Here is a 72,089-nt window from a genome sequence, read left to right on the forward strand (position 1 = left end):
TGACCTCAATTGGTTCTTGATGTGGCTGTATAGTCTTTTCTTCTTGTTCTAGCAGCCTTGCAAGTTCTCTTGGTACTTCACAATCTTCCTCACTTTCGTCCTCAGTTTGGTAGATCGGATTTTCAAAGTCATGACGGGCAATAGCAGAATCGTTATCGACAGGATCCAGAGTGAATGTGAATCTATATTTATTATGTGGGTGTGTGTAAGAAAACATAGCTATTTGAAAAAATGAATAAAGCAAAGAAAGAAAATGGATCACAAAATTTGAATATGCAAACGTCCCATGATTTTAATGAATGCACATGATCATGATATGACAAACCCTTATAAAAGGACCAGTGTGCTTCGGGCAAGGCACACGGCTTTCAAGTTCATGGTTCGATAGCACAGGAACCATTTTTATCCTTGCACAATATAAACAACGAAAACAGGGAATTGCATTTACTCCTGATCAAAGGAGATCACATCCTCAGCTTCCCAGTTGTTCAATCCATTGTGGTGAGCAGGGAGTATCCAGCTGTTCCAGTTGCAGTTGTCTTCTTCATCTTCCACAGCATTGATTTCATTGGTGGGGAAATGAGTCGGTGATCTTTCAGGATAAGTAGGATGATCTGTTGGATATGAGGATCCAGGTTGAGGTACCTCTGTTGGCTGAGCGAGATACTCGATAAGGCCGTCCCATCCAGTCGGGATGATGTCTTTGAGGGAGACTTGTGCATTCTGCTGAGTAGTGTACTGTGACAGAAAATAACCCTCGTTATTTGGTGTTTCCCTGGCTTCTTCAAGAGTGAAATTGTCGTCGTAATGTTCATCCCATCCAGTTGGGACAATGTCTTCAATGGCGACTTGTGAGCTCGGAGGAGCGGAATATTTCACCATAAAGTCATATTTGCCACTTGGCTCTCCTAAAGTATCCCAAACTTCTTTAGGTGGATTTTGATATTGCTCATTGATGGAACTTGTGAAACTTTTGCCATTTTCAAATTGATTGCCCCATCTAGTTGGGGTAATGTCTTCTGTAGAAATAAAAGAACTCTGAGGTGTGGTATACTGAAAATTATATCCGCCGCTTGGTTCTCCCAAAGTATCCCAAACTCCCATGGGAAGGGGTGGAACTTCATTTGGGTATGGCTGGATGATATGGTTCAAGAACACTCCATCGTCTTCAATAGCATTTACTCCTTGGCTGATGAAATGTGACATTAATCCTCCAGAACAAGGACTTTGATCGTTCTTTTGATTTCCATTAGCATAGCCCAGGCCTAACTTGTCGGACTTGTAAGGTACATCGAGGAGCTGTCCCCATATTGTGCAACCACCTTTTTCGATCACAGTTTTGGCATCTTTGAGAGAAGCCATAGCTGTAGTTGGAGTAGCAGAAATATGCTTGGTAGTAGAGACATCTGGAGAGACCCCCTCAAAAGATTGGCAGGGAGTTTCGATGAATTCGTCATCCAACTCAACATACTTGGAGTTACTCAGGTGACTAACCAAATATTCCTCTTCGCCATAAATTGTGACAATTTTTCCTTTTACTGGATACTTCAACTTCTGATGTAGGGTAGAAGTTACAGCATTTACCCCATGTATCCAAGGGCGTCCTAGTAAGCAGGAATATGCTGGGTGAATTTCCATTACGTAAAAGGTAGAATCAAAGATCTGAGAGCCCACTCTGATTGGGAGATTCACCTTTCCGTATACTGTTCTGGTTGACCCGTCGAAGGCTCTTACCACAACATCGCTTGGTTGTAACATAATTCCTTCGAAGTCAAGCTTTTCCAGTACTGTTTTTGGTAACACGTTCAAAGAAGAACCGTTATCTACCAGCACATGAGATAGAGTGGTGCCATTACATTCAATGGAGATGTGTAGGGCTTTATTGTGATTCTTTCCAGCAGGGGTTAGATCAACATTAGAGAAACCGAGGCCATTATTTACTGTTAGACTGGCAACACAATTTTCAAATTGATCGATTGAAATCTCTTGTGGTACATGTGCAGCTTTCAGGAACTTCATCAGGGCTTTGCATGAGCTTCTGAATACTTTAGCAGAGACAACATTGAGATTTTTGAAGCAGTATACCCCAGTTGTTCGACAATATTGTAATCACTCTTGTAGATGATTTTCAATATTTCCTCCATTTCTTGCTTTGATGGATCCTCAACAGTGACTTCCACCGGTATTTGAACTGGTTCAACTTGTGGCTCTTTGCCTCGAGCGTTGACATCTTGATTAGGAACTGGGACCTGGACTGGATTAGTAACCACATTTGGAGAAATTTCTGGTGAAAAGATCCTTCCACTTCTCGTAATCTTACTGGTACCCACAATGTTATCAACAGTTGGAGTAGTAAAATTCAGGGCCCCTTCGGTCAAGGTATCCTGTTTAACTCCATGGACATAAACATTAGTGTCATAACTCCACGGGACAGCTTTGTCTGAGGAGTATGGAAATGGAGTCGGACTGGTAATGATTACCGATGCAACTTTAGGTGTAGCGGAAAATTTGAAAGGAGCTTTGGTAGGGATTTTTAATGGTATGTTGGAAACCACTGAGACGTCCTCTATTCTCATCCCGTTTGCAAAGACTTCGCATAAAACATCCATGGAAGGTAGCCTCTCAAACATAATGATACGGCGATCCATCCACTTTTGAATTCCCATTCTCAGATTTTCACAACCATTGGGTAGGTGTGTGCAATAAAAGCAATCAGGGTCAAAACCTAGAAAGTAACCAGCTTGGATTAGCTTTCTTTTGACTTCAAGGAGTGGAGTTGACAATTCCCTCACATCATAGATGTAAACAGTGTCCAGGATAGCATTAACAGTTTTGTCGTGCTTTGGCATTGGTGCAGTGATGACATTTGGCGTTTCTGGGGGATCGAACTCAATTTCCCCAACATCTATCATGTCTTGTATTTTATTTTTTAGGGCCCAACAATGCTCTGCGTCATGTCCTGGACAGTTAGAGTGATACGCACATGTTGCATCAGGGCGATAACTCGGAGAGGAAGTGTTGACGTTCTTTGGAGGGTCTTTCAATGTGATCAAATCTGCTTTTAACAAATGCTGCAATGCTTGAGAGATTGGCATATTGATTCTGGTAAAATTTCTTCTTGGCGCATCTGGTCGACGCGTATATTTTGGCGGTTGATCTTTTTGAGGCGCAGATGCGGAGATCAGAACTGCTCCTACAGATTGGTGATGCTCATTTTTGCGACCTTTCAGACTTTGCATTGTATTGACCTCATTCCTCCCACTGATGGGCCTTTTTGTAGTACCAGAGGAAGAGCCTATTTGAATTTTTACACTTTGAATGCCGCTTTCGACACGTTCTCCAGTCAATATCAGGTCAATGAAACCTGATGATGAGCTTCCCAGCAAATGACTGTAGAAAGGGCCAGTTAAAGTGCCCATGAACATGTCAACTAGCTCGCGATCTGATAAAGGTGGTTGAACCCTTCCGGCCATATCTCTCCACTTTTGTGCATATCCTTTGAAACTTTCTTTTGGTGCCATGGACATGCCCCTTAGTTGAGTACGGGTTGGTGCAAGATCAGCATTGTATTGATACTGTTTGTAAAAAGCAGCAGCTAAATCTTCCCAGGTATGAACTTTTGTACTTTCCAACTGGTAGTACCACTCGAGTTGTGTACCCGACAGGCTTTCTTGGAAGAAGTGAATCCACAATTTGTTATCTGCTGTATGAGGTTGTATCTTCCTCACATAGGACCTCAGATGTAGTTTTGGACAAGAAACTCCATCATACTTTGCAAAGACAGGAACTTTGAACTTTGGAGGGATAACAACATCTGAGACGAGTCCCAGATCATTGAAATCTAAACCAGGTATTTTTTGTATCTCCATAGCTTTCATGCGTTCTTCCAACTGCTGGTATTTGTCATCATCCTGTTCGTCTCCAGAATGATAATCTTCTTCATTAGAAGAGAGGGAGGGTTTGGCAGAACCCTGGTTGCTGTGATTGTCTCCTTGTTCACCATCACCGACTATTTCAGGGATCGGTGGTTTTTTGGACTTTTTGACTGGGATTTTGATTTTCCTTTTCAGGTGACTCAAGCCTACAGATCCTTTGGGCTTCTTTTTCTTCTTGGTTATTAGGGCTTTCAGCTCTTGTTGCCCCTTTGCCAGTTCCAGAATTGCTACTTGAACTTGGGCATTCTGTGCTTCGAGATTCTCGATGCTTGTCTCAGATTCCATCTCTTCTAACTGAAATAAACAGCGAGGAGATGAGAAATCCGTCATGTGAACCTGTTATGAAATGTGTATGAATGAAATGCATATGCAATGTTTATGAATGAAATGTATATGCAATGAAATGTATATGCAATGTTTTCAAGGATCTTAGAGTTTAGATTTGTTAAAACAAAAGAAAAACAAACATTTGTTAGTCAAACAATTTTTTTCTTTTTTTTTCTTTTTTTTCTTTTTTCTTTTGCCTCATTCGGGCTTACAAAACAGAAATAAATAAAGAAAATGAAGGATCCCTCAGGTCTCCCATGGACGCTTTCTCTTTGCACCCAGGAATGTGTTGATCTGCTGTTCTTCTTGGAGTTGTCCGGTGAGCTCCAATAATCTTCTCTCATAGTCTTGACAGTGTGCTTTGAAGGTGTCTCTTTCCTCTTTTAGTTGAACCCAAGATTTCTGCAACTCTTCCAGGTTGTCGCTACCGCGAAAATTAACAGAGTCGCCACTAACATCTTTATCCTGAAAAGGAAGGGAATGCCAGCAAACCACAAAACAACACAACGGTCTCACGACCAGAGAAAAGGGTAAGGGAGTCGGTTACGCGAGGGGAAGGTGTTAGCACCCCACGCGCCCATCGTACTCGATGGTATCCACGCTAGTGTCTAAATTTATGGGTGTGTAAGCAAACTACGCTAATCTGGACTAAAATGAATGCAGAATGTAGGGAAAAGAAAGAGTTATACTCGCACGGGCCCTACCCCGCTGCCTACGTATCCGTTTTGCGGAATCAGAGGTACCGTAGCTCGGCTAACTAGTTTCTGTTTGTTTTGTGTTTTTTAGGTGAACGAGTTACATTCACACTCCGCTGCTCGACCTTTGGAGACTTATGCTTGGGAATGGAGCGGAAATAACAAGCTCTTAAGAAAAGAAAATCAAAGAGTGTGGTTTGTGTTTTAAAAGATGCATGAGGAAGACCTAAGCTAAAGGGGAAAGCTTGCTACCTAATGTTATCATACAAAGGGTGCAAATCTAAGCTAAACTAGCAACCTACGAGAAAAAAAGGGAAGCATACAATAATATCACACAAACGAGCATCCGCTTGTAAAGCAAACAAACCAACGGTACTGACCGAATGGTAGAAAAGCGGTCCCGCCATAGCCAAGGGGAGAAACTCAACCCAAGTCAACCAAGCATTAGACCTCGCAAAAATGATCGGGCCATAGACAAGAGGGCGGACCCCTCTCAGCAACCAAGCCGTCACGGATCGTAAAGGAAAACGGTGCGTGCGTACACCGAGCATCAACATCGAGCGGCGCGAGCTATAAGAAAGGCGGGGGTCCGGCTGCATGAACCCTTTTCCTGACATACTCGATAACAAGATCTTGTGCAGGTTCAGAAGCGAGCTACGCGTAGCGTGCGTATACGGAACGGACTCGATGAGACTAGGCGGGGGTTGATTGCTAACCCTTTCCGCATGCCTTCCATGAGGACTTAACGGAGTGCCATATAGGAGAATACGATACAGATGGATAGGATTGTGTCCGCAAATGAAGCGAAACACTCGGGTACTAATCGTCGATCGGTGACTATCCAAAGGCCTTGCACACTAGCACACAAGTTAGAGATAACAAACATCGCAATCGGAATTGCGTTATTGCTATAAACCAAAAGAAACGGGCAAGTAGCATAAACATGAAATGGACAACGAAACATCAAAGAGAAATCAAACATGAAGGATCTACAAATTAATGAAAACCAAGTATCTAGCTAGATAGTACGTCTCATAAGCTTTCCGTCGATATAAAGAACGTGCAAATCGGAGCTACGAGTAAAAAGTTATGCAAGATTGAAGTTATAAAAGAAAACACAAAAATTGCACACAGGAACCGGTTCCTGCATAGGACAACCCGGTTCCTAGTACAAAAACACAGAACCATCAACATTTCAAACAGCTGGGAACCGGTTCCTGGCTGGGACGAACCGGTTCCTGGCACAAAAGCACAGGGGTAAAAACAACGCAGGAACCGGTTCCCACCTAGGGACAACCCGGTTCCTGGTACAAAAAACCAGAGAATCAACATTTTTGGATTGAGTGGGAACCGGTTCCCGCCTGGGACAACCCGGTTCCTGGCATAGTAAAACAGAATTTTAAGCATTTTTGAGGCCTCGGAGCCATTCGCACTCAATTCAAAAACGTTCCATTGGCAATCAAAACGAACAGACATTGAATATTAATGCTATATGAGCCACGTATCAACAATTATGCTAAGTGCGACGCGTCGAGCAAGGCAAATATTAAGCGAAAGTGCAACACATGCATTTATACAAACACTTTGAGTGCGTCACAAGCAACATACATGCACATCAACAAATATGCATACAAAATCATCATCGAATCATAGATCCGAACACGAATATCATAATTTATCATCAACACACATCAATTATATGCAATAAACATCACATCTAACCACAATTCATATGAACATTATCGATTCGAGCAAAAACGAAACAAATTCACCGATCAATCATCATCAACCATCCATAAATCAAGAACAAGATATAGATCTAAATCCTAATTCACATAATGATCAACAATTAAGCACTTAATGCAAGATCCGAAAGCTTACCGGATGAAGATCCAAACCGAAGCGCGAACACGACACGATACGAACGCGAACACGACACGAACGTGAAAAGCGAATCCCAAGGGGAGAGAGGGAGAGTGGCGCGCGCTAGATGTGAGGAGAGGGAGAAGAAATTCGAAACCGGCAACTTGATTCTTCAATTCATGTTCTTGATCTTGATGAAGATTGATGAATCTTGATGAAAGTTTTATGTAATTTGTGGTTTTGATTCAAGAGAATTGAGAGAAAGTGTTTTTGATCTTTTGGTGAATTGAAATTATGAGAGTCCTCCTTTGATTTGTGAAGAGCAAAATGTTTATATATTGTCAACACGAAGTGTCAAAATTGCCCTCGGTGCGTCTTATTTTGGCTCGTTTTTAAGGAAACTCGGTTCGGCTCTGAATTCCGGAACGAAACCAATGCCACTGTGAAGATGACCAAATTCGTGACTCATCGCCGCGAGAATCACCTCAATCCGATAAGCGATGAAGAAAATACGCGCGTTTGAATGGCGAGAAACGCCGACTCATCTGGTGCGACTGTGCAGAATTTTGTGAGTACCGCTCAAAGAACTCGATAAAACCCTATCTTCGGCTCAGAATCTGAACAGGCATGTGTGACGAAGAATCGAAGCTAACGAAATTTCCAAGAAAATTCCGCCGGAATGGACTTCATACGATAAAAATCGAAGAAGTTATGAATTTTCAAACTAGGCGCGACATACTCGAAAATACACTTTTTACCGAAACAATGCGACGATCCTTAAAATTATGGGAATTTCCCGTGCATAATTGGCCTTCGGTCCGAACATATGAAATCTTGGTAGTGATGGTACGGAGCTCCAGTTAAATTTTCAAGTGAATCCGACGAGCGGATTGGGAGATATGAATTTTCCGAGGTCCGAAACCCTACATTCAGCACTGTTTTTCACCACGAAACCTCAAGTAAATTGCAAATCTGGCAACCTTCCTCAAAGAATTGGCTTCCGAGCCGAACACGAAAGTTGTAGATATCGTCGAAACGGTCAGGATAACGCGGGAACTTAGCACATATCACCTTCCAAATATGACTTGCGAATTTTCCCGTATTTCCACTGTTTAAACCATTTTTCACGCCTTTTCTTCTTAAACCCATGAAAACTCTTTATTATTTTTCTTCAATTTTGGAATGACGAAATAAACGTCATTAATAACTTATGGCTCCAATAAAGAGGGTAAATTTTGGGGTGCAACAGCTGCCCCTATTCAAACTTCTTGAACCTGACGAGTGAGAAACGAAAGTTTCGAACCGTTGAGGTGGAAGGAGATTGAATACCAGAATGAACTCGAAAATTTGCGCTCTTGATCAATAGAAGATTCTGTCTTGTAACAAGAAGGAATGTACCACCCCGCAAGCAGGGAGAAAAAACTTCAATTGATTCGGATAATAAATATGCTCCAACTTGTGATAAGAAGGAACGGGCACCCACAGGCAGGGGAAACACTTCAAATGATCTGGGCATCAAGAGAAGGAACATCTCGACTGATCTGAGTATCAGACGTAGCAAATGTCTCCGAACTTGCATCGGGATAGATGTCTTAAGTCGATCTGGGAATCGAAGGAGATACGCCGGTTGATCTGGGCATCAACGGGTAATAGGTATCTCTGATCTGGGAATCATGATCTGGGAATCTGGGCAGACATCTCTTCTGATGCAATTAAATCATCAGGTAGATATTCCTACTAATCTGGGAATTAGCGGCTAGCTCCTTCGTAAGACCACGGGGATCCGGAGGCGGCTCCTTCAACTGAACTGGAAATCAGGATAGGAACAATATCTCTTTCGAACTGTGTACGCCGGGGAAAGAATGCCTTTAAACTGATCTGGACATGATGCCAGAAAATAAGTAGGACAATTTTCATCTGAAAGACAAAGTCGATCAGGCAAACATCTCCATCTGATCTGATGATATCAATGGCTTGCTCCTTCGTAAGACCACGGGGATCCGGAGGCGGTTCCTTCAACTAATCTGAATCTGAATATTAGGATAGGAACAGATATCTCTTCCGAACTGTGTACGCCGGGTAAAGAAAGCGTCTTCAACTGATGGTTAGGCATCAGGACTGGGCAGACGAGTTTCTTCTTCTGAACGAACTAAATCGTCAGGGAGTAGATATTTCCAACTGATCTGATGTATCAGAGGGCTTGCTCCTTCGGAAGATCTATAGAGATCCGGAGGCGGTTCCTTCAACTGAGCTGGATATCAGGATAGGAACAAATATCTTCCACCGATCTGGGGGCATCGGTAATAGGAATGTCTTTGAACTGATCTGAGCTGCGTCAGAAAATAAGTAGAACAATCCTCTTCTGATCCAAAACATCAGGATAAGCGCCTGTAATGACTAGGCGAACATTGCTCTCTGAGGAGCATTTGAATCTGGATAACTTTCCTGCAGAAAGAAACAGATATGATATGATTTATGCATGATGCATGTATGAACGTGTATGGAATAACGTTTCCGAGGAGGAATACGCTACATGCTTAGAGAATGCAATGCAAATGATGCATGATTCGGACGCTGCTTAGGGAGACAACGGAAGAGCACTGAATTGCTGAAGAAGTCCTTGAGAGAGTATAGAACTCTGCGGGGAGGACAAGGCGAGTGACTAGAAGTCACAACTACAAGCTGGCAAGGATGGATCAGAAATCTGCTGGAGATGATCAAAATCTGGACGCGAGCTCTGTTTGGGGAATAAACCCTGCTTGGGGATACCCGGGCAACTTCATTGGAGAAGCAAAATCTCGACACCCTGGGGATGTGAAGATAAAGGCAAGTTATGGTGACAACTTTGATGGGGAGTGATCAACTTGCTTGTATAGGACGCATTCCGCTGGGGAAATCCTAGATGAGAACAGGTTCTGCTGAGGATGCATGTGAATCTCTGCTGAGGAAAGAAACTCAGTGGGGAAGATGGACGCTTCTGCACAGCAAACTGCTAGGGATATGAGAGATCCGCTGGGGATAAGGAACTCAGCATAAGAACCTTTTGTTAAGGCAATTCCACTGGGGAACAAGATGACTCTCCTGAGGAAAACAGGTCAATCTGTTGGGAGAGAAACACTCTACTGGGGAGAATGAGGAGCTCGGTCAAGGAACCTCATTAAGAGCTTGCCGGGGAATCAGATACCATCCAATCATGACTCAACTGGGGAGAAGACATTCCACCGGGGAATAAGGCTTCTGGAACATAGAGAATGCATTAAGATGTGCTTTGATGAGGAGATGAGAATCTTGGAACAAAGAAAGTCTCATCCAGATATACTCAGCTGGGGAATGAGAATCTCTCGTTAGGATGCACTCGGCTGGGGAGTGAGAATCTCTCATAGCTATGTCTGTCAATATGCTGATGCGAAGCGCTTGCAAGGACGTACCTGCGAGACAAACAAATGAAAAATGCCCCAGGATATAGCATGGCATCTTGGCCTGCCATCCTGGTCACACAAGACTTTGAAGTAATTTCAAAGATTTTATCATTTCTAATCATGTATCGTAAAAGCAATGCAGTTTTCATATGCAAAGTTTAACACAAATCCAGGACGTTTTATGCAAACAAAACAGTAAAAGAAAACGGCTTTTGAGGTAAACAGGTTTTTATTAATTACGAACAGAATGCTCGTAAAAGAGCGAATACATTTCAGAAGTAGTTCCTAGTAAGAGGTAACCACGCATTTATTGAGTACAAGAGAAATGGCAATGTGAAACGGATATCCATTGGTTTCGATCCCGCTATCACTTTTATAACCTTGACGTTCTCATCTCCTTGCTTTGGAAGACCGTACTCATTAGGATTGATCACTGCCCGATCTAACAACGGATTGGTGTGACATCACCGAACTTGTGGACCCGACGGGGTTTGTGAGAGCCTTTAGGGATTTGAGCTGCCAGGTGCAAACTCAAGAACACGGAGTCTTGCTTATCCCTCGGTCGGGAGCCCTAAACAAAGTGATAGGATGTTGTGAATGCTTTAGGGATTTGAGCTGCCAGGTGCAAACTCAAGAACACGGAGTCTTGCTTATCCCTCGGTCGGGAGCCCTAAGCATGTATGAAGAGTGATTGCCAAGGTGGCATGCAAGATGTAGTCGTTCGCTTTTGTCCTTTTTTTTGCCTAAGCCGCCCTTTCGAGTTTTCAACTTAGCGGGTATATTTGTTTCTTTTTCATTCTTTTGCCTGATTTATTTTCCTTTCTTTTTTCTTTTTTTTTCTTTTTTTTCTTTTTTCTTCTTTTTTTTTTATCAGGTCTATGCGAAGTATTTTTTGACTACATCCGCGTTCACAGGGTGCGGAAAGTTCTCGCCATCCATCGTTGCAAGCATCATGGCACCGCCAGAGAACACTTTCTGCACAACAAAGGGGCCTTCATACGTCGGAGTCCACTTGCCTCGAGGATCACCCTGAGGAAGGATGATTCTTTTGAGCACCAGATCACCTGGTTTATAGCTTTGGGGTCGCACCCGCTTGTCAAAAGCTTTTCTCATCTTCTTTTGGTACACCTGACCATGACCAATAGCTACCAAACGCTTCTCATCAATGAGGTTCAACTGATCCATCCGATTTTGTACCCATTCTGACTCGTCAAGTTCGACGTCTTTCATAATCCTCAAGGAAGGGATCTCAACTTCAACAGGCAATACCGCTTCCATGCCGTAAACAAGTGAGAAAGGAGTTGCCCCAGTCGATGTACGCACAGAGGTGCGATAACCATGCAAAGCAAACGGTAACATCTCATGCCAATCTCGGTAAGTCACTACCATCTTTTGTACAATCTTCTTAATGTTCTTATTAGCCGCTTCGACAACGCCATTCATCTTTGGACGATACGGAGAAGAATTGTGATGCTTGATCTTGAAGAACTCACAAAGCTCCTTCATCATCTTGTTATTGAGATTCAATCCATTATCAGTAATGATCTTTTCAGGAATCCCATAACGACATATTGTGCTTGATAAAGCGAGTAATCACTTGTTTGGTTACATTCGCATAAGATGCGGCTTCAACCCACTTGGTGAAATAATCGATGGCAACCAAAATGAAGCGATGTCCATTGGAAGCAGTAGGCTTAATCTCTCCAATCATGTCAATGCCCCACATTGCAAAAGGCCACGGAGAAGTCAAGACATTCAAAGGCACAGGCGGCACGTGCACTTTATCAGCATAGATCTGGCACTTGTGACAAATTCTGACATGGTTATGACAATCAGTTTCCATAGTGGACCAATAGTAACCAGCCCTCAAGATTTTCTTAGCCATCGTATGCCCACTAGAATGGGTACCAAACTCACCTTCGTGCATTTCCTCTATGATTTTCGAAGCTTCTTCCTTTACAACACAGCGGAGCAACACACCGTCATGATGTCTCTTGTACAAAACCCCACCGTTGAGGTAAAACTTGGCTGCGAACCTTCTCAGAAACTTCTTATCAGTCACCGACGCTTCGGGAGGATACTCTTGAGTTTCGAGGAAATTTTTGATATCATGATACCAGGGATTACCATCCAATTCAACATCAGCCTCAAAGCAAAACGCTGGTTCATCCAACCTGTTGATGGTGATATTAGGCGCTTCATTGGCCCATTTCACTTTGAACATGGAAGCCAAAGTAGCGAGAGCGTCAGCAAGATTGTTCTCTTCTCTAGAAATATGCTCGAATGTGATCTCATCAAAGTACGGAATGAGTCTCATCACATGCTCCCTGTATGGAATCAGATTCTGATGGCGAGTTTCCCAATCTCCATTAATCTGGCTAATAACAAGATTGGAATCCCCATAAACTTTCAAGTACTTGATTCGTAAATCGATCGCAGCTTCGATACCATAGATACAAGCCTCATACTCAGCCATGTTATTAGTGCAATCAAAACAGATTCTGGCTGTAAATGGAATATGAAAACCTGATGGAGAAGTAATTACAGCTCCAACACCATTCCCAAGTGCATTAGAGGCACCATCGAACATGAGAGTCCATCGCGATCCTGGTTCGGGTCCTTCCTCTGGTCCAAGAATGTTACAATCTCGGATGTACAAGACATCTTCATCGGGGAATTCAAACTTCATCGGTTCATAATCTTCGACCGGCTGATGTGCAAGATAATCTGCCGATACACTACCTTTGATGGCTTTCTGAGTAGTATACTGGATATCATATTCAGTCAAGATCATTTGCCATCTCGCTACTCTTCCGGAAAGAGCGGGCTTCTCAAAGACATATTTGATAGGATCCATCTTAGAAATCAACAAGGTGGTGTGAACCAACATATACTGCCTCAGCCGGCGAGCAGCCCACACCAAAGCACAACAAGTTTTCTCGAGCAGTGAGTATCGGGATTCACAGTCGGTAAACTTTTTGCTAAGGTAGTATATTGCATGCTCTTTTCGGCCAGACTCATCATGTTGACCCAGCACACATCCCATTGAATTTTCAAGAACTGTGAGGTACATAATCAAAGGCCTTCCTAGAACTGGAGGCATTAGTATCGGAGGTTCCTGCAGATACTCTTTCACTTTTTCGAATGCTTTTTGACAATGATTATTCCACCTGGCCGTCTGATCTTTTCTTAGCAATTTGAATATTGGTTCACAAGTGGTCGTAAGATGAGAGATGAATCTAGCAATGTAGTTCAACCTCCCTAAGAAACCACGAACCTCTTTTTCTGTTCTCGGCTCAAGCATCTCTTGTATAGCTTTTATTTTCGCAGGATCGACCTCAATACCTTTTCCACTAACAACAAAGCCCAACAACTTTCCGGATCGCACTCCGAAAGTGCAGTTGTTTGGATTCAACCTCAGTCTGAATTCCCGAAGTCTTTCAAACAACTTCTGCAAGTGAATCAAGTGCTCTTCTTCAGTGTGAGACTTTGCAATCATGTCGTCAACATACACTTCAATCTCTTTGTGAATCATGTCATGAAAAAGAGTCACCATGGCACGCTGATACGTTGCCCCTGCGTTTTTTAACCCAAAAGGCATGACTTTATAGCAAAAAGTTCCCCATGGTGTGATAAATGTTGTTTTCTCCATGTCTTCTGGTGCCATCTTGATCTGATTATACCCAGATAAGCCATCCATGAAGGAAAACACTTTAGAAGGAGCAGTATTATCAACCAGCACATCAATATGGGGAAGAGGAAAATCATCTTTCGGACTCGCCCTGTTCAAATCTCTGTAATCAACACACATCCTGACCTTTCCATCCTTCTTAGGTACAGGAACAATATTCGCAACCCACGGAGGGTAATTCACAACTTGCAGAAAGCCAGCATCAAACTGTTTCTCAACCTCTTTCTTAATCTTCTCAGACATATCTGGGCGAGTCCTTCGAAGCTTTTTCTTGACAGGAGGACTATCTTCCTTGAGAGGTAGACGGTGTACCACAATATCTGTATCAAGACCTGGCATATCCTCGTAGGACCAAGCAAAGATATCTGCATACTTTTCAACATAACAATAAGTCTCTGCTTCACACTATTCTCAAGCGCAGCCCCTATCTTGACTTCTCGGACTTGCTCTTTAGTGCCAACATTTACCATCTCAATTGCCTCCTGATGCGGCTGAATCGCTTTCTTTTCTTCCTGTTTCAACAATCTGGCCAACTCATTGGGGAGATCACAATCTTCATAAGCTTCCTCCTCGGCTTGGTAGATCGGATTGTCAAAATCATAATAAGCAATAGCGGAACTGTTATCAATAGAATCCGTGGTAGTGGAACATCTGCATGATTGATGTTTTTATTTTAGTTTTATTTTTATTAAGATATGTGCAAGTGTGTGCAAAAACATTGCCATTTAAAGGAAAAAAGTTAAAAGAAAGACAAAGAGCGAAACATTTGAATGCAAAAACGTCCTTTTATTTCATGATTAACTTTGAAAAAAATGCGAACTGCATGGCCCTACAAATGATTCACTACGCCTTGGGCAGAACGTAGGAATTATGTCATGATAAGAAAAGTAAAAACAAGGAATTTACTCCTAGGCCTGTGTAACTTGGATGACATCTTCGATTGTCCAGTTACAAGGCATCTCTCCAAGAATACTTGGACGAATCCAGCTATCAAAGTCACAATCACTATCCACCTCTTCACCATTGACAATGGCGTCAACCTGACCGTCTTGAACGACACCCCCACTTACAAACTTGATCGGGCTAAGGATACCGGGCTTAGGCGATGCATTCTGCTTCCTTGGGCTGAAACCAAGACCATTCTTGTCAAACTTGGGACGCACATCAATTACCTGCCCCCAGCCTTCCACTCTTCCAGTCTCAACGACAACCTGAGCATCTTTTAAAGAAGACATAACCGTTTCTGGCTTCATTATCTCACAAGGAGGAGTTCTCACAGCATTCACAGCCTCAAACGCTTGGAACGGCGTCTCATGTATTTCACCTTCGATCTCCACATATCGGAAAGAGGACAAGTGACTCACGATATAATCTTCTTCACCACAAACCGTCACTACTTTACCGTCAACCGGATACTTCAACTTCTGATGAAGAGTGGATGTCACAGCACCAGCCTTGTGAATCCAGGGTCGTCCCAACAAATAACAGTAAGCAGGTTGAATGTCCATCACATAAAAGGTTGTAGTAAAGATCTGAGGACCCACTTGGATTGGTAGATCTACCTCTCCGAACACAGACCTCCTTGAACCTTCAAAGGCGCGCACCACCAACTCACTAGGCCTTAACTCGACACCCGCATAGACAATTCGCATGAGAGCTGATTTGGGAAGCACGTTTAAAGAAGACCCCGTATCAACCAAAACACGGGACAAAGTCGTCCCCTTACATTCAATCGAGATATGCAAAGCCTTGTTATGGTTTCTCCCTTCTGGAGGAAGATCACGATCCGTAAATCCCAAACTGTTCCCAGCGAAGATATTATTGGCTACCGCTTCTAGCTGATTCACAGATATTTCATGCGGGACGTAAGCACCATTCAGGATTCTCAAGAGAGCATCTTTATGACCTTCTGAACACATCAACAGTTGCAAGATAGAAATCTTTGATTGGGTCTGACCTAACTGCTCAACAACCTTGTAATCAGACTTCCTGATGATTCTCAATAATTCTTCCACATCCTTGGAAGACTCAGCACTATCAGGTGCCCCATTATGGGTCGGAGAATTCTGGACATCAGTCACTACTTGTTTTCCTTTGGCCTTAGCCAAAGCATCTGCATTGTTCTGAACAAGCTGAGGGGAGAACACCCTACCACTGCGAGTGATCCTACCAGTACAGGCGAAGTTATCAGTGTTTGCAACTGAGGCCTCAACCAGCTTCTCTTTAGATGGCTCGCCTTCTTCCTTCGTGCCATAGTAATATACGTCTGAACCATAATGCCAAGGGATGGCCTTCTCACTCTCATATGGAATAGGCCCTGGCACAATAATCATCAACGCCGCTGGTTGTTCCTCATATGGGATACTGACAGGTATCTGAATAGGCACTTGGATACATATTGGAATAACTGGATCATAAGGAATCGAGATCACAGACACTTCACCATCCTTACTCTTCGCACCTCTCAACCTTCGATAGAACTGAAGAGGACCCTCATCAATCAGCTTTTGTACCATACTTTTCAAATCAGCACAACCTTCAGATTGACTTTTGCAATTCTCGCAATCAACCCCACAGCCCGGGAAGATACCGCTATTAATCAGATGTTGCTTCACAGATACAAGAGGAAAAGTCAAACAGCTCACATCAGATACAACCCTTATCTCTTCACTCTTAATGGCATTCACACCCGAACCTCCGTGAGTAGGCATCAGATTATTGACAATATTGGGTGTAGGAGTGAATTGAATAATCTTTTGATCCAACAAGTCCTGGACCTTATTCTTCAACGCAATGCACCTCTCTGTATCATGCCCAGCGGCACCTGAATGGAAAGCACATCGTGCGTTTGCATTGTAATTCGGAGATTGGGTATCCGGAGCATTCGGAGCGTCTCTCAAAGTAATTTTCTCAATCTTGAGCAAATGCTGCAACACCTGAGCATAGGTCATAGGAATCGGATCAATCTTTCTGTGAGGCCTAGTCCTGGGAGGATAGCGATCATTATTGGAACGCTGTCCCTGCTGTTGTTGTTGTTGTGGTACTGGGATCATGACAGCATTAACCTGTGAATTGCTTCTCCCTGAGCCCATTCTTCCATATATGGCATCCGCATTTCCTTCTTTCCTTCTGGCATAACCCTCAGCTTGCTTCTTACCACCAGCAGAATTAGAAGAAGCTCCCAACTGAATTTTCCCCATCTTTAGACCCATCTCAACTCGTTCGCCATATCTCACCATTTCAGAAAAGTTAGCTGAAGCACTGCAAGCCAAGTAATAGTGTCCAGACAAAGTACTGGTGAACATGTCTATCATCTCACGCTCAGTCATAGGTGGCTGAACCCTGGCAGCTAACTCGCGCCATTTCTGAGCGTACTCTTTGAAAGATTCTTTAGCCCCCTGAACCAAACTCTGCAACTGGGTCCTGTTGGGTGCCATATCAACATTGTACTGATAGTGCTTAATAAAAGCCTCCACAAGATCTCTCCAAGAATGGATATGAGTACGCTCAAGTTGAACATACCACTCCAAGGAAGCCCCAGCAAGACTATCCTGGAAGAAATGCATTAAGAAACCTTCGTCCTCTGAATAAACTGACATCTTGCGATAATAATCCTTGAAATGAGTCATGGGACAAGTCGCCCCATTGTATTTGTCAAAAGATGGAACTTTGAATTTCGGTGGAATCCTCACACCAGGAACCAGCCCCAAGTCATTGATATCCATGCCTAACACCCCTTTGTCTTCAACAGCCCTGAGACGTTCCTCAATCAGACGATACCTTTCAACTTCATCATGTGCACCATCAGCACTATGCCTTGATACCTGATCAAAGTTCTCAACATTAAAATCCAAATTACCACGGTTCTAATTATCTCTCCTTCTCAACAGACGAGACGGAGGTGGAGGTGGAAACCCGTGATGCTGATTGAAAGGATTATAGTGCCCTCCCACGTGATCAAACTCATTCGGATCATGATGATCGTCAATCTTGCCAGACACATCGTCAAACAGCCCTCGATGTCCTCCATTCTCATTCCTTCTGGAGTTCTCGACAAGAACTCGCAAGTCGTCCTGCCCCTTGGTCACATTAGTCAATGCTTCCATAAATTGCGCCATCTGCACATTCATCTGCTCCGTCAATTGAGCTCTCATCTCAGCCATTTGTTCCTGAATCTGTTCCATCTGCCTTCTCTGATTGCTCCTAGTCGGATACGGGTGATTAGCCGTCTTAGAACTCCTTCTGATAACAAAACAGCAAGACATAAGATATAAGACCTGCAAAACCTGCAAATATATGACATGTATGATATATGAATGATATGCATGAAATGTTTGTCAATTTTCAGGTATCCAAGAGTTCATCCCACTTTCAGATAGGACATAGAAACCCTGATACCGAATATACTTGAACAACAATCCACACACGAGAATAATTCAGCAAACTGAGCATACTTCATTCCAACATAACTGAGAATTTGAGTTCATACAACAAAACACATAACCGTGCCACAATGTGCTCATACAAAAGAAATCCAGAATATCAAAATACAACCCCATCCAACAATCCTGGACATGGGCAACAAATATCAAGCATAAACATCAAATCAACCATCATGGATCAAACAAATCCACTCCACAGCGACACTAGGACCGCCTGGTAACAGAATGAGCTCCTCCATCTCCTCTCCGCTGAGCTCGGAGTCTTCTTAGTTCTTCTTCAAGTCGAGCAGTCTTAGCCTTCTCTTCTACTAGCTGTTTATCTGAATCCCGCTTCTGCTTCTTGAGACTACTCTCTGATCTCTGTAACTGTAGACACTCTTGCTGCTTATGATACAAATCTTCCTCTAGCAACTCATAGGGACGCCTCCGGGTACTGGCTTGACTTGAACTTGCGCCTTCGACTTGCTTGAGTTGGTGCATCAACCTCATCTTTGCCTCCCTCTCTTCAAAGAATTTCAAATTGGTCTCTTGCTCTCTTTCATGCAACCTGTAGTTAGTAGCCAAAGCATTCTTGTAAAGCTCTATCGGCACAAATTCGGATAGAATCAAAGGAGGTTGCTTTTGAAGTGGTGCAACTCTATCATATGGCAATAACAAACTTCCGACTCGCTTTTCAATCCACGTAACATACGGTGTCAGAGCAAGCGATTCTTTCTTTCCTAAATGGGCTCCATAATGCTTACGGATCTTCTTCCAAGCCACAATTATCCTCTCCAATTTCTCTGGATCCGACCCCTTCTCAAAATAGACCGTCTCCGCTATCAAATGATCCGCCGGCTTGTCCTTCAAAGTATACCCCAATTGACGCAAGGATACCACGGGATTGTAATTGATGCAACCTCTAGTACCAACCAAAGGAACATTGTCGAACTCACCGCACCCAACTATCACCTCGGAAACATTAATTTGGTACCTTTGCCACTGAATATCATAAGAAGTAAGTGACATAACCCTGTGTGTCCACTTGAGCGTATCTCTTGTCTTCACAAAAGGTCCTTTGCTGGGCAACAAAGAGAGGAACCAGATGAACAACAGCTGAAGGCAACAAGTGATGGCACCACCACTTTTCTCATATCGGGAATGAACGGCATAATAAGTATCGGCCAACAATGTAGGAATAGGATTCTTTCCCATGAAGATGTGCACTGCGGTCGAGCCTACAAAATTAGGAACACTTGGGAACATCACAATCCCATAAATGGCTACAGCAAGCAAGGCATTATACGCATTCCAATTCTTTTTCTCAAATTCTTCTTTAGCTTTTCTCACTAAGAACTTTAAAGAGAACCCCGAGACACCTCCATTCGACTTCCAATTATCAGATACTTCTTTTATGCTCAAATAAAGAGCAGCCGCAATCAACTTGAAATTCACCTCTTTAGGAATGTCGATGAATGGCACTTCGTTTTTTACCTTGAGATTAAGAATAATAGAGTACTCTTCCAATGTCGGAGCCAACTGGTAATCCTGGAACATGAAACACCTCATTTCAGGATCATAGAATTGCATCAAAGTTTGCAAAGCAGGAGTATCAACCACGGTTTCCAACAAAGTCAAGATATTCCCATAATTGTCCGTGAAACTCTTCAAGCAAAAAGCGGTCATTAACGAACTCAAACCCTCTAATGCGGTCAACGGCTCTCGGAAGAAGCTGTAGGTATGCGTATGTCTCTTTGCTTCCTTGACAGTATCAATGGGAGTGTCCATCTTTAGCTCAAGTGAACTTCTGAATGTCCCTGAAAAACATGACATGCAAATGCTTGTGTCATACCCCAATTTTTGACCTAAGATACCACCTCATATCATAGCATATGCATCATTTTGCATCTCTAACAAATTGCATAGCTTGTGTTTGCTACTTGTGACTCAGCAGGGTTTAATCAAGAAATCACTCATCAGTACAAGCAACAATCAATTAGGGTTTTGTTTTCCCTTCATCTCAAAAGAACCATCTTCACCAACAATCAACATCTGGTCCTCAAAGATTCACTTCAACAAGCTCAGAGGCTTTGAATCAACCAGATTAGGGTTTTGACTGAAGATAGCACACCCCTGACTTTTGCTCAGGATTTGACCTAATGACTTGGGACATGACCTCAAGACCACAAGTACATCATTTTGGCCTAATCTATTGACTCAAGACATCTCCAACACAGGGACTGATCAACAATGAAATTTCAAATCATCAGATTAGGGTTTTAAACTATCAAGGACTGAAATCAGGGATCACATTTGGGAAACCCTAGAAATCCCCAGGAAGTCAATCAAAGGTTTCAATCATCTTCAAATAATCCCTATGACAACATCCAATGGAAATTACATCTCAATTCAAGATTCACAGTCATCAATTTTATCAGGTCGACAATTAGGGTTTTTGACCTAATTCACTGAACAACTGACTTTTTAATCAGAACATGGTGCCATAACTTAAACCATGGCTCAAGGTCCTCCAATAACTCAATATGATCCATTCATACCATTCATTTGGTGAGGATATCTTGGTTCATTTAAAATCTCCAGAAACGCGATTCGTTTGAAAAAGTCAACTGCACAAGATCACCATTGACTTTTGGGGAATTTTGGTCAACCTTGACTTTTGAAGTTTTGAATCATCAATATATGATATATGAAGTCATTTGATCAAGAAAAATAAAGAAAATCAATCAAGAATCAAAAAGTCAAAAGTTTGACTTTCATACTTAGAAAAATTTCTAAGTGTTTTTCAATGGTTTTTTCCAAACTTTGGAAGGGAATAACTCAAAATTTCACCTACAAACTGAAAAAAACTTCCAACATGAAAGTTGTAGATTTTGATCCAATGAACAACTTTGTCACATATAATTTTTTTCCAAAAGATCAACCATTTAAGAGATATGGAGCTTCAAAGTTGGTATCTTTTGAAAATTTCACTTAAAACCTCATTTTCTTCAAAGTTCATGGATCTTTTTCACCCATTTCCTTAAAGGTCTTGAAGAAACTTTCAACTAGGGTTTTGAAGTGTGTAATATGAGCTTTCCAAAATGTCCAAGAGCATGGAAAAATATGGAGTGTAGCCATGGTTTTGAATTTTGTCATTAGAGGTCATTATGCATGAAATTTCAAGCCATTTTCCCAAAGTTCTTACACTACATGACCTATAATACAAGTAATGATGCATAGAAGCAATAATTGAAAGATATTTTCTAATTTGAAGATCAGAATGGAAGAGGATAAGAAGCTTGGAAGAATGACCATGGTTAAGTTACTTTAACCATTTTGCATTAAATGTAAAAGATTCCTTTTTATCTCTTAAGCCAAATCATCACTTCTTGATCAACTTGCAAAGGTCTGAGTTCAGAACTCTTGGCCTATAAATAGAGGTGCAAATCACTCTTCAAATCACACCAAAACCTCACAATTATAGGTTTTCTCTTTTCTTTCTTGAATTGCAAGTTTCAATTTTCAAAGTGAGGTAGAAATCCCAACCTCCAAACCCTTGAAGTTATGGCCAAAGTGATGGTTCTAGCAACTCATAAACATCATATGGGATGTGTTTGATCCATCCACACACCCCAAAAACACCCAAAACCCAGATTCACTCTTCAACCTCCATATGAACATGAAATGAACCTTATCATGTCAATTTCCATTCTAGCTCATCTCTGTCCAAACTATCACTTCTAACATCATCCATATATCACATATGAACTATACAATCCATCACATATAGCCAATAACCTCATAATCATCAAGCTCGATTCATACTTGGTCCTACTGCAGATCGGGTTCCACCAACTGATCCAGATGTTTTCAATCCACTCCAAGCATTCAAACACCTTCCCTAAGGTCCATTAAAGCTATCCAGATCATCAAACAACTTCTGTAACACCTCTATTGCAGGATTCGATTCTCAGTTTGGCCGTTTTTGAAGGTAAGTGCTATCAACTTCAAACTCATACATACATGCATCATAAATGAAAAATTGAGTTGCTATCTTGTTTCTGCACTATCACTGATCAATAACCCTCAATCAATTTCACAATTCATCAATCATGCACGATTTCATGTTCAAATTCAGAATTAGGGTTCTTCGTGTTCATCACAAAATTGACCCCCTTAGAGCAAAAATAAATGAATTATGAGGACACCATCATGATCCTTGTGAAAAACCGAGTGAGATAGACCCTTTACTTGATCAAAACCACACAGATTTGGAGATTTTCAAAAATCAGTTAGGGTTGTGTTCTTGGCGCGTTTTTTGGTTTGAAAAATTCAAATATTTGTTTCAAAATATATTCAATTGAAGGCGTATGTATTACAAGCCACAAGCGTGGCTCAGTTGGCAAGTGTTTTGGTTGGTGAGAGAGAGGGCGTGGGTTCAAACCCTGGCAGGACCAAACCATTTTTTTTACAACTATTTTTCTTCAATTTTTTTACACAACTTCATCAATTAATTTAACCAATCAAATTAACTCATTTTAATTTCATTTTTTGTACACTCCTCGTTTAATATATGTATTTTATGCATACCAAAAAAAATCACCAAAAAAATATTTATTTAATACATTTTAAATAGGTTTAAAATGACATGTTTTTAAGTGTTTTTAAATACTTTAAATATTGTTTTTATTTGATATTTCAAACCTAATCACTTGTAAATATTTTTTGTGATCAAACCCTAATTTTTTAGGTCTTAATTAAGCTTTAAAATTTGTTTTTTAACTTAATTAAGGTGACTTTTGTCAAAAATTCAAACCGCTTTAAAACAAGCGATCACGATTCTTTTCAAAACGATAAACCATTTCTTTTTGATTTTTCTTTTCAAAAGAAACTATTGATTAAATCTTTTTGATTGATCAATTGATTTTCAAAACGATGTGGGCCTCTCGAATATTAGAGAGTATAAGTCCCTTTCCTTTTTTCTTTGTACAGTTTTTTTCTTTAAACAGAAAACTTCTTCCAAAACTTTCAAACTGTTTTCAAAACGACGAAACCTCGCGTTCTTTAACAAAACAATCAACCATGTTTTATAAAATAAAACATGGGCCTCCACATAGGTATAAGTCCCATTCCCGTACATGAAATTAGGTATTTCATTGTACATCCACCTTTTTGTACATATCTCGATAAATTTGTTTTTTAACCTCGAACAACAAATCAAAAAATGAAGGTTTTCTTTAAATCTTCCCAAAAATACCATGGGCCTCCATGTAGGTATAAGTCCCGAGCCCTTTTGTAAATACTTGTTTACATAGCTTTTGAATAAACTCAAGTGGGCCTCTCCCCGAGTATAAGTCCCGAGCCCCCGGGTATACAAATGGATCATGCTTACAGGTATATTTCCTTCATAAACTCCATTATATACACACACCTTGTCATATATATGTGCTTGTTCATACTTGTTCATATTTGTTCATGTACTTGTTCATATTTGTTCGTACTTGTTCATATTTGTGATTGTGTTATATATATATACTTGTTCAACTTAGTACAACACTAGGTTCCCCATAGCCTCCTATTGGGCTTCGTGCAAAGAATCTCCCTAGTTTAGGTTAGGACATAGAGTATGGTTTCCCGGTGAAATCGCTCTAAGAGCTCAAACCAACTATACCACGCCTCCTCTTGGGCTTTGTACAAACGACTTGTCCCTCCCATAGCCTCCTCTTGGGCTTACAATGCAAGGACCCTCGATTGTCCCTCCCATAGCCTCCTCTTGGGTTTACAATGCAAGGACCCTCGGATAGCCTCCTCTTGGGCTTCGTACAAGGACCCACGGGCTTCTTATAAGCATCCCCAATATCCAAATCAAATACCCTAGGAGATTAGACATTTTTCATCTCTATGATAGGAGTATCTCTTCTATATCATCACAAACAATCAATCAATCAAATAACTCTTTTTGCCACAAGGCTGGCTGATCAATCAAACCTTTTTTGCCACCATACTGGCTGATTAATCAAAGTTTTTGTCACAAGGCTGACTTCATTGAAACTTTTGCCACAAGGCTGGCTGATTAATCAAAACTTTTTGTCACAAGGCTGACTTCATTGAAAGTTTTTGCCACAAGGCTGGCTAAAAAACATCTTTATCATTCTAAGCACCATAAGTGGCACAGCCCAGGGCTTATAATGAAAAGATTTCAAACAAAAATCAAACAGATGTATGTGATGATATAGATTAGATACATCGAACATTGAGATGACATTTGTCTCTTTTCCTTTGCTTCCACTAGCATAAGTGGGAACTACGATTGCTCTGACTTTCTCAACATCCCTTTGAGAATACGTAGGCACAAGGTCGTATCCTTGGCGAGCAAAACTTCTCCCTCAAACCATTCAAACCTTAGCACCCGTAGACCCGAGCTACAGATGCTCTGATTCCCTCTAAGGGATATGTATGCAGAGGATCGCGATGATCTTTGCGAGCATAATCAAACAAACACCTTAGGTCCCACCTATTTCACAAGAACCTCTCAATAACATGGAATGAAAAACATAGAAAAGAAACCTATAGAGTACTATAGATACGTTGGGTGCTAATACCTTCCCTTCGTATAACCAACCCTCTTACCCAAAGATCTCTCCCCCACTTTTAAGGTTATTGCAGCTTTTTTCCTTTTCCTACTTTGGAAACAATAAAAAGTTTGGTCGAAACAAAAGAAAAATCATTTTTTTGAGCACTCGAGCCCAAAGAAGACATCAGGTGTCTCATCCCGAAAAAGGATACGATTTTTCCCCGCGACAGCTTGTTATACATATCTTTTTTTTTGCGTTTCTTTTGGAAATAAATATGCTATGATGCAAAGTGGTGGGACTTGTTGCCGCCCACCAGGCATTCTGGACTGCCGATAACACACATAGTACAGAGCCAAAGGTTCGGCCCCCAAATGGTATACCATACGGAATATAGAATGTCAATCCACGGAACCAAAGCCCGTAGTCAATAACACACTGGAATAGAACATAGACTACTACTCGAACAAGAACCATAGTACCCCACGAACAAGGACCATAGTACACTCGAACGAGAACAGCAGTAACCCACGAACGAGAACAGCGGTAACCCACGAACGAGAACAGCGGTAACCCACGAACGAGAACAGCGGTCACCAACATTGTACCTGTTAAATGATCATTGATTCCCGCCCCACTCACGGGTAAAATCTAGGCCAAGGTAAGGTCATGAAACGCAGTATACGGCCTGCCCGAAGGTAAGCATCATCACAGCGCGGATGCGGGTGACGATAATACCTCCGTTTGAAACCACTACTCTGCTCGTGGTCACATAATCCATCCCGAGACGTACACCTCGAGACAAACCATGCTCCCACTCTATCCTAGGGTTCCTATGGTTCACACATAGCCTAGTATTGGGCCTTTTACCTCTTGTAACACCCACCCAACAGACAGAGATCCAGCTAGTCCAGAATATGATGCAGAAAAGTAAAAGCGCACATAGAATGCAATGCAAACAGGTAAATATGCAAAGCAGTAAAACACCCAAAGATAAACACATAAGCGCTAGGATCGACTTGCTGAGTCTGGACCAGCAACAGGTCGAGACGTCCCCAGCAGAGTCGCCAGCTGTCGCTACCCGCGAAAATTAACAGAGTCGCCACTAACATATTTATCCTGAAAAGGAAGGGAATGCCAGCAAACCACAAAACAACACAACGGTCTCACGACCAGAGAAAAGGGTAAGGGAGTCGGTTACGCGAGGGGAAGGTGTTAGCACCCCATGCGCCCATCGTACTCGATGGTATCCACGCTAGTGTCTAAATTTATGGGTGTGTAAGCAAACTACGCTAATCTGGACTAAAATGAATGCAGAATGTAGGGAAAAGAAAGAGTTATACTCGCACGGGCCCTACCCCGCTGCCTACGTATCCGTTTTGCGGAATCAGAGGTACCGTAGCTCGGCTAACTAGTTTCTGTTTGTTTTGTGTTTTTTAGGTGAACGAGTTACATTCACACTCCGCTGCTCGACCTTTGGAGACTTATGCTTGGGAATGAAGCGGAAATAACAAGCTCTTAAGAAAAGAAAATCAAAGAGTGTGGTTTGTGTTTTAAAAGATGCATGAGGAAGACCTAAGCTAAAGGGGAAAGCTTGCTACCTAATGTTATCATACAAAGGGTGCAAATCTAAGCTAAACTAGCAACCTACGAGAAAAAAAGGGAAGCATACAATAATATCACACAAACGAGCATCCGCTCGTAAAGCAAACAAACCAACGGTACTGACCGAATGGTAGAAAAGCGGTCCCGCCATAGCCAAGGGGAGAAACTCAACCCAAGTCAACCAAGCATTAGACCTCGCAAAAATGATCGGCCCATAGACAAGAGGGCGGACCCCTCTCAGCAACCAAGCCGTCACGGATCGTAAAGGAAAACGGTGCGTGCGTACACCGAGCATCAACGTCGAGCGACGCGAGCTATAAGAAAGGCGGGGGTCCGGCTGCATGAACCCTTTTCCTGACATACTCGATAACAAGATCTTGTGCAGGTTCAGAAGCGAGCTACGCGTAGCGTGCGTATACGGAACGGACTCGATGAGACTAGGCGGGGGTTGATTGCTAACCCTTTCCGCATGCCTTCCATGAGGACTTAACGGAGTGCCATATAGGACTTATTACACCGTGACTCCCTGCCGCAAAGCACAAATGTAAACACACCAACAAAAACAGAGCCTCTTTCGAGGACTTGGCTAGATGAATGTCTAGGTCCTACTTCTCATGTTATTGGATGATGCGAGAAAGCGGTAAAGTGCGAGAAAAGTAAAATGAAACGGGATCAATACCAAACGGATGATGATCCGTAAACTAAAGCGAAGCAAAGCGAAGAAACTGAGAATCCCGCGAGCGAGCTAGCAAAGCAAAAGCAAATGGTCAGCACACCGATTAGCCATAAAATCACACAAAGGTCGACATGCGTGTCGAGCACAATCACAATACACCTGGAAGGGAAACAAGCAAACCAAACAAGCAAGTATAAAGTAAAAGGATCGTGTCTCCCGGATGAGAATACGATACAGATGGATAGGATTGTGTCCGCAAATGAAGCGGAACACTCGGGTAATAATCGTCGATCGGTGACTATCCAAAGGCCTTGCACACTAGCACACAAGTTAGAGATAACAAACATCGCAATCGGAATTGCGTTATTGCTATAAACCAAAAGAAACGGGCAAGTAGCATAAACATGAAATGGACAACGAAACATCAAAGAGAAATCAAACATGAAGGATCTACAAATTAATGAAAACCAAGTATCTAACTAGATAGTACGTCTCATAAGCTTTCCGTCGATATAAAGAACGTGCAAATCGGAGCTACGAGTAAAAAGTTATGCAAGATTGAAGTTATAAAAGAAAACACAAAAATTGCACACAGGAACCGGTTCCTGCATAGGACAACCCGGTTCCTAGTACAAAAACACAAAACCATCAACATTTCAAACAGCTGGGAACCGGTTCCTGGCTGGGACGAACCGGTTCCTAGCACAAAAGCACAGGGGGAAAAACAACGCAGGAACCGGTTCCCACCTAGGGACAACCCGGTTCCTGGTACAAAAAACCAGAGAATCAACATTTTTGGATTGAGTGGGAACCGGTTCCCGCCTGGGACAACCCGGTTCCTGGCATAGTAAAACAGAATTTTAAGCATTTTTGAGGCCTCGGAGCCATTCGCACTCAATTCAAAAATGTTCCATTGGCAATCAAAACGAACAGACATTGAATATTAATGTTATATGAGCCACGTATCAACAATTATGCTAAGTGCGACGCGTCGAGCAAGGCAAATATTAAGCGAAAGTGCAACACATGCATTTATACAAACACTTTGAGTGCGTCACAAGCAACATACATGCACATCAACAAATATGCATACAAAATCATCATCGAATCATAGATCCGAACACGAATATCACAATTTATCATCAACACACATCAATTATATGCAATAAACATCACATCTAACCACAATTCACATGAACATTATCGATTCGAGCAAAAACGAAACAAATTCACCGATCAATCATCATCAACCATCCATAAATTAAGAACAAGATATAGATCTAAATCCTAATTCACATAATGATCAACAATTAAGCACTTAATGCAAGATCCGAAAGCTTATCGGATGAAGATCCAAACCGAAGCGCGAACACGACACGATACGAACGCGAACACGACACGAACGTGAAAAGCGAATCCCAAGGGGAGAGAGGGAGAGTGGCGCGCGCTAGATGTGAGGAGAGGGAGAAGAAATTCGAAACCGGCAACTTGATTCTTCAATTCATGTTCTTGATCTTGATGAAGATTGATGAATCTTGATGAAAGTTTTATGTAATTTGTGGTTTTGATTCAAGAGAATTGAGAGAGAATTGAGAGAAAGTGTTTTTGATCTTTTGGTGAATTGAAATTATAAGAGTCCTCCTTTGATTTGTGAAGATCAAAATGTTTATATATTGTCAACACGAAGTGTCCAAATTGCCCTCGGTGCGTCTTATTTTGGCTCGTTTTTAAGGAAACTCGGTTCGGCTCTGAATTCCGGAACGAAACCAATGCCACTGTGAAGATGACCAAATTCGTGACTCATCGCCGCAAGAATCACCTCAATCCGATAAGCGATGAAGAAAATACGCGCGTTTGAATGGCGAGAAACGCCGACTCATCTGGTGCGACTGTGCAGAATTTTGTGAGTACCGCTCAAAGAACTCGATAAAACCCTATCTTCGGCTCAGAATCTGAACAGGCATGTGTGACGATGAATCGAAGCTAACGAAATTTCCAAGAAAATGCCGCCGGAATGGACTTCATACGATAAAAATCGAAGAAGTTATGAATTTTCAAACTAGGCGCGACATACTCGAAAACACACTTTTTACCGAAACAATGCGACGATCCTTAAAATTCTGGGAATTTCCCGTGCATAATTGGCCTTCGGTCCAAACATATGAAATCTTGTTAATGATGGTACGGAGCTCCAGTTAAATTTTCAAGTGAATCCGACGAGCGGATTGGGAGATATGAATTTTCCGAGGTCCGAAACCCTACATTCAGCACTGTTTTTCACCACGAAACCTCAAGTAAATTGCAAATCTGGCGACCTTCCTTAAAGAATTGGCTTCCGAGCCGAACACGAAAGATGTAGATATCGTCGAAACGGTCAGGACAACGCGGGAACTTAGCACATATCACCTTCCAAATATGACTTGTGAATTTTCCCGTATTTCCACTGTTTAAACCATTTTTCACGCCTTTTCTTCTTAAACCCATGAAAACTCTTTATTATTTTTCTTCAATTTTGGAATGACGAAATAAACGTCATTAATAACTTATGGCTCCAATAAAGAGGGCAAATTTTGGGGTGCAACACATGTAACGCCCGGAAATTTATTTATTCTCTTAATTTAGAAGTTTGTGATGTTTATTAAATTTTCGCGTTTTGAAGCGATTTAGTCTGTATTAGTTCGGGATAGCGGATCGACGTTTAATCGAAAATTTTAATATTTTTAGTATTAGAAATATTAATAAGCTAATATGTAGCGTTTTGGGAATTTTCTGAGTAATTGAAATTAGACCGTAAATATTAGTTATTGAGTATTAACCGGTATATTAAATAATCGAATATTTTGTTTTAATAGAATAATAGTGAAATATTATTAGAAGTAGCAATTTGATTTATTTGTTTTATGTTGAGGAGAATAATGGGCCTATTTTTAATTAAGTGAAGAATAGAAATGTGGTATTAATTGTTAGGCCCAATGTTATAATAATAAAAATAGAAGCATAATATATATAGTATAGAAAACCAGAAAAAAGAAAATAGAAATTAGAGAGAAGTCATTTGGGAGAAAGAAAGAAAACTAGGGTTTTAGAGGGAAGGAGGAGGCCAAAGAGGGATTCCATTCAAGAGCTAATTTCTCCAATTTCTCCAAGAATTCATTAGAGCTGCACTCAATCCAAGGTAAGGGTGGGGTTTTTCTTCATATAATGGGGCTTATGAGAAATTGTGTGTTAGAGATTAGAGATTTAGGTTATGATTTTAGCTCTGTTAAACTGTTACTAAATAACTCTATGTTGCTGAATCTGTAAGCTTGTGTGTTATAAACCGTGAATGGGTATTGAAATATATGAGTGAGGGACGAAATCATGGTGAAAAGGAAGGGTTGCCGAGTGGCACCTTAATGGGTGTTATACTAGTTTTGTTTTTCATTGCCAAGTTTCTTTTCTGGTTCAAATATCTTGTCTCGTTTCATATACTTACTGTTATTTAATATATGAATGTGGAGATGTTATTAAAGAAAGAAATCATGGTTTTTGAATAAAATAAATGGAAATAGTGAGATTAGAAACAGTGGTTATTATAAGATGATGTGTTGTTTTTTTATTGTTTTTATAATATATATATATATATATATATATATATATATATATATATATATATATATATATATATATATATATATATATATATATATATATATATATATATGGTGGCACGTTTAATGAAAATGGTGAGACTAGAAACACTAGCTATTATTTATAGGACATAATAAATGGCAAAACAGTCCCGTTTGATCGAAATAGCCGAATTAAGCGGTATAATTAATTGACCGGAATTTGATGAAAATTGACGTGGTAGCTAAGTTTAATTAGTACATTAACGTGGTGGTGTTCTTTTGTCGGAATTGTGATATTAATCGGTCGATTAAATTAATAGTTGAATTAATTTTTAATAAGCCTATTTAATTAGAATAAACTGAACTTAGATTAACTATTCGGTTTAGCGGTAAATTACGGTATCTTGCGAATCTGACCGTGAATGTGGTTGTTGTGAATATCTTTGTGATTCTTTTTGCTAATGGCTTCGTCCGTTGATTTGATGAATTGTCGGAATTGTTTCGTTGTTGTATGAAGTTGTGGTATTATGTGTGAAGCGTATTACCTTTAATAATCGGTAATAATTGTGATATGGGCGTGTGCCTTGTGACGAATATTTTTGTGAAGTAAATGATGATGATGGTGTTGTGTGATGTTCGGTTCATCGAGTCGCATGCATTTGCATATTTATTGTGACGGCCTGGATTGGCAAATTAGTGACGAAGGCTTATGCCTTGTGCCTCTGAATTGGGCAATTGGTGACGGGGGCTGAAGCTCCGATTGGTACCACATGCATATACATGAGTCATGTCCCATATATTTCTGTGTGATTCATAGCGTGACGTTTTGTGACTCTGTTGTGATTTGTATTTTTGGTGACTTATTAAATGATGGGATTATGTGAAGATGTGAATTTGTGACTTAATGATAGAATGACTATATTAATACTTGTGAATGCGATTAACCGAATATGTCTAATTTCTAATATATAATTTATCATGCGCTCGATTATATGAATTGATATCTCACCCTTTCTTTGTTTCGCCGTTGCCTTTGTATTGGTAACGTGCAGGTGATTCGCATTGAGAGGAGGTTAGCCGAGTTGGTCTTGAGTCGTTGTCGCTCTGATACGTAGCACTCGGGGGGACGAACGCGTTAAATACTTGCTTTTGATTTATTATGTTTCGGCAAATACTTGAGTTGTCTTTTGGAGATTGCCACTTTAATCGTGTTAATTGTTGAATTATGATGTTATGAATCTTTGAACTAATTGTTGAGTTTCCGTTGCACTTCTATGGAAGTTGTTTTGTGTTAAAGACTATCATTCGATGTTGTCGGTTCTCCCATATTTTTTTTATGAATGCTATGTATCCGCTTTATGCGACAAGGTGATTTGTCTTTGAAAATGAATATGTGATACCTCAATTGCTTATTTTGTGAATTTTTATACTCTGATTTTATTTAAATTTCGTGGGTAGAATTGGGGTGTTACAACACAGGTCAGTTGGCATATCCGGATGTAGAATAACTTGAGGTTCGTCTCCTTCGTTTTCTGGCTCGATAGTCACAGGTAGAATAGCGGGATATGGCATGATGAATTTCTGAGCATGAGTACGCACCCATCTGAGGTAAGGTTCCATAGGAATAGAATTCCATTGCCCCAAAGTTTTGCTTTCTATTCTATAGACATTGCCCCACGCATGTATAAACCTTCGTCGGTGTCTGTGGGAATCATTCTCGTAATCAAACACAATGCCACGGATAATCATGTCATGAGGACCGTTTCTCCGTGCATATCCGAATTGGCGTAAAGCTAGAGAGGGGTTGTAAGTGATGCCTCCCTTGATGCCAAGTAGTGGCACATTAGTGTACTCTCCACAATGGTCAATGATAGTAATGTCTCTTTGAAAGAAGTTGTTCCACCGGATATCTGAATGAGACAAAGACATAATCCTGCGAGACCATTGCATTCTTTGTTCATTTCTCAGCACTGATCGGGGAAGATGAAATGTAAACCATCTAGCCAGTAGTGGTATACAGCACATAAGAGTCCCTCGTTTCTTCATGGTACGAGTGTATAGAGAATGTAGAATGTCTCCCAGCAAGGTTGGTACCGGGTTACGGGTTAAGAAAAGGTTGATGATGTGCACACTTATGAACTGGTCGGGATTAGGGAATAAAACCAACCCATAGATCAAAAGAGCTATAACCTCCTTAAAAGCTGGGTAACTTTTGTTTTCTAGTAGTAGTCGAGCCTTTTCCATTAAGAACTTAGCAAGCAAACCCTGGATTCCACTCTTTGTTTCCCAATTGGACTCGATTTCTGACTTTCGCAAATGTAAGGCAGCAGCAATGATTTCAGGTTTTGGAATCCTTTCTAAACCAGTGAAAGGTAATTGATCTCGAACAGGTAATCCAATTAGTTCAGAAGACTCTTCCAAGGTGGGTACTAACTGGTAATCAAGAAAGGTAAAGCAATGATGTTCGGGATCAAAGAACTGGAACAGGACCCGTATCATGTCTTCTTCAAATTTTGAGGTAACCAAATGGAGTAGGTGACCGTGCTTTTCGGTGAATTGAGCATTCCTGGGAAACTCTGATACTAAGTCTTTTAGTTCAGATGGCACCGTTGAGATGTTGATTCGGATTTAATCTCTGGTGGCGGGAGCCATTACCTGCAATAACAAAACAAAGGTAAACTCTTTGATCCTTGAAATGATTAGTGAGAAAATGATATGCTTATGATGCTTATGATGTTATGATGTCAAACATGTGGCACACACAAACAAATCAATCAATAGCCTTAGGTTTAAAGGCTTGCATGAAGTTCATAGGTTATACCCTCCCCACTGAAGTTGAGTTGGTTAAAACCTGTCCTAGAATAGTATTCGGGTTCTATGATCCTTGGAGACAACATCTCAATACGGCGCTCGGACGGCCGATCAAAAATATTCCTCGAGGATAACTAACTTCGATCAATTTCAAAGCTAGCCACTTAATAGGCCACAAGTCAAGTTCAACTAAAAGGTTCTAAGACAAATTAGTGTTTAATGACATTTCGGAAGCCTAATATACTCCTTGATCGTTTTCAAGGGACATCAGTATAAACCAAAGTATCGCACTAACGGTGACTACCAGATCAACCGTATCGGTACATGCCGTACAGTTTCCTTGGTCTATTGTCACATACTTAAGGTATCTCGAGATTCGGGTTAGAATCTTTCACACAAGCAAAATACCCAAACAAACCTTTGAAAAATAGAGCAATCAAGTCAAGCAATTGAAAACATCTAAGTGATCTAAACTCTAAAGGTAACCCCTTTGAAAACATTTTGTTTTTTGAAAGTGTCCCCAGCAGAGTCGCTAGTTCTGTCGCCCTCGGTTTTTTACCATACCTCTCGCGGAGAGATACGCGAACTGACTCTTTTTTATTTCTGCTTTTGTGCTTTTGAAAATCAGAGAGTCGCCACCGACTTTTATTTTATCCAATTAAGGAAAGGTTTATAAAAGAAACAGAAAAAAGACCTTTAAGAAATTCTGGGTAAGGGGGTAGGTTATACAAAGGGAAGGTGTTAGCACCCTTTGTATCCATGGTTATCCATGGGCTCTTTAATTTGCTTAGCTCACTTGTTTTCAATCACTTTTCTATTGCCTTGAAATGCTTGTATGTGGTTTTAAATACCTTTGTAAATTGACTTTGTAATGATCCTTGTGCGGATGTATACAAAGTGTTTTATCTTTCAAAATATGTTTTTTGAAAAAAGAACGTTTACTTCGTAATGATCCTCGTTTGGATATATACAAAGTATTGTCTTTTTGAAAGTTTTATTTTGAAAAACAATGATATATGAGAGATTTGTTTGTTTTGATTTGAGCAAGCAAATTAGGAGGTCTACCCTAAGTTATAAGGTCTTATCCCATTTCCTTTAAAAAACTATCCTTTTACCGGATGTAAACAAAAGTTCGATTTTGCATTTGAATTTGATCTTGATTTTTGAAGAGAGTAAAAGAGGGATTACCTTAAGAGGTGCAAGTGTGATTGTGTTTTGATTCAGATATTTTATCTTTGAAGTTAGTGATCTAACGATTCAATTTTATCTTTGACATACACGCAGTTTTATATGTGCCGGAATTTAAAATGCGGAAATTTAAAATGCGGAAAGTAAATCTACGCTATTACATCGATTTTGCGGGAAATGTAAACTACGCTATTTACATGAATTTGACAACCTATACATTTATCTAGGAATTTAAATTGCAATAAAATAAAAGAAATGTTTTTGGATTTTTTTTGATGATTTATTTTAATTAGAATTAATGTATGATTAATTTAATTAAAATGAGAAAAAGATGGAAATAAAATTTAAACCTAAAAATTAAGTTTAAAATATGTTCAAAATGCTTGTTAATTAATTTTAAAGCAAAACTAATTTTTTTGGAATTTTTTGAAGTTTATTTGAAATCATTAAGTTAAATAATCATATAATTATACAAATAATTTCACAAATAATTAAAACTTAAAGAGAAAATTATTCTAAATATGTACAAAATTAGCCTATAATATATAAACTATATTTAATATAAAGAACAATTTTTTTATGATTTTTTGATTGGTTAAAATAATTAAAAAGCAAATATATAAATATATACTAATTAATTATGCAAAATATTTAAATTATGAAAAAAATAAAATATTTTTATATCAGAAAATAAAATATTATTTTATAAACTTAAAAATATTTTTTTGTGTATTTTTTGGATTTTTAGAATTATTTAAATTAATTTTGCAAAGAAATTAAAATGAAAATAGAAAATAGAAAATAAAATAATCAGGTGTGGTATTTAAATGAGGTCCATGATATGAGGGCTCATTCTGATGCGTAGGATGTGCTGAGATCATGATCCAATGGCTTAGATTGTGAGGGAACATGATATGATAGTGGGGGACATGTGCTGAATCCAAGGAGGATTCAAACTTCTGACTGGGACCCACAAGTGCACGCGTGGATGGGAGGACTCTTTGACTGGCTAATGGTATGCAGCCACGTGAGCGGAGAGAGGATGAAGATGAGACCAGCGAATCAAAAGCGTCCACGCGTGGTCAAGGGAGTCAGCATCACTATTCATCATCTTCCTCAATGATACCTGCGGATTTTGCCACGCACTTACCTGCAACTTTACCTGCGGATTCCACCTTCGAATTTCTGGATTTTTGAAACCTACAAAAACGCATGAAAATAAAAACCACAATGGCCCAGATCTACTAAATACGACCTCCTGAATCCAATGGTGAGGTTAGTTTTCTCATTTGACCACGTTAAGTATGAAAACGAAACGGTTGAAGCTTTGAGCTTCAACCATGGCATCCCATGACTCAGGGCTTTAAGCTCACATGTTAGACGTTAAATCTACCCCATATGATCTCAAAAAGATAGCAAAGGCATTAGATTTTGTTTAAACGTGCTTATAGTAGAGATATTAAAAGTTGATAATATGCATGAATATGTTACTTTTGAAACAAGAGTTCTATGAGCATGTAGCCATGATTATTGATCCTAACTTACTATATTAAGTTCCAGGAGATGATTAGAACAATTGGTTTGTATTGATAATGGTTGGAATATAGAAATTGAAAATTACAAAGTTTATGGAATTTTTGAGAAATTTTGTGAAGTTTCTTGCTATGCCTTGGATATATTTTCGTGTGTCCTTATTTGGTGAAGTATGCTGCCTAATTTATAAGCTAAGAGGTGCTTAAAATCTAAGCTAGAAGCATTGATGAGCTTGGTTGAAACTTTGATTTTTAAATATTAAAAATCTTTGAAACTTTGACTAAGTCTTGCTCTTCTTCACTTCTCTTGCCTTGTACTTCCTTTTGCTGCAGAAAATTGAAGATTCTTTGATGAGTCATGCTTAGAAACAAAGCTATGCATTATCCTTCCATTTTCCTTTTTCAATTTAATCTTAAATGTGATAAAATTAAACCAAAAATGGAACAAAAATGATGTGGGCTTTGTCTTGGTCGTGGGAGGCCCTTTACATCATGGTAAACATGTTTGGATTATGAAAACTTGGCCCCATTTGGAAAAAATACATTTTTGATCAATGTTGGTTTCATGCATTTTCCCAAAATTTAGCCAACTTCAACAAGGTGTAAATCCCTCAATTTTTGTCATATGAAGGAGTTCTTGCAATTTTTGGAAACCTCAAAGAGTCCTCTAACCAATGTCTTTGGTCTCATGTCAAAATGATTTTCCATGCTCCTTGTGTGTCCTTTTTAAAAAAGTGTCTTTTTGTTGACTTTGAAAATGACCTGTAATGTCTTTGTCCATATTTTTCAAATGGTGAATCTAATGATCATGGGACCAATTGCATTTGAAAGATAATTGAATTTTATTCAAAATAAGCTTTGGTTTTAATTTTTTGGATGAAGGATGAGAGAGTTATGACCAGTCAAAGTTCAGTTGACTTTTTAGGAGAAAACCCTAATTTTGAAACTTAGGGTTTTGTTGATTTTTGATCTTTCCTTGATGAATTATGATCATCCAGTGATCAAATGATGAATCCTTTGACAAAATATGGACTTTGACAAAAAAATTCATTTTTGACTGTCTGTTGACTTTTTTGGTCAAACGGATCGTCTGTTGACTGTTTGAGCTGCTGACTGTGCGTCTGAGCGAATTGAAGTTTGAAAATTTGTATGATGGTACTTTGAGATATATGGAGGTCCATGAAATCCATTTGAGGTCTCAAAAACTTGTTCTACTGGAAAAAAAACAAAAAACCCTAGTTAGGGACTGTTTGTGTAGGAGACAGTTAAGCGTACCTGATTTTTGTGCAGTGTTGAGTCTCTGCTAATCATGTGATATTCAGAAGACTTCTAGAACAAAAATCTTGGAATTTTGAAATGCAAAAGTTTGATTTGATTGATGGTACAAAACACAGAGAATTGCACTGTCAGTGGTTTGACTGTCAACTGACTGTTTAGAGTGAAAATTCAACAGTCAAAGTTAATATTATTTTTTTTGTTTTTGTTTTGATGGTGAAAATTTATTTACATGAGTGGTTAGTAAAACACAGACGTAGTAAATAAATAATAAATACTGTATGCGAGCAAAATTACCGATAATGACCCTGAAAATCATTTAATGCACAGAAAAATAAATATTTAACTGGCAAAAAACACAGAAAATATTATCTGGATAGTTAAGCAACAATATGACAAATAGTACGACATTTAATACTGACAGTACAAATATTACATACTATAATGAACAGTACGACGAGTAAACGGTACATTAAGAAATAAGAGATACGGCAAACTTTAAGAATGACGATTAATAACCCATGCTACAAACAGTAACATGTAGATGATTGGGAGTGTCAACATCCCAGGTCCACATTTTTCAGGGCTATGCAGACAGAAGAAAGACATGATTACCACCACGACGGTGATGATCATAAGAAAACACGTCTCTATCCGCTTTGCCATTTTTGTCGGGGGAAGAAGAGAGAATGAATATGAAGTAGAAATTTGAGAGATGAGTTAGAATTTGATGTGAGATTTTATGGAAAAAATGAGAGGTATTTATAGAATGAAAAGAAGGATAGAGACGTTGGGGAATGAAGTGATTCCGTACAAAAGGAAAATTTGAGTGGAAGTGAGATTTGAAAGAAAGTGTATGATAGTGTTGGAAAAAAGAGAGATGTATAGAATAAAGTTAGGATTTGATTTTGAAAGAAGAGATTTGAAAAGAAAGGAAAAGATTTTGAAAATAATGGAATATAGTACAAAAATTAGTGGGAAACAAATAATTTACTTGTTATCAGTACAGTCTGAATCCCCGGACTATGCGCCTGCAAAAGATTTAACTCTGTACCAATTGCGTCAGTACTATTTATCTGTAAATAAATATCAAATAAATAGCGTGTGTGAAGTAATAAACAGTAATTGGCGTTTGCGTAAGAATAAATTCAACAGCGAGCCAAAATACCGTATAAGAAAAATTCTAAAAACCAAGTATTCATAAATCAGGATATGAAAATCCAAGATTATATGAAACTCTTAATTTTTATATTGGAGTTTTCTTGAAAAAAGATGCGGGCAAATTTTGGGGTATAACAATACCCATAAAAATATATGCACAAATCTAAGGTCTCCATTTGTAGATATAAACCTGTCATACCCCAATTTTTGACCCTAAGATCATACATCATTTGCATTTCAATCATCAATCAAGATCACAATCTTGAGGTATCATTTTGTCTTTGAGGGGAATCATCAAGCATTTATAGCTTTTTATTTGTTTGATACTAACCAAAATCCAAAAATATGTATTTTGTCTCTTTTGTTCATATTTTACAGGTAAAAGATCGGGCAGAAATCAAAACAGTGCAAGAAAACGGATTTTTGAAGATTTCACTATGGAAATCGATTTACCCATGAGGGAAATCGATTTCCCTGGGGCGGAATTCAAAAAATATAAGGAGGGAAGCATGACATCATTTTGGCACCAATTTTCTTTGATCATTTTTGTCATTTTACCAATTTTCCACCTCATCAAAATTAATTCCCTTCATTAAACCTTTTTTAACCCCATTTTACCATTTTTACCATCTAAATACCATTTAAACACCAATTAAACACAAATTAATTACCAAATGCAAAAAGACCAAATTGCCACTACTCTTGCTCCCATCCTATAAATAGAGGTCTCTACTCCCTCATTTCTCAAGCTTGGATAGCCAAAAAAGTTCTTGCAAATTCATTTCTCAAGCTTTTGAGAGCCAAAAAAGTTCTTGCAAATTCATTTCTCAAGCTTTTGATAGCCAAAAAAGTTCTTGCAAATTCATTTCTCAAGCTTGGAGAGCCAAAAAATTGCTTGCAAATTCATTTCTCACCCTTTCCAAAACCCTCACCCAAAGTTCATTTTCATAGAATTAGTGAGATTCACATTGAATCTTACTAGTTTTGAACTAAGCCTCATACATTTCACTCTTTTCTTTGCTTGTTCATCTCCAATTTTGAAGGATCTACACACTTTGTGCTTGTTCTTGAAGCTACTTCAACATTTGATTCAAGAATTGGTAAATTCCTAAACTCTAAGATGTAGATCTTTGTTGCTTGTGTTCAATGCATCTTTGATGCTATATTGGTCCTATTTGATGGTGAATTGATGGAAAATTCGTGCTCCAATGGATATGTGATCATAAGGTGTTTGTATGTTTGCTTAAGTCAAGTTTTATGCTTCCTAATGCTGATTTTTTGAAAACTGCACTGAGGAAATCGATTTCCTCCTTAGGAAAATCGATTTCCATTCCGTTTCTGCGCCAGATTTGAAAACCTGCACTAAGGAAATCGATTTCCTCCTTAGGCAAATCGATTTCCCCTGGGACAGAATGTGTTTTTTGCCTTTTTTATGCTTGTTTTGGCTTCCTTCTTCCTCCACTTCATTAATATCATTGGATCTAGGATGTTGATAGGTTTGAAATGACCAAATCCATAATATTAGATGAATGATATTAATGATAGTGTGAGTTGATTATCTTTTATGCATTTTATTCTTCTTCTCCTTCTTTTTTTCTTTTGATCGATGAAAGTCTTAACACCTTGAGAATTCTATGGATTCTTGGTAAAGACTAGATCGCTACCTTTTTTCTTTTCGTGCGGTATTTCTTTTGGAGAGTGATATACATATCGCTTCTCTCGCATGCATTAGCACATAAAGTTTTGACCGGCCTCGTTGTAGGGTGATTTCTACATAAATCACTTGGCGATCTGCTTAACATAGCGCAATATTTCGTGTCCCGAATAAAAAAGATCAAATATGGAAGAGAATTGTATGCGGTTGATTTAAGACTTATGGAAATTTATCGTGTAGTCGCTATGATTTTATCAAGCTTCTGATAAAGTTCCATTGAATTTAAATCCGAGAACATCCTTCACTCACCATCGATCTTTCTTACTAACTTTGATAACATGCTTGACAAGTTTCAAGATGGTTATCTTTAACATCTAACAATTGACTTTAATTTCCGCAATTTATTATATTGCTCTTTATATTTTGCTTTATGCTTTACTTTATCATTTCATCATATTTACATTCCGCTATTTTTTCTTTGTCCATTTGGACGTATTGTTTATGTTTCCGCTATTTTCTTTTGTACACTTGGACCATACTTTACTTTTATGCTAAAACACTAATAATCAACAAAAATCTAAAAAACACTTAAGGCTCTCTTTCGGACTATTGGTTACTATCCCGAGCATTTTGGAGATTCGGACTTATGGACTTAGTGCCTCTGGACCCTTATTCTGTTGTTACTCTGTCGTTATTCTGTCTGTCTGGCATTGGATTGTTGTCTGTTTGTGCATGCAGGTATTTCCTTGAAAGTCCTTGATGGCTAAATCCAAGGCATTGATATAAGGATTTTACCCGAAAACAGCCGTTACTCTGCCCGATTTTCGTCAGAATTTTAATGTGCTTAATGCAAAGTGGTGCTAAGATAATAAGTTCATCTGGATCCCCAAGTGATAATGTGTTGGTTTAGTATTGATATTCCAAAGATGGGAAATCTACCTTGACTCATAATGTCAAGTGTTGGCTTCTTCTTCGTTTAGACCGTTTCTTTCCTTAGCTTTTATTTAACGCATTAGGATAGCCTCTTCATCTCCTCCCATTCTTAAATTTTCAAAATCTTCTCCTTTTTTACAAAACCTTCTTATGTTTGCAATCTTTTCGAAACCTTTTCTTTAAAAATATCTTTTGCCCTTAGTGGCTTTTTCTTCAAAGTTTAGACACTGTTAATTGTCGAAACGAGTGGTTATACCCGAAGATTTTGAAATTGATTGATATAATGAGATCTTTTCTGCGTGAGAGAGCTAGTGGCATACTCGTTGATTTCTATCCGAGTTGGAGCCCTTCTTTTATTTGCGATGCAAAGAACTCGTTTGTTCTCATGCTCAAGATCAATGGCTGAGTATTTCTCTCCGACGACGATAAAGTGTTTATTCGTTTTAAAAACCGTTTTCCCTTTAAGCGGAACTACATTAGCTCTGACTTCTCCATTGCACCGAGGAGGTATGTAGGCACAAAGCTTAACGCTTTGCCGAGCTTATTTTAAAAATAAAACGAACTCTTTTTTTTAGCATACACGACACAGATTTTCAAAAAGGTTCCTGTGGAGTACCACAGATATGAGGGGTGCTTAAAACCTTCCCCTTGTATAAACAACACCCGTACCTAAGATCTCTTCTTTTTGTCTTAAAAACAAACTTTGGGTTTTTTCGTTCTTTTCCCTTTTCCTTTGGAAACAATAAAGCGCGGTGGCGACTTTCACTGAAATATTGAGTCGAGTCAATATAATGGCTCCGATCTCAGATTTTCCCCGCTACAGAAAAAATGGCGACTTCACTGGGGACCCAGTTTTAAGTGTGTTAAGCCTATTTTTGTTTATCTGTGTGTTTTTATCTGTATATATTATTGTGTGCTTTGTTTGTTTTTTTTCCTTTTTTTCTTTTTGGTGCTCGATGGTTCCTCTGTAATGAGATAAAGTCCTAACCCGGACTTTGGTGAGTAACTTGAGATAGGAGGTAGGAGGTAGTAAGACCAATAGTTGCATGTCAGGAGCAATCCTTAACATGAGCATCATATGGTGGAACCCCAATCAGTGGAGGCCTCATGGAAGGTAGTGGATGTTGTTACGAACTATCGTAAGAACACTATTACTTTCAATAGTGAGTGTCCGTAGAAGCTGAATGACCTAGAACCTTTTTAACCCATCCAAGCCTTTTTAGGATGTAGCGCAGAAACAAGTTCGAGTACCAATTTGAGCTTGTTGTCATGCGATGCTACGCTCAGACGAGGTCTTTATAGGCATATTATTAGCGCCCATGAGCAATTGTGCGAGCTGGTAGTATCCAATAGAAGATTGAAAACTCTGGGAACCTTTGTAGAACCCGTTCGGCAGGTACAAAATTCCCTAGTACATACCTTTGTGGGTGGTTCTTAACTTTGACTCCATGCTCGTGACGTCGAACCTTTGAACCTTGTTTGTGCAACCATGTGTGATCTTGATTGTGATTGATGCATAAACCATACATCCATGCATTCATTTGATTTCCAAGGAACTAATAGTTCTTTCTTTGTAAACATCATAAGTTTCATCAAACTCTTTGATCCTTGACAAGGACCAAATATTCATCAAAGCCCTTGTATTGGCCATAACCTGCTCAACAAACCTTGGTCAAGGCTAGTATCCAGAGTACTCACATTTACTCTTAGGTTTTGTTTGAAACTTTGCAGGGGAATGAAGTGGGGTTTTATTAAAAGGGAAAGATTGAGTGAAAAGAATTTAGGTGGAGAGAATTTTAGAAGATTTTTTTATTCAAAAACCTAAATTCTCCTAATTTGGGGAAAATAAAAAAATTTATTGGAGGGGGATAAATTATATTTTTATAGTATTTCAAAAACTAAAAAATATATTAATGATAAACACTCTTTTATCATTCTATACAAAAAGATTTCCAATAAAATATTAAATAATTTTATTTTTATTTTTTTAAATTCTTTTTTCCAAGTTCTTCATTACCCTCCCCTTTAAACTCTCAAACACAATCTTAGAAAATTTATTCAAAAATCAAAATTACGTGTCTATAAACTCCTTTAAACGATTTAACTTTCTTTTTGATAAAAAAAAACTTGTGAACTCACTATATAAATTCTCAATATCAAATTTTATACAATTTAAATATTTCATGAAAATCACACACGCATATGTATATCGTATGAGTAATGCTATTTATTACGAAACAATTTGAACAATTTAAATATTTTAAGAATATTCACATGTCATTATTTTAGATTATAATTCTTAATTTATTATAACTTTATTTTTATTTTTGAATAAAAATCATGGAATAGTTGTGATAATAAACGATTGAGATTTTTTTTACTTTTATTTTCTTCACTTTTCTTAAAAATAAACATTTTTCATATCTCATATTAAAGGGTTAAGACAAGTTTTAACAAGGCTATTTTAAAGTCTATAATAATATTTTAATAAAATTATTAAATTTTATCTTAATTTTATTTTTAGATGTGTTAAATACCTTTTTTATTAAAATAGTTGAATCAATTTCGTTTAATATAATTTTTTTAACTAATACTAAAATAAATTTATTTAATATTTGTTGAAAAAAAACAAAACTTTAGATCTAATTTGATTTTAGTCAACAGAAAGCTGATTTGATTAACTTTTATTTGAATATTCAAGAAAATATGGCCATTTTATTCTTCGATAACATTTCACAAGACACTATAAGTATACCAATTCTTGAAATAATTATATTTAACAAATTAAACATTGCACAAAATAAAATAAAATAGCCAGGAACTTCAGAAAAGTATATATAAGACTATTCTTGACCGTACAATTTTAGTTTATTTTTATAAGCCCTTACAATTTTAGTTGATTTGGTACATAGATTTACCAAAGGAAATTAAAAGGACTATTTTTTGGTGTCCTTGGTGGCTCAGAAAGTTGATTCCCTTCACTATCATAAAAAATTGCACCTGAAAATTCCAATGGTTGACACTTCTCTCCCATTAATATGGTCTTCTTCCACAAGCATTTATCATCCTCTTGCTTCTTCCTTTTCTTATTAACGTGGCTATGCATTACCTTGTAGATTTTCTTGATGATATTCTTTGAGTTTGGTGATAGCTCCTCCTGCTGCTTTGTTTTGAACCGAATAACTTGATTTGAGTATGGACGAAGACAAGTGATGCGGATGGACATTGTATATAAGTTTGTATGCTTGGTGATAAGAAAACTAGGACTAAGAGGGGGTATTTATGCATATTGAAAAAATATTAAAAAACTAAAAATATCAATATTTTTTTTATAAAGGGTCAGATAACCACATTCACAATATAAACTTTGTTATTTTAAATGGAAACATTCTTACACTATATATTTTGTAAGAAACAATGTACATTGTCAACAAACCATGATCAATATTATATTTCACTTTAAAAGGTAAAGTTAAACATTTGTGATAATAAACAAAGTTACCATTTGTGACAATGTACTTTTTTAATATACTAATAGTGTCTAAGAATTAAATTATTATATAATAAAGTCAACTTATACCCTTTAAAAATATTTACTTTATGATATAATATATAAATTTTCTTTAAAAGATTATTATTATTACTATTAATATTATTATTGATAAATGTGTATATATTTTGATTCTAAAAAAATATGGACAATTGAAGAATAAAAAAATAATTGAAAATAAAAAGTAAATCAGGAAAAAAAAATTTGAGAATTTTTTTTTTTAGATTATGAAACAAAAAAAAATCTTTAGCAAAATTAGTTCTAAAAGAATTCAAAATATAAAACCGGCTTACAAATGAAGTTGACTATAAATCAGTTTATAAATACAAACTGCTTGTAAATCTTTTAAATTAAATAAAAACCACTTTAGCGTTTATAAGCCTTTTTTATTAAAGTGGTTATTAAAAAATTGAGTTGGGTCATTTGTGTAGTTTAGTTCAGTGTAGTTAATAAAAAACAAACACCTTCAATAGGGAGAGTTAAAGTTCTTTTAAAGGTCCATGCTCTGATTAAAGATGAGCTCAAACTTTTTGTTAAGAAGGATGTCTTCTCCATTTGAGTGCTTGAGGAAGTGCAGCCTAGTTATGTATCTATTTTAAGGGCTATGAATCTCTGTTGTTAGAAGGGGAAAAGAAAACTCAATTCATGGTGGGTGGAAGGGTTGTTTTGATGAGGTTTTTGGAGAGGATGAGTTGGAAGATTTTTCAGTTGGGATCATATAAAAATGATTGATGTTTATGTTATGTGTGAAACCCATAGAGGAGAAAAGTCAATAGAGAAGCTGCAAATTGACTTATTTTATGTGATATCGTTGATTAGTTTATTAAGATGTATGTTATAATTTAATTGATGTAATTTTATTTTAAATTTTTAATTTTAAATATATTTCATACTTCTTGCAGCAAAGAAATTACATTAGACTAACTAAAAACTTAAATAATAAGATGAGCTAAAAAATAAACATACTCATTTAGAAGTTTCTATAGATGATTAGGTGGAAAATGCCTCATCAACAGTGGTCATTTTGATTCTAATGCGGGTACTGCTGGGGCATCCTTTCTTTTTCCTTTGCATAAAGTCATTGTGGCAACGGGTAAATCCTTCATATTAAGGCCAATAGTCTTTGTGGGGGGAGTCCAAGGAAGCTTTATTTGTAGACTTTAAATACGTTAACAACTTTGTACACATTTGGTATATGTATGACGTAGTCTTGATGTATGCTAGAACATGCTGCGATAAAATGTGATAAAGGTATATGAAAAGCTTAAAATTTCCCATAGTCACACCACTATTTTTGGAGGTCAGCATTGAAATGTCCTATTGACTGACCTTTGTTATGGTTTATTGTTTCATGGACCATGAAATAGTATCTCAGACGATCAGATTGCTAAACATTATGGGTGTTGGATTTTTGCACTTCTTTTGCAACCCCTTTTTGCAATTATATATTGTACTGATATAATTTTATCGAACTCTTAAGAGGAGATGATCCATTAATAGGAATAAAGGCTAAGTGCCATGGTGATAAGCGAGCTACCCTACAAAGCCATAGGTCGTCTGAATAGGTCATATGGTCACCTGTAATGGGCAACGAGGCCGCATGGATTTGAGTAACATGCCACCGAATTGGACTCCCAATGTCCATTCACCTAGTAAACATGGATGGTGACGTGGGCCCATGGTGACTATTTGATGAGACTCAGACAAGAGAGGAAACTGCCTCCTCTATGATTATAGGAAAAATAAGTCTTCTCTTGACCATTTTCCTTGTCATAGAGCTAGGGCATAACCGTCAACTAACTATGTAACTTATGCCCAAGAGAGCCTATATAAAAACCTTAATCTTAGGATTGCGTGGGACATCTCATAACTTACACAAAATACCTAAAGATACAATGTTTCTAACCAAACGTGAGCTTGCTCTCTCAAAATCCAGAAACACCATTGAGTAGGGTTTCTCACCACCATGAGCAAGCCCTACACAACCGAAAGATAATAATTCCTATGGCCATCCCTACAGCATAGGAGTGCCACATATTCTATATTTTTTAACTAGTACATGTATGTATACTTTCCCTGAAGCCAACATCTTTGTCCAATGATGTCCTTGCTTACCAAACAGAGATCCTAACCTAGAGTAGGTTAATTATACCAAAGCTGTAATGGGAAGGTTGCGATTGACCTTAAGAACCAAGTTCATTGCCTTTGCAAGATTTGTTAGAAGGTGCGAGAAACATAAGAAAGGGGCTTTGAATTGGGTTTCAAGGTTTAACATAAGTTCTTCCCAAGTCAAAAACCAAGAACACAAGAACAAAAATAAATGACACAATTATTTTTATCCTGGTTCACTATTAACAAAGTTAATCCAATCCACCGCCAAGGTGATCTTTCCTTCTCAAACAAGGACTTAATCCACTATAATTGAACTAATTACAGAACCATAACAAAGACCAACTGCCAGTGTTACAAACCACAAAGACTACTCGTTAATGTCTTCTTGAGATATTTTGGTGATACCCTAGTCTCTCAAGGAACTATCAACTTATAAGTTGAAATATAATGAGTTGTATTTATAAGGTTGCTTCTTGAAAGCAGATTACACAAGTTTAAATATAATCAAATAACACAAAAATGTTAATAGAAAGTATATGAATAAAAGCTCATTTGTTGCAAGTTTACGAACAAAAGTTCACTTGCTTTTATGAAACTTTACAAAGAATATATCAGAGATATTTGAGCTGTGTTTCAGCGTAAGTTTTGTAGAGAATCATTTGCCCTGATTCAATCTTCCAAGTCTTCCTTTTATGGCCAAAAAGAAGTTTGTTGGATGGTAGAATAGGAATACTTAATTCTAGTTGTTTTGTCCACAACGATCAGTGAGGGTGTGGTTGACAACATAGTACCATAGTATAGTCCTTGCGCCATCCTATCAGGATAGTGGAAATATATGTACCTCGTATTATTTTGTCACGCAAGGCAATTTCGATCTTATCTTCAAATCTTCAGAGGCTTCTGATAGTTGATGATGAAGCATGCTTAAAAGGACAAAAACTTGAATCTTCAAAACCTAAGTCATCAGAGTCTTCTGAACTTATTCATCCAGAACCTTGTCTTTAGAGTCTTCTGCACTTGGTCTTCAGAATCTTTGTCTTTAGAATACTTAGAACTTGTCCTTCCAGAACCTTGTCTTCAAAATCTTCAGAACTTGGACAATATAATCACAGAGCTAAAGAAGTCTTCGGAAGCTCATTCACAAGAGTCACAATCAAAAGCTCTATCACTAACGTTCATCAGAACTGTTGTTATAGAAGCATTTTGGAAATTGACTGGGTCATTGTACACACCACTGGTTTCTTCCAGATTTAGAGTGTGTTGAGTCCAGAACCCAATGACATTACACGCCTTATCTTTAGAGTAAGAACCTATTAGCAAAAGCTACACACTAGACATAAATCATTAGAGTTCTAAATTGTTCTCTAGGATATCATATAATGTTATCATCAAAACTTAAGGCCAAATGCATAACCAAATCTTGTTTTTACAATCTCCCCCTTTTTGATGATGACAAACCATATATTTTGATGAATTTATACAAGGTTTAATCACATAAATCACATTCAGAGTTAGGTAAACAACCCCCCTTGAGATATATACTCCTAAAATTCATTTTAGCTTGTTTAAAGGCGCCCCCCTGAGCTCAAGAGTAACAAAATAATTTTGAAGTATAAAGAAGGTAGCATGAAAGGAATAATTCCCTGTTTGCAATTTCATCAGAGTCTGACTAGAAATGTATATCAAAATTATCTTAACTTCCCCTCCTTTGCCAAAAATCAAAAATTCTTTAAGCAAAAAAAAAAACCAAAAAGATAAACTCCATTGATTAATAGGATAAAGTACATAATTTTGAAAAAGAATGGAAACTAAGTTTCCAAAAGACAAAGGTAAAAAAAATGACTAAGGCTTCTCGAGAAACTTGGAAGAAATCTCCTTTAGTAGTTGCATAATTCTGGCATTGATAGCTTGTTGTTAAATATGAACACGAACAACGATTTTGGTTTCAGAGAGTTTATAGGGCTTGAAAGAGTGAAAGTGTGAGATAGTTGTAGCAAAATTGTGTGAAGTGGGAGTGAGTGGTTTTTAAATAGTTTCTGCAATGATGAAAATTATTTGAACAATGCAAAAAAAAATTGACAAGGGATAAAGTGAAAATACTTTAACCTAATCCCAATAAAATATCTTCTCCCGAAAATTCACATCAAGTGTAGGCATGCTTCTCAACAAGACGACTGTCTTTCGTTGAATCACTAACCTTTCACTATCATGACAGCTCATTAATGAAGTAAACTCTTCAGTTTCTAGAGGGCAAATTTTTTCAAAAGAAAAGATTATGTATTAGGACGGTTTTGATACATGAGAACTTCACTCTTCAGAAGCCTCAAGTTCCAAAAGCAAACAAAAATAAATAAATAAATAAATATGTACCTCAAAGTCTCATTTTCTCATTCTGAGAAGGTGAACATTATGAAATTACATCTTTTTCACTCTGGACAAGACATCATGTTAAGGTTCTTCAAAATGAAAATGAATATATCTTCTTCAAGGGGTTTCGTAAGGATATCATCTCATTGATAGTCTGTATCTATGAATTTTAAAGATAAAATTCCCTTATGAACATAGTCTCGTATAAAGTGATGTTTAACTCAATATATTTAGCTCTAGAATGTAAAATGGGATTCTTGGATAAACAAATTGCAGAAGTGTTATCATAAAAGTAGGAATGTTACTCTCATATATTTGGAAGTCTTCTAGCTGAATTTTCATCCAGAGGATCTCAGTGCTACATCCAGAAGCAGAAATATACTCAGCTTCTGCAGTTGAGAGCGTTGTTGTAGATTGCCTCTTGCTGGACCATGAGATCAAATTATCTCCTAGAAATTGACAACTTCCAGAAGTGTTTTTTCTCTCTAGTCTGTCTCTAGAATTATCATCATTATAATAACCTACTAAATTGTATTCATTTGATTTTCTATAACACAAACCAAGGTTATTAGTACTTTTCAGATACCTAAAAATCCTCTTAACAACTGTTAAGGGAGATTATATAGGATCTGATTGGAAGAGAGAATACAAGCATACACTGAATAATATGCCAGGTCTAGAAGCAGTCAAATATATTAGAGAACCTATCATATCTCTGTGCAGCTTCTGATCAACCTTACCGCTTACCTCGTCTTTCTCAAGAATGCAGGTAAGGTGCATGGGGTCTTTGCCGTCTTACATTTTGATAAGTCAAAATTCTTCAAAAGTTCCTTGGTGTACTTGCTCTATGGATTGAAAGTACCTTTTGGGCCTTGATTGATTTGAATTCCCATAAAGAATTTGAGTTCTCCCATCAGACTCATCTCGAATTTTACCTGCATAGAATTAGAGAATTCCTTGCACAAAGTGGCATTAACATAACCAAATATAATATCATCAACATATATTTGAAATACCAAAATTTCATTTTTTTTTAAAGACTTACAGAACAAGATGGTATCAACCTTTCCTCTGCTGAAATCATTTTCTAAAAGAAAATTGCTTAATCTTTCATTCCAAGCTCTGGGAGCTTGTTTTAAACCATACAATGATTTCTTGAGTTTAAACACGAAATCTAAAGTTTTTTATTTTCAAAACCAGGAGGTTGATGTACATATATTTCCTATATTGTGGAATTGTTGATGCGGTAAAACGGCAAGCAAAAGATTGGAAATATTTTGGATTTTATCGTGTCCACAAATAACAGTGCGAAGGAAAGAATGATATTCAACAGTTTCCGTGTTTCTGAGCTTGGTTTAAAATGGGTTTAAAGTAAAAAATATTAAGAGTAAAAATAAATACATTCTTCGGAGAGGAAAAACTCATTAGGCGCGAATATAAACTACTCATCACAAACTTAAACTTATCGATCAGTTGTACTCAACCTACAATATTCGTCAAAATTATCACGTATCTCTCACATCAAGGTCCATTTCTACAACACCTACGAGACGTAACACAACTAAGGTTATGTCTAACACAAAGTTGCGAGAATAGCCAAATTCTCGCATCGATGATGTCTCGCATGAAACAACAACACAAAACCATTAAGCTTCGATACATAAGTGATTTTTAGCTCTAACCATATTTCTAGAATCGAGAAACTAACATATTTCATTCCTTAATCAATATTTGTGAGTCTATTTCTACAAGAACACAAATCCAAACATAAATGCAGAAAGATTAAGGAAGACAACAATAATGATTTGTAAAGCAAGCTTTATACAACACCATGATCAATACATATACATATGTTCAGAGTAAATATACAAACAAACCCAACAAAAGGAAAATACATAGAGAAGAATAGAGATGAACCAAACATCTCACGGGTTGTTACCTTCGATTGATGAGAGATCTACTTTGGATCATCAAGATGCAAGCTCCAATGTTATTTTCTAAGCCTCTCTACCAGAAAATCAAGGTGATGGAGTTGGGGCTCAAAAATACCTAAACCATCATCTAAAAATCGGAATGAATTTTATTTAAGCAAAACTGAAAAACGCATACCGCAAAACCGCGCTAAGCCCGCTCTCACTTATTGCACCAAACCACCTTAACGCACGCTAAGCGCCCTCAGACCGCGCTTAGCGTGAAACTCTCTATCCATATTTTTAGAGCGCGCTAGGACCGTGCTTAGCCCGCCCTAGAGCATGTTATTTCCTTTCCAAAAATGAATCTTGATGCTTTATTTTACCTATGATGTTCCATGCTTCAATAATGCAAAGAATCCTACAAAATGGGATAAAACTATCAATCGATACAATATTTATACAAAAACACGATTATACTATTATTCATACAAAATTTGGGGTTTTACTTATTTATAAACAAAAACACAATGATAAGTGCCACAAAATACTACTCAAAGTAACGACATTTTGGCATTTACCAGTAAACATTCAGAAATGCACTCTTAACATCCATCTGATACAAGATGATGTTATGAGTAACAACAAATAAAATTAAGAGACGAATAGACTTTAACCTAGAAACTGGTGCAAAGGTTTAGGTATAGTCAATCCCTTCTTGCTGACTATAGCCTTGTGCAACCAGTTAAGCCTTGTTTCTTACCACTTCTCCTTTTTTTATTGAGCTTGTTTCTGAAGACCCACTTGGTTCTAATCACGTGAGTTCCTTTGGGTCTGGGCACAAGATCCCACACATCATTACCTTAGAATTGATTGAGTTCTTCTTGCATTGCCAGAATCCACTCTATGTCGAGAAGCGCTTCATCAAGAGATGCAGGTTCTAAGAGGGAAACCAAATCCAGAAGAGTTTCCTCAGAAGGTTTAAAGAAGGATCTCGTTCTGACTGCTTCGTTGTCACCCATAATCAATTCTTCAAAATATGAAGATCTTTGTATGTGCTTCCTTAGAGGAGTCTGAGCTTCAATAGCTTCTGGTTAAGCATATTCAGAGTCCTTTTTCTCTTATTCTTCTGCGGCAACTTCATTACCTTCAGAGCTTGAATAGCTAATCTCTATATTTGCAAAATTTTCAACTAGCTTTGACTTTTCAAAGTTAAGCTTATCACAGAATCTAACATAAATTTATTCTTCAACAATACGTGTTTCAATGTTGTATACTTTGTAGCCTTTTGAGCGTTCAGGGTATTCTAACATTATATATTTATGTGCTTTAAAATCAAACTTGTTAAGATTTTCCTTAGTGTTTAGAATAAAAAAATTATATCCAAAAAGACTAAAATATGAAATGCTGGTTTATTATTCTTCCACAATTCATAAGGAGTCTTACTCAGAATAGGTTTATTAGAGACTTTGTTCCGAATATAACAAGATGTGTTAACTGCCCTGGCTCAGAAGTAATTTACCATGTTAGTCTCATTGATCATAGTTCTGGCCACCTCTTGCAGAGTCCTATTCATCTTCTCTACAACTCTATTTTGCTGTAGAGTTATAGGGCAGGAGAAATTATGGGAAATACCATTCTCATTAAATAGCTCCTCAAACTGATTATTTTCGAACTCGCCGCCATGATCACTTCTAACTTTGACAATTTTAGAGTTCTTCTCATTTTACACATGAGTACAGAAGGTAGTTAACACAGAATGTGACTCATCCTTGTGTTTTAGAAATTTAACCCGAGTCCATCTACTATAGTCATTAACAATGACTAATCCATACTTCTTACCATTGACAGAAGCAGTTTTCACTGGTCCAAACAAGTCAATGTGCATAAGCTCCAAAGTCCTAAAGGTAGAAAAAACATTCTTTGATTTAAAAGAAGTTTTAAAAAACTTTTCTTTCTAACATGCTTCACAAAGAGCCTATGAAGATAACTTTAGATTAGGAGGGCCTTTGACTGAATTAAGCTTGCTCAGCTGAGAAATCCTTCTCATACTAACATGGCCTAATCGTCTATGCCACGTTCGTTGATCTTCATTAACAGACATAAGATATTTTACGTTTTGCTCTTTAAAATTAGAAAGTCTATTCTTATAGATGTTGTTCTTCCTCTTGCCATTGAATAGGATAGAGTCATCCTTCTGACTAACAACTTTACAGGAGTTTTGATTAAAGATAATATCATAACCATTGTCACTTAATTGACTTATGGATAATAAGTTATGCATTAATCCATCAACAAGAAAAACATTAGTAATAGAAGGGAGATAACCATTACCAATTGTTTTGGAGCCTATGATCTTCCATTTTTGATCACCTCTGAAACCTACGACACCTCTAGGCTTAAGTTATAGGCGTTGGAACATATGCCTTCTTCCCGTCATGTGTCGCGAGTGGCTAGAGTCCAGGTACCATGACTAGTGTCTTAACTTTGCTGCTAAGGATATATGCAACATATATTATCTTCTTCTTAGGTACCCATAACTTCTTGGGTCTTTTCTTTTTAGTGTTTCTAGAGTTTTTGACAACTTTGGGTTTAGGAGCAGAATAAACATATTTGCAAGAATTAAAACGATATGGTGTAGAAATTGGTTTTGCCTTGGGTTTAGGAGGAGGTTTTTCCTTAGGTACAAAACTAGTAGAAACAAAATGAGAATGGAGCACATTTGGTTTATCTTCTATTTCAGAATCAGATTCTTCATCTGAATCATAACCAACGCCTCTAGTCCCGTTTCTGCTAACGCCATAGATCATCGAAGCCATAACTCGTCTTCCTAGGCTTTTAGCTAGAAATATTTGGAAATACTTGTTATACTTCTTTATGACATCATCAGTACTCTTAGGAGCTTTTGGATAAATTTCCTTCTCAAGTTTAGAACTCATACTTTTGAGAGCACAATTTTCATCCTTAGAAAAAAAATTCTTCATTCAAGATGGAGAATTCTTCCTTAAGCTTAATGTGTTCCTCAAAAACATATTCATGGACCTTTTTTCAGTTCCTTGAATTTTATTTGAAGTTCCTGATATTTTTCTAGAATCTAAAATAAAGAATAAGTTAAATTAGAATGAGATATGTTAGAAAATACCTCTTCTATGTCTGAGTTAGATTCTGATTTTGCTTATGATTGGATCTTCTCATTAGATCCTCTAATGCTTGCCATCAGCGCCACATTAGCTTGCTCTTCTTCGGAGTCATCTTCTGAAGAGTCAGAATCATCTCGGGTTTCCATAATCTCTATCTTCTTGCCTTTGAAAGTTCTCTTCTTGGGATTGTCCTTCTTGAGGTTAGGACATTCGTTCTTGTAGTGGCCTGACTCTTTGCACTCGTAGCAAGTGACATCTTTATTGCTACCATACTTCTTTAGTCTAGAAGTAGACTCAAAGAGACCACTTTTCCTTCTTGCTCCTCTGAACTTGTTGTCTTTCTTCCTTTTCCAAAGTTGGTTGACCCTTCTGAAAAGAAGTGATAGCTCATCTTCATCTTCTTCTGAATCTTCATCATATTCTTTCTCTTCTTCAGCTTGAAGAGCTTTAGTCTTCTCATACTTTCTGGCACACTTTAGAGCAACTGATTTACCTCTCTTCTAAGGTTCATCTTGTTCTAGCTCTATTTCATGACTCCTTAAAGAACTAACAAGTTTCTCAAGAGAAGTGTTGTTTAGATCTTTGGAAAGCTTGGGTGCAATTACCATCGACCTCCATCTTGTTGGAAAGCTTATGATAATCTTCTTCATGTGATCTAAAGTCGAGTGTCCTTTGTTCAGAACCTTTAGTCCTGCAACAAGAGTCTGAAACCTTGAGAACATATTCTCAACAGTTTCATCGTCTTCCATCTTGAAGGCTTCATATTTTTGAACCGTATTTGAGATTGGCTTAAGTCACGACATCAGTGGAATCTCATAATAACTTTAAAAACTTTAAAAATTAAGATTTTGGGTGTGATTCGAATCACACACCCTGTGAGTTGAATCAGAAAGAACAAAGGTGAAACAAGAGTTCTATGACTCTATGAGTCGAATCACATGTTGTACATGATTCCAACCATGGAACCCTATGGCTCGAATCACAAGTTCTTCGTGAGTCGAATCATGAAGTTGTGGTTAACCACTGACTTGCTCGAGTCGAATCACACCTTTTCCTTTATTCGAATCACAACTTTTCCTGATTCGAATCAGAGCTTTGTCTTGGCTCGAATCATGGCTAAAATGGGTTTCTCGTAAGTATAGATCTTATTCCAAATTACTTTTCCACTTGACTCAAATCACACAAGTGTTCATGACTAGAATAAAGCATGATTTTTTTCACTCTTTTTGTACTTAATCTTCAGCACCTATAAATCATTTTCTCTCTCTCAAAATCTTTCACAATGTTTAAAAACACATACTTCCATAACTGATTTGAAAATTCACAAACCCTTTGTTCTTTCATTTTTCAAAAGAGTTTTGGATCATTTGTGAACACTTGCAAAGAATTTCTTTCATCTTCTACCCCATTCTTTTTCCATTGTTGCATGGATCTGAATCTTATCTTTGAAGATTCGTGATTCTTGAGGAATTCATATCTTTCTTCACGACACTGGCCCCTTATGGATTGGGGTGTTCTCTGGTTTTCAATCCTTCCATGGTGCTTTTCTTTTTGAATTCTTAGAGCTACCCGTACATATCTCTATAGGAGACTTTCTTGGATTAGTTTTTCAATTTTTTGCTTTAGGTAGTAACAATCATCTATGTGGTGACACTTTATCCTGTGATATTTTCACCTCTTATCTGACTTGCACCTAATTACATCTCCCTTGAAGACAAAGGTTTAGGAATGATCTTGGTGTGGTAGATGTCTTGGAGGATCTGCTCCCTCATTGTGTTCAGTGGGTTGAAATGCTTTAATTGCCTTTTGGTAAGCTTGAAGGCATCTTTCTCTCGAACTAATATTGTATTCTAGTTCTCTTGCCTCTCGGATTCTCTCTTTTCAACATTACTTTCTTCTCCTTTAATATAACATTCCAATTTCGTCATGATCTTTTCCTTCGAGGCTGACGACCTTTGAATCAAAGGACTCGTTAAAGTGTCAGACCTTGAGGCCATTTTGAAAAGCTCCCTACTTGAGGAAGAATATTAAGCACATAACATTATAACATTATGTTAGAAAATATATAGCATTTTGTTTTACTTGTTGATGCAGTTTGTTAAACTTTTTTCTAATAATAGCAATTAGCAAGTTATAATAACTGATTCACTAAGTAATGTAATTCATTCTATTTAATAGTCGTTTAAGGCAATGTGATAGACCTAATCTAGAACACCCTCGCAAAGAGCGATAGACATGTGTACCCTCGTTAAAAGGCTTCACATTCTCTCAATTATATATATATATATATATATATATATATATATATATATATATATATATATATATATATATATTAATTAATTAATACTATACAACTTTTTATACAAATAATATTAAAATTAAAATCTTAATTATGAGATATAACAATAAAGCAGGACGAAGTCCTCATATGCTCAATTTATAAACAACTAGTTATTATGATCACGTGAATGCAAACAAAATATATTTTATTAATCTTCAAATCCAATCTTCAAAACTCATCATATATATTTAATTATTATGCTCCAACTAAAATTTTCTAAATGTGTACCGTGCCGTCTCAGTTATGTTTCTTTCAAATCACTCACCAACGCATTATAGAAAAATATAATAGTTTCTTGTTCACTTTAATGAATCTTTACATTAACGAAATAACCAAATCATGATAATCACCTAATTAAAGTTAAATGTCTTGAAAACAAGAAAAAAATATACACTACTATTTCACTTTCTATACAATATCTCAATGTGACATGACATACAATAGTATATACTATTATATAACTAAACACTAATGCTACATTATACGATTATGGTTAATTCTGGTTTCTGGATTCATTCATGTGATATCAATAAGCAAACAAAAAAAGTTAAAACAAATCAAAGAAAAAAAATTAATAATACTATGAAGCATCATTACCGGGCCATCTCCGAAAATCGGAAGATTAAGACAAAAATAATGAAAATTAAATCAATGGTGTAACGGGTTTGGACCGGTTGGCACGCGACGTTTCTCAACGCCATAACGAGGATCAATCTCCGCGTTTGAAGGATCTTTCTGCACTTGATGATGATGATGCTTAAAGAAAGGAGAAAAATGAAATTTTCTTGCTAGAACTTTTCTGCTGTGAAGAGAGGATAATGAATGATGAGTTGCTTGTGTAATCATCTTCTTGTTGATCTTTGAGTATTTGAGATTGTAATACTCATGAAAGAGCAAAAATATAAGAGATAGCCATAGAAGAATGTGAACTATTTGAGAAATTTTTAAGGCCATGATGAAGGAGGAACAAAAGTGGAAGCATGGAGCATGAATATTAAGATATGGAGAGGAATAAAGTCTTAAGAGAGAAAAGGGTTAGAGTGTGAGATGAGGAATGTGTGTGAATTGAGTTCTTTTGATATGAAAAATGAGAGTTTAGAGTAAAGTTTTGATGTTATAATCTCTAATGAGTAGAGTGAAGAATATTAGAAGTAGTAATCAATAGTACTTTTACCAATGAATGTTTCCTTAGAAATAAAGAAAAATATTGTATGATTATAATGGCAAATGTCAAATCTTTTATGGAGTATTATAGTGCTAATTATTATTATTTTGATATATTCTAGATGCACTTGGGAAAATGAATAAAAAGAGATGATTGGGTGTAAGGAAAGATCCATGCTGTTTTTGAGTGTATTGCAACTTAATAAATGGGTGGGGAATGTGCAATCTATATTTTCTATTGGCAAAGCAATCTAAATCTAAGAACTATTTGACAAAGGTGAGAGGGTATGTGACGGTGCACATTTAATTATTATGCAATAGTGAAAGACAAACCAAGTATTTGAGTTCAAATGATTAATTAATTTCAATTAAGATTAAATTATCAGATAATAGTTATTCAACAGCAATTCTAACATTTAAATTATATTCTATTTCTATCTATCTTCTATATGATTATCTTTCTCTTGCTTATTAGCCATTAGATTCGGAGCAGCTTATTAGCCATTAGATTTGGAGCAGGATAGAAGCAGAAGGAAAAAAGTAGGAAAGGATTCATTCTTGATAATATCAAGATTGTATCCTATTTTTTTATTATTTTTTTTCAATTATCTTCTTCATAAATTTGTCTCTATATTTTTTGCCCTATCATTAACAATGCCAATGATATCAATTTCAGCTATGGATTTTTCTTGTCCTTGTTGATTTTCTCCAAGGTATTCTTCAAGGTCCTCAAGCAAAAGAGTTGGAATATGGCTTCTTGGTTGTTAAGTTGCTACTTATATCCCCTTGAAAGTTTAAATGTTGTTTCCGGTTCAGGATCTCCTCTGTAAATTAGAGTTATTAACAACCTATGCATGCAACAATCACGCACCTGCTGTGACACCAGAAAACAGAAATCGTCAAAAGCTCAACTGCACTTTTCACAATTTTTTTTATAAAAATCAAAGTGTTATTGACTTAATCCCCAGCAATAACGCTAAAAACTTGATGGGTGCTTTGTATGTGCAAGTATACATAAGGTAAAGTGGTATCAAGTGGTAAACGTAAGAGTCTCGATCCCACAAAGATTGTATTGACTTAAATTGATTTTCAAGTCAAAAGTTGTGAAAAATCTTGAGTAGAGAATAATAATAATTGTTTGTTGTCACAGGTTCATAATGAATAATAGCAACTAAAAAGTGAGGACGTATAATTGAGATGAGAAACATATTGGGCGTTCAATGATTTTCACTTAGTGTGTTAAAGTAATATTCATCAACAATGGAAGGGTGAGAGACATGTCAAAATCTGATTTAGCCTTCCTTCTTTATGATGAACTATTTTTCTCTAACTATTCACCTTAGGTTGGGTTAGCATAACACCTTAAGTTAAAATTTTGGAAGGATTTAGAAGGCTTACTTCAAGATATACGCCAAGGAGATAAGCTTTTTCTATGAGTATATCTAAATGGACATGTAGGGAGCGTAGCAACATGTAAGGAGATAAGCCTCCTGTTGAAGTCAAGCTTCCTGATGGCGCCGCATCTCTCGTCAATTTGACAGACAAGTTGAATGAATTACAACCTGATTCTGATAATAAAAGGGTGAGAAAGATCGAGTTTCGTGAAGATTGGATTGATAGGAATTGAAGGGTGAAATACAACTTGATTGAGTTGAAGATCGACGAAGATGTCAAGGCCACGTGGAAATCATTTTGCCGTAGGATAACTAAAGGTCCGATCGAGATAGATGCGTAGATAACAAGATCCGTCGACGACATAATCAAGATGTTGAAACGTCCAGAATCATCTGGTAGTACCTAGATTTTCGTGTTTAGTGTTGTTTTTTAATTTATGTTTGTTGTACTGTTTTATGACGTGTTCATCTTTGAATCATGTAATACCCAAAATGTAATACAAGAAAAATATAATACACCTACATAGGCTCCTCACGGGCTATGTCAGCTATCCTAGATCATCCTATAAAAACCTCACCATCCGGGTTTATCAAACTCGTGAGGTTATCTGCAAGAACAACAATCAGTTGGAGGCGATTATCATGGTCCCCTACGGGAGGTGGAGGTGGTGGTGGCGGGACGTTGTCAGCCTGTACCCTAGCACCAGAAGGCCCTGGAATATTATAAGACCATGCATTCGATGGTATGAGGCAAGGGTGTGATATATTGTTATACCACTCCAAGTAACCATCCTTGCATTGTGAAGGATATCGTACCAGAGCTGCGATAGCTCTAATCTCACGGGAAGAGCTAATGATGTGGCTCTGAAACCATCTGTAATTCCCACCAGCTGGAGCCTCGGGAACTGGACGAGGGATTCCCTCGACAAAACCAAACTGACGGAGACACCTTTCAGACAAGTTTCTAGCCACGTGTATGGTGTCAAGATGATATCATCTATTATCAGAGCATCAAGCCTCCTCCTGTACTCTGCAACACCACCATGAACTGCTTGTCTTCCCTTCCATTTCCTCACTAGTGGAGCACTCGTTGGGACACACTGTTATCTCCTATCACAGATGTGGGGAAAATGCTCATATATCCAGCACTAAATAAATAAAAGCTGATTAATGTGACATCCAACAAATAACAAATAGACTCATTAAACAGAATAAAAATAAACAAAGAAATGTTAGTATACCTGTAATAGGCTCAAGTAACCATCTAAATGTCTGGTCTCAAGCTGGGAAGCCAATCCAAGTGTCATGTAGAACATAGTCAACGCCACCACTCCCCAAGCCTAGTTTGGAGTGTCTGGGCTACTGAACAACCAAAGGTAGTGAACATCTATATAGACACGTGACTTGTCCATAAAGAGAGTACATGCCATTAGATGTAGCATCTACGTCCTAGCGGTAACCTCATACCTTTGTGTATCGATGTGGTCCTCGTACCTATCCCTCAGCCAATACATCTAAAGGTGAAAGCCTCTTTTAAAGGCAATCTCTGGAAGCACCAAACCCTCATCAACATCAAGATCCACTACAACTTGTGCTAGCACCGTCACCTGGTTAATATGTAGACCTATGAAGAATGTACCAGCGACGGGGAAATGAAACAACGAGGAGACATCATCCAATGTGATAGTCATCTCCCCAAATGGAAGATAAAAAATGATGTCTCAAGGTGCCACTGCTCAACAAGAGTTGACAGGAGGGAGGCGTCGAGCATGGTCAGTAAGCACTCAACAAACCCACAGCAGGCTAAACTCAGCCCGACCTACTCATGCATTTGCCCCTCTAGGAAGTTCTTCAACTTCAAGCAATGGGATGCGACCTTTAGCGTTAGACGCTTCTGTAAGAAACAAAGTTAAAAAAGTATGAATAAACTTTCAGATAGTCATTTGAGCCATAAGGAATAATTTGCAATAAAAAATATAACATATATACCTCGTCATGCCATACTCTAAATGCGACATGGTCAACATAGCCTGAGCACGGACATATCAGTAGGTCCTCCTAGAAATGCTCCATCAGTGTGAACTGATGGCTCTATAGATGAACGAGTCGTGGTGTCTGTATTAGCAAGAGACACCTCATCAGCCTCCATAAGAACCTGCTCAGTTGGCGTGTTAGCCTCCTCAACAAGCACCTCAATAGCTGATATCTCTTCCTCCACAACGGGTACCTCACAGTGCACAATGGGTATCTCAACAATTGGCTCATCCACATCGGGCACCTCAACAGCTTACTCGTCCACAACTACTTGTTCAGCCACAAGCACATGTACCTCCACAGCAGCCTCAGTAGTTGCAACTCTAGCAGTCCGACGTCGGGGTGCACAGGATTGCGTAGCCTCTGCTTGCTCAACCATCTGTTTCCGGTGAGAACCGGTCGGAGGATGTTGTCCAGCCCGTAGTTGTGAAGCCTTTGGCTCATCCCTCCGGGCCTGAGTTTCCGCTCTATCATTTAGTTTGCCACAATGGTATTGTCTTTACCTCAGGTCCTCACTGAAACAACGAAAAAAGGAAAAAAAAAAGAAATCAATTAAAAAATGAACTACCATAAATTCTGAAATTTCTGGGATTTTTCAAAAAAAATTGTACTACTAGAAATTCTAAAATTTATAGAAATTTTTTTAAAAAATTGTACTACCAAAATTTTTCATATTATTTTGTGAAAATTTCGGTATTGCCTCCAAATTTTCGGTATCACCAATGGAGTTTGAAATTTTTGGTTGTGTCCTGAAAATTTTGTGAAATGGTAAAAAATTTGAATTGGACTATTTTAATCTTTTCTACACATTGGGGGTGGCTGGTATAAGTGTGGGGTGGCAGATTAAATGGTCGAAGTTTACAATTTTCATTCTTTTGTCTAAAGGCCTGGTAACAAAGTCTTCGTCTACGGCCCATAAGGGGAATCCAACACTGGAAAATTATACACCGTACCCCTACATTTATCCCAATACCTCTAGAATTTTAAAAAAAATCCCAATTTTGTCCTTATTAAATTTTTAACTTTTTTTTTTTTTAATTTTACTGAACCGGATATCCCAGGAGTGGGTGTTCCGGTTCTTTTTTTTTCAATTTTACTGAACCGGATATCCCAGGAGTGGGTGTTCCGGTTCCTTTTTTTTTTTTCAATTTATTGACAGAATATAAGTATGTCTAGCCCACCAACCTTTGAACTTTCTATAAACATAGAAATTGAAAAATATTCCAACAAGTCCCCCATGTAATATAATTCACAGATCTCACTGGTGGAATGCCAGATGCACCTACAGCGATAGTAGGAATGTTGATCAGTTTAATCCACTTTTGGTTAGGAAATTTGCGAGAAAGAAGCCACACCGGAACAGGTCCAAGTAGACCAATAAGGAAGAACCAATTCATCTCAAGATAAACACCGTCTTTGGTAAACATTCTCTTTGGCCCTACAACTCCCCATATCGTACTACTGCTAGGATTTGATGATTGAAGCTTTGTTAATTGCAACCTATGCTAGGATTTGATGATTGAAGCTTTGTTAATTGCAACCTATGTGGCTCTGTTTGATTCTCCAAGTGGCTTTTATCAAGTGACGTTGGAAACTAAAGAGAAAAGAAATAAATTTTTATCAAGTGACGTTGGAAACTAAAGTGACGTTGAAAAAAAGAACCGGAACACCCAATTCTGGGATATCCGGTTCAGTAAAATTGAAAAAAAAAAAGGAACCGGAACACCCACCCCTGGGATATCCGGTTCAGTAAAATTGAAAAAAAAAATGGAACCGGAACACCCACCCCTGGAATATCCGGTTCAGTAAAATTGAAAGAAAAAAAAATTAAAAATTTAATAAGGACAAAATTGGGATTTTTTTAAAATTGTAGGGGTATTGGGATAAATGTAGGGGTACAGGGTATAATTTTCCCAACACTGTCCAGATAGTCAAAATAATCTGATCTGACCGTCCAGGAAGATACAGCCAAACCCCTTAACCACGATTTTCTCTTCATTCATCCAAAAAAAACTTCCCAAATCACAGAGATATCTTCATCGATTAACCTTCCGATTCGCATACTGTGGCAAGAGAAACTAATCAAAATTTGAACAACAATACATCAAAATGGTGCGAATTCTCTTTCTATTCTATTTTTCCCGTTTTGTTGCATAAAATCGATCAGGATTAGGGTTTTTGTTTAGATCGTTACTTGTTCGCTATTTTGCTGCAATATTTTCTTATTAGTGATGGTAACTATGAATTTGGCCTTTCGTGTTTGATTTTGGAGTTAAAATTTTTATCAAATTGCATCTCTTTAGGTTTAGGAATCGAATTGATGAGTGTTGTATCCTTCAAGGTTTTGGTTTCTTATAGTTACAGGAAAGGTTTAAATTTTTAAAAACAACTAAATCAGATAGATGATGTGGCTTGATTGTGGAGTGAGTCTCCCTTAAGAGTCTGACTGTAATGAATTTTGATTCTATCCCCGACTTGTATAACATCTATATTGTATAATGTATTTACAATCAATCAAACTGCTATATGTATGATATAAATCTGCAATGGATTTCTTCTTTTTTCAAAAAAGCCTTGGAATTCCGTACATGTTTGGTACATCTAATTTAAAGTGCTTATGGATATCTATGATAAAGTTTTTATTGTCAGCTCATACTTTGTATCAATGTGGCCAGCACATGAAAAAAAAAAATGTAACTCGTATTTAATGTGTCATTTCTTACTATATTTTCCAAATAACTGAACTTGTGTTGTTTGTATTACTACAGTCCTCCCTTGCAGCTGCTAGAGCAGACAACTTTTATTATCCTCCAGAATGGGATCCAAGTCAGGTATATTTGCTTAGAAAAGTCTGTTCTTTTAAACTATTTACTATTCTATTTACTATTTGGTAGAGAGATCTTACAATATGTTTCGGCCTTTCAGGGTTCTCTGAACACGTTTCATGGTCAACATGCCTTAAGAGAGAGAGCAAGGAAGATAGATCAGGGTATCTTGATTATAAGGCAAGTGATTGATTTATTTTAACAGCAGCTACTAAGATACATTCTGGCCATTAACCCATTTGTCTTCATAATTTATCTTGAAACTTTTGTTTCCTATAGTGGGTACTTTGTTGTTCTATGTAGTATGGTAAATTAAACAATGTGGATGATGACCATTCTAAGCTATCTATGACCATTTTGTACCTAGAATAGTCACAATTGAGTTAAAGCTGAATGATATTGAAAAACTATTTGATAGTTTCATGATTTATGAATTCAGACCTATTTAATAACCCATATAATTGAAATGTATTATTGATAATCTACTTATTTAGTTTTATGGACTAGGTTCTTACAGCTATGTTCTTTGGTTTGTGTATTTGAGTGCATGCAATAATTCAGCTTCGCATATACACTTGATAGTCTGCAGATGGCCTCTTTTCCCATCTGGATTATTTGTATTATCTTAACTTTGTATTCCATATTGTTTGATGACCCTGCTTTCAGGTTTGAGATGCCTTATAATATATGGTGTGGAGGATGCAATTCTATGATTGCAAAGGGTGTCCGGTTCAATGCGGAGAAGAAGCAAGTTGGGAATTACTATTCTACAAAGGTATGTTGAAGTAGAGTTCAAAGCATCTAATTTTTATTATGGCTACTAGGAATAGAACAAAGATATAGAAGCATGACAAACTTGTTTGTATATTAATTTTGATCCAGTGACAGTTTAAAGTTTTACAATATTAATAACTTATGATGCCACACTTTTTATGACTTTCTGGAAAAACTTACTGCAAATCGAAAATTTCCAACTGTTCTAAATTTATGCGGTAGTAACTTCCTTACTGATAGTGTAAACACTAACCAGTTATAATCTGATAAGGATGTTTATACAATCCTTACACCTTAATATTTTCATGAGTTAATGCACTGCATCTTGGTCACAATCTAAATAGTGATATTCAATTTGTCTCTTGTTTACCAATAATTAACATATTTATCTTGGTACCTTCAGATATGGAGCTTTACCATGAAAGCTGCATGCTGTAGACAAGAAATCACCATCCAGACTGATCCAAAGAACTGCGAGTATGTGATCATCAGTGGGGCTCAGAAAAAAACTGAGGACTTTGATGTTGAGGATGCAGAAACTTTTGAATTACCTGCTGATGAAGGTGTGCATTATGGAAAAAATCATTGCTGTTATTTTTTTTTGTATATGTAAATATTAATTTGATGTGCATTTGTCCTTGTAGTTTGAAACATGTTATTGCATCTTTCAATTTTATTTTTGAAACGGTAGAGTTAGCCATTGATCCCTTGGGATTTGCTGTTTTCAATGGATTTTGTCCTTTTAACAAGTTTAATGTTTTTTTACCTAGTTCAGCTGTGGTAAGTGTAGGGACTGATTCACTGTTGTGAATGTTAGCTAACTTGATTTTCTTTTTTAAATTCTCCCTACAGAGAAAGGGAAGCTTGCAGATCCATTTTATCGTCTCGAACACCAGGAAGAGGACTTGAAAAAAAAGAAAGAAGCTGAACCAGTGCTTGTGCGTCTCCAGAGAATGTCTGATGCCAGACATTCAGATGATTATGCCATAAATAAGAGTCTCCGGGCCAAACTTAGAGTATGTCACTTAGCTCATGAAATTTGATCTCGTTTATTTATCCATTGAGTTTCCCATTTTGCCTCTAATATTTGTTTTTCTCCTTTCCATTTTCTCAGAGTCAAAAGAAAAGAGTTGCTGAAGAAGAAGCTGCTTCTAGGAAAAGGGGCCTTGGAATTAGACTACTTCCAGCTTCAGAACAAGATGCTGCCGCAGCCGCAAAAGTGAAGTTTTCTAGTAAATTTGAAAAAAATAGGAAGGACAAGCGGGCATTGATCAACTCTGCTTCCATATTCCCAGGATTGTCTGCCTCATCCATGTCTGGTAAGAGAAGACTGGAGCTAGAGTCTAAAAGAAGAAAAATTTCTGCCAGCGCGGCATCTAGCCTTTTGGCCGGGGGATATAAACCGTCATCATGGCAAAAGGGAGCTTCAATGAATTCAAGAAACTAGAAAGCTTAAAAGTAAAAATGCCACAGTTGATTTTGGCTTATTGGCTCAGAGTTGTACATAAAAGTTGCTGAATAAATGTTATTTGTTTATGTAGTTGTTTGATTTGGGAGCCTAAGATAGATGGAAGTATATATGATAATTTTGTATTCTATAGTGTGAGCCATATATAATGTGTAATGGAAGTGGTTAGTTACCACTTCAACTAAGTTGAATTATTTTGTTGGTTAGACACCAGATAAGTCCCCTTATTCATGTGAGTACACTGTGTCTCAGATCTTCATAATTCAATTCACTCCGATAGAGAATCACTTAGAAATTAGTATCATCAGAATCCGGAGGAGCTTCGGTCTTTGCTGGATTGTGGAAACTTTTATTGATACTAATTCGCAGGACAATTGAAGTTATATCAAGTGACAAGTATTATAATGCATGAATTTCTTTAGCTATTTCATTTTTTATTTTTTATTAATATTTTCATATATTTGTTTTTTTAGTTCAATCTGTTTATATTGAGAAAATTTCTTAATGTATCCTATGAATTACTAGTACATATTGTGAAAAGATAATAATACACCAAATTTTTGAGATGTATATCTAATCTGAAATACATACAACAAATGTTCTTTAGAGTAAAGCTCTGCATGAACTGACCCAACACAAAGGTTGTTAGCACCTAGTGGAATTCGAACTCAAGACCTTGAGAAGAACACACTCTTAAGACCCAAACTTCCATTGTTAGACCAACCTTTGGGGGAGTGTACAAATGACCCAAGCTTCCACTGCTAGACCAGCTTTTGGGGGAGTGTACAAATGATGTATACAACTTCCATTTGTATAAATTCGAAGGGTTGCGAAAAATCTACCTGCACCCTCACACTTGAATAAGGCACAACTCGTATCCAACAATTTTACTATAATGTTCCTAAATCATTTCAATCAATGTGTTTCATTTTTTTCTATCAAAAAACAGCTTTTTGTCTTGGAGATTTAGTGAAAAATACCAGATTTTTATAAATATAATTTTCCCTTTAATTCATGTGTTTTTATCAATTTTGTGTTAAAATACGGGATTTCTCTCCTAATCCATGCATTTAACCGGATTTTAAGAATAATTGATACCAAATTTACGGTGTTATATTAAATTTTTAGGAATATCCGGTATAATCTAATATTTTTAATGCGTTTTAACTTTTTTTTTTCTAAAATTTTGCAATAAAACTACGTTGTTATCGGATTTTTTAAAATACTCGGTAAAAGCATATTATATACCGATTACTTTAAAATTTTTGGTTATTGAATATATCAAAAAAAAATTGGTATGCGTAGGGTACTTGATTCTTTTAAACTCGGTAGGCTGATAGTGTTTTTAAATTTTTTTGATCTTTTTTGTTGTGTTTAGTGAGGAGAAGAAGAGATTAAAAATCATTCATAGATTGAGCGAGAGACTTGTTGCATATAGCTCTGGTGGAGGTAAATTATGGACCAAATATTGCCATTAATGATGATCTTAATTCATTCTTTTAGGTTGTCTCGATTATTTTATTTTAAATTATATTATTTTATCTTGTTGAAAATTTAACTCAACTTAACATTGCATTATATGAAAATTAGCATCACGGTACTACAACATGAACACAACTTAACGTGAACATAATCTAACATGATATAACATAGAAAAGTGTCACTAGAATCACAACAATACAACAATATCAATACAATCCTAACTATAACCAATATAATTCGAATTATGTTGACTTTTTAACTTCTTCTTCTTCTTCTTCTTCTTCTTCTTAATATCTTACATGTCCCGCATATGCTGTTACACATGCTCTTGCACCTTCACTACAACACTTTCTAGCGGTCAGTAACCGGAGGCAATGGACAATCGAGTTTCAACTTCACCTAAATCGAATGACTATTGTTAACAAAATAACAACAATAATTTTATGTTTACTCCTAGACATGAAAGGAGATACCACGAGTGGGAATAAAATGATTTAAATACTACTACACAACGAAACCAATATCACTTTATATTTATAAGCAATATGATAACCAATGTAAGGAATCATCATGCATTTCTTACGATCTTTGGCATCCAAGCAAGAGATTCGTAATGAACTCCTAATTTCTGATGATATAACTTCAATGTCATTCATCTTAGAACTTTCTCGACTCGTCACTATGACCTTGGGAAACAACTTTCAGATGTGAGCAACTCCTTCAACTTCTCTAGTGCCCATGCGAAGTTTGTCTCTCTTTCATGTTCTAAGTAGAAAAATCCATTAGAGAAAGTCAAATTGGTTGACGTAACACCAACTATCTCAAGTAGTGGAAGCAAATACCTATTGGTTTTGTATGTACACTCAAAGATCAAGAACAAATGAGACGTGTTCAACAACTTCAGAGAATTAGGATGTATCTAAAATATATCAACAATAACATTTGATTCCTTCATATCTCTGGTTCATCACATGTACTTCTCATCATGAATTAGGGTTAACAAATGTTGTATTTAAGTGTATTTACCTCTGATAGTAGATCAATATGTCTATATTTCCTTATACACCAACATCGTAGTAGTTAGATTATCAGTATCCTCGCCTTTCAAGGCGACCACTATAAACCTCAATGTCATGTGGTACTTTGTCATGTCATTCACAAACTGTATTTCATTGGGTTTTAGACGACCTAATATGCCATGACCCTCTAAATCCTTAGTTAGATCATGGTTGTGAATATCATATGTAACTACTATGTTTAATCGCTACCGCTTGGCATAAATCTTAACTTAAATGGAAATTTAACTCTTGTATTACAAGTAATTTGAGACGATTTTTGGTTCTTGTAATTTCCTTCGATTTCTCAATCCATAATCAGTTTGTCTTTCCTCCATCTTTACCCATTTGCTATCAGAACGAACAGTAACAATAATTATACCATTCAGTCTCCCAATAGATTGTGCCCATAATAACACTTTAGTTCGAGAGAGAAATATCGTTAAATTAAAACATATAATGAATTACTCATGGATACCATAACTCGATTGAAGATTTCCAACATTCATATAAAATATGTAAGTAAAACATACCAACTCAATGATGAAGAACTATATCAAATCTGAAGGAGAATCATCCATTTCAGGCGCATTTAAGGAGAGCATTGCTTAAATAACTACTGACTTTTTTACGGATGGAAAAATATCCAGTATACCTTAACCACACACCAGACATTTCAAAAATCCGATAAAAACTCACTCTAAATTTTACAAGATCTGATAAAATTACTTTTTTTTTTCTTTTTAATCAATAAAAAAATCTACCAATTTTTTTAATAATAGATTTTTTTTGCACTTTACTAGTTTTTTGAGGATATATATTTTGCACAAACAGTAAATTTTAAAAGAGATAAATAATGATATATAATTTTGGTATTATTGAAATATAGGGGTGTTGGGATGAAGTCAGGGGTGACCCATAGATTTTTCTAATAAAGTGTTTGTGTACGGCCCATAACGGGAGTCCAAATACTGTCAAAATAATCAAAATCTTCTGATCTGACCGGGGAAGGAAGAAACAGCGAAACCCCTCAACCCTAATTTTCTCTTCATTCATTCACCCAACAAAACATCCCCAATCAGAGATATCGATCAACCTTCTGAATCCCGTACCGTGGAAAGAGAAACTGATCAAACTTTGAAGAACATTACATCACAATGGTTCGAATTCTCTTTCTATTCTTTTTCTTCTTCCCGTTTTGTTGTATAAGATCGATTAGGATTAGGGTTTTGTACAATTATTTTCCGCCAATATTCTCTTCTTTGCGACGGTAACCCATGAATTTGTCCATTGTTGTTTGATTTTAGAGCTAAGATCTTGTCAATTTACCCCTCTCAAGTTTAGGAATCAAATTGATGGATGCTTTATGCATCAAGGACTGCGTTAATGTTTAGTTTGATTATGATTATTTCGATTTGCTTGATGTTATGTTGATTGTTGAGCTTGTTTAGCAGAATAATAATTAAATAGTATATGTTAGGATTTCTATTAGTCTGTTACAATATAGTACCATAGGGGAATAGGCCAGTAGCGATGGGTATAAAACTGATAATGTATATGAAAAAAAATTTAAGTTCCATGGCTTGGCATGGCTAGGGTTTTTGTTTAACATGAAAAGAACAAATTCTAAGTTATTGTAGATATAGAAAAAGTCTGCATTAGTTTTATAGACACCGAACATACTGTTACTTAATTAGTGTGGTATTCATCTATGTTGCAGTTCATCGAAACCCTTTGTCAGTCACTGCCAAATTGCGACTTAAACCTTGTGGCAATCCCATCCCCGTTCATGTTTAGATAACGCTATCCGATGTTTGAACTCACATCTAGGTGACCATTGTAGTTGTTGGGCATTAGGACAAGAAAGGACACACAACAGAGTGCTTGCATGACAGTATGCTTTTGGTGTCTTAAGTTACAGAAAATGTTTAAATTTTAAAAAACAACTTACTTGTTTTTTAAAAATAGATGATGTGGCTTGATTGTGGAGTAAGTCTCCTTTAAGAGTTTGATTGTCGAGGAAACATGTCATTGTACTATGTTGGAATTTCCGCCTTCATTGCGGTCTGCCCCTAGTCGCATTAAGTGTGACATTTGACTTGTATTCATTGCAGTCTCCAATATCTTCATTATGTTGGGTTTGAATGGGGTGGATTTAGCCCCGCATTGCTTAGAGATATGGTTTGTGTTGTGTTTATAAGTGAGAGCAATCGTCACCTTACAAGCCGGTTTTGTAAGGTTGAGTTAGGCCCAACCACACATTCTAAGATGGTATCAGAGCCTATCTTAGATCACTTGTTGGGTTTCCAGTATCGACCACGCCGCGGCCTCATTAAGGCCCAAGCCTGAGGGGGTGTGTTGGAATTTCTGCCTTCATTGTGTTCCACCCCAAATCGTTTAAATTGCAACATTTGGCTTACCTTATCTTTTGCAGCCTCCAATACCTTCATTGTCTTGTGTTTGAAGAGGTTGATTAGTCCCACATTGCTTAGAAATATGATTTGTGTTGTGTTTATAAGTGGGGGCAATCCTCACCTTAGAAGCCAATTTTGCAAGGTTGAGTTATGGATTTTGATTCTATCCCTGACTCCTACATTGACATTGTATATGTATTCACGATCATTCAAACTGCTCTATGTATGATATAAATCTGCAATGGATTTCTTCATTTTTCAAATTGGCCTTAGAATTCCCCACATGTTTGGTACATCTAATTTGAGTGCTTATGGATATCTATGATGATGAAGTTTTTATTGTTAGCGTCAACTCTAATCCTTTTTTGAAACAGGAAAAAGCCGTCTTGGGCTCTTCAATGGCTTCTATGCTACAAAAACTTCTGAAAAAACAACCATCATCAAGACTTGCCACTGCTTTTCACCCTTTACAAACAGCAAGCTCCACCATTCCCAATAATCAAGAACACAGCCTGCCCACTGAACCCTTCCCAGTAAGCCCAATACTAACGCATCGATTTGTCGGATCCTCTAGCTCAACATTGATCTTCCCCAGTTTCCCTTTTGGGTTTGCTTCAAAACCTGTTTTTGAAAATGGGATTCTTTCCCATCTGTCAGAGGATACTGAGTTGGAAGATTCTCGAACCC

General features: G+C 37.4%; 2 protein-coding genes across 2 annotated transcripts; one reads left to right on the forward strand and one right to left on the reverse strand.

Annotated features, from left to right (window-relative positions):
* Nucleotides 1–18,576: 18,576 nt before the first annotated feature.
* Nucleotides 18,577–20,139, reverse strand: LOC131650738 (uncharacterized). Its single transcript, XM_058920439.1, has one exon. It carries the CDS (start codon nt 20,137–20,139, stop codon nt 18,577–18,579), a length of 1,563 nt encoding a protein of 520 aa, XP_058776422.1.
* Nucleotides 20,140–63,314: 43,175 nt separating this feature from the next.
* Nucleotides 63,315–66,678, forward strand: LOC131643776 (uncharacterized). The gene is made up of 7 exons (XM_058914096.1): nt 63,315–63,496; nt 64,153–64,215; nt 64,310–64,389; nt 64,876–64,984; nt 65,387–65,546; nt 65,836–65,999; nt 66,098–66,678. Exons 1-7 carry the CDS (start codon nt 63,494–63,496, stop codon nt 66,428–66,430), a joined length of 912 nt encoding a protein of 303 aa, XP_058770079.1. The 5' UTR covers nt 63,315–63,493; the 3' UTR covers nt 66,431–66,678.
* Nucleotides 66,679–72,089: the final 5,411 nt, after the last annotated feature.

Source organism: Vicia villosa, linkage group LG1 (assembly GCF_029867415.1).
Source record: "Vicia villosa cultivar HV-30 ecotype Madison, WI linkage group LG1, Vvil1.0, whole genome shotgun sequence".
NCBI lineage: Eukaryota > Viridiplantae > Streptophyta > Magnoliopsida > Fabales > Fabaceae > Vicia > Vicia villosa.

What these genes read in the sequence shown, in the direction of transcription:
- LOC131650738 (XM_058920439.1), bottom strand. Translation starts at nt 20,139, where the DNA reads ATGGACACTCCCATTGATACTGTCAAGGAAGCAAAGAGACATACGCAT.
- LOC131643776 (XM_058914096.1), top strand. An exon ending in CAGGGTATCTTGATTATAAG is followed by an intron (nt 64,390 to 64,875) that starts GCAAGTGATTGA and finishes CCCTGCTTTCAG; the next exon opens with GTTTGAGATGCCTTATAATA. An exon ending in TGAATTACCTGCTGATGAAG is followed by an intron (nt 65,547 to 65,835) that starts GTGTGCATTATG and finishes TTCTCCCTACAG; the next exon opens with AGAAAGGGAAGCTTGCAGAT.